The following is a 71,285-nucleotide window of genomic DNA, read 5'->3' on the forward strand; positions in this document are numbered from 1 at the left end:
CAGTTCTCACATTGCTCTAGGTTGTGCTGAAGAGCTGTTATATTGGGACCTTTTCAAATTTATATTTAAATGAAGAGGTGCAGGGGCAGGCAAAAGTGTCATTTCAGCCTCTGTGACACCGGAAGGAGATGGGGTGACTTAGAGATTCTCTCCTTCCCCATCACTGCAGAACTGTTACCTTCTGTCTGAGCCATGCAGAGTTTGTCTTCATCACATTCTATCCATCCACTTCTCAAAGTGTCATGTGATGAAGTGTTCTTAGTTGTCTCTGCTTGGAGATGATACTTTGACTTTATGGATGTATTTGAGAAAGGAAAGCAGATGGATTGAAAGGAGACAAAAGGACTCAGAAGGGAGTGAAAGCTTATTGGTCCTGCCTGGTTTCAAAAACCAGTGTCCTCTTACAGGTGAGGCAAACATGAGAATCACCACACTACAGAAATCTAATACCTTTGGTCCTATTTACTAGAACTTTCTTAGTGGCCAGTGCATCAGCTCAATCAGTTTTCCTTTGAAGAACAGGAAAACAAAGTGCACCACAAACTTCTTTTTTAACTCAACAATCAGAAATGCTGCAAGAGCTCCTCCAATTTGCCCATCTCACAAGGAGACAAAACACAGCCAAATCTCCCAACCAACCAAGCTCACATCTGCTCCCCTTTTCCATGGACATTTCCCTGACAGCTCCCAGGGACCCATTCAACAAGACAGGAAATCCAAATGCAGTAAAGTCAAGGGAAAGATTTTCGCCACAGGTTTCACTGACTGGGAAGGGTCATTTCAGACAGAAAAGTTGGGTCATTTAATGCCAGAATACTAGGCTATAATATCCTTCCCTCACCTTATGTGGAAAGCAAGGAGATAGTTGTGAGAACAACCACTCCTAACCAAAGAAATAGGGAACCCAACACAGAGTTTTTTTAACCCAAAAGCAGGGGGAAAGGCTTTTCAAAGGCAACCTACCCCAGGAGTGTCAGAGAAGGGAATGACTGTTTGCCTTAGGAAGTGTGTGTGTGTGGGGGGGGGGAAACCTGCAGGTACTTAGGTCACTCCAGTCCAGCTTCTGACAAAAGCTTTTGTGGGAAAGGGCCTGGGATAGCCGAGGAGGACAAGGAGAGGAAACAAGGTGGCCAGTGAGAAGGCGGGTACAGCAGTTTAGCTGCTTCCTAAGTGCGCAGAGCTGATAAACCAGGAGCAGCACTAGGGGGCAGGCAAAGCTAAAGGGCCTGTCATTGTGAAACATACCAGCTCAAATGAGGTGGTGTCAAAACCCCTGGCTTGGGTTCTAGAACAGAATTGCTCTCTGCTCAGTGGGCTCTCCTGTAAGAGCCACTAGATAGGCAGAAGAAGTGGAGATGGTTGTGCTGCGGTAAATGAAGACATAGGAGGATTGTTCCTCTTGGGATTTGTTTTGCTCTTGTGATCCTGCTGGAGAAACCTGAAGTGTTATTTGAATTTATGTCAATGCATTAGTCTGGGCTCTGGTTGTGACAGTGAGCACAGGGGGTCCTTCAGCCTCTGTTCCCAAGCTATAATTGTAGGTGGTTTCTGTAGTGTAGTAGTTATTCTGTTGGTCTAACATGCAGAAGGTATCTGGTTCAAAACCAGCCAGGAGCATTGGTGCTTCTGGCTCTTTTAGTCCAAGTCCTTTCTCAAATACATCCATAACTTCTATGCTTTCTTCTTCATTAGTTTTTCCTTCCATGAAACTTTTAAGGTCAAAAGGAGGGGGTTAGCCTGCATGTTGAGGGAAGGCATAGATCATTATTTGGGAGATTACAGCTACTTAAAAAATCTGAGCATAGAAACCATGGGATCTTAATTTAATTTAATAAATCTAAATAAATTTAAATTTAATAAAAAAGAGTAAATTTAATTAATGAATACACTAATAGATAAGCTGATTACTAATTTAATATATTTAAATTAAATACAGTTAAATAAATGTCATTTAATTTAATTGCCACACAACTGTGCTCATGAATTAAAATGAAACCCAACATTTTTTTGATATTTTTGGAGAAAAGTTCTGTTCCATGTCCTGGAATTGAAACTGGGTTAAAGAGGTACTGTCACCAAGCTGCTAGTGCTTCTAGATTGTCTCAGGCTACTTTCTGTCCAACTTGGGAAACTGGCCCAGTTTCTATTCTCCTGTGGGAACAAGACCAGAGTGTGAAGGAACCCCTGTGCTCAATGTCACAAACTGAACCCAATCAAAGGCACATGAAGATCAAAGCTTCCCACTGACTAATAGCAGAATGTGGGCATGTTTCCACTGTGCACCTCAAAGTCCAGGCTGCATGCCCTTTTACACAAGTAGACATGTGCAAATTATTTCCCCCCTTGCTAGATAGCCTAACCAACATTATAATAACAATAATAGACAGTCAAGTTGACTGAAGATGAAAAACTGGGAGCTGAGTTATTCTGAAAATCTGGCTGTAGTGGTGGGTATGAGATCTTCTGAAAATTCTGGCCGACTATGTGTCTGGAACCTCTAAGAACCATCTCAACTTTTAGCATTTAAAAGGATCTGATGAAAAAGCCTTCCTTCTGTTGAACTCAGTAGAGATTTTGTCCTTGATTTAAAATCACCATGTTTCACCTTGATCCCAAGTTTAGATTTCAACACAATTTATTTTATTTTTATATGCAATGCAAAACAAATTCTCTCTAGACATTTGAACAGAGGGCTATACGTAGATCTGCCATTAAACCATGTTGCCTTTCACTTTGAGCAAGACGGCAACCAGTGGTATACAGGTGGAAGGCTATGAAATCTGGTTCTCCTCAGACCCCTTCAGCAGCTAGACTTCAGGAATGGAAGAGACTAATGATACTTCTCTCCAGATCGTTAATTCTGAAGACTAGTCTATAGAGCTGGGTGAATGTTTTTTGGATGAATATTTTATTTACTGAAATAATTTGGTGGCCCAAAAATGATTTATTTTTTTTTAGTTTTGTTTCAACAAGAAAACTGAAAAAAAAATCATCTTGGAGCAACCTGAACTATTATTATACAGGTTAGGCTAGCTAGCAAGCAAGGAAATAAATGATTTGACCAGCTCTACTTGCATGAAAGGTCCACAATGGGAACATACCTATGCTCTGTTCTGAGGCTGTTTGATTTTCACATAGTCTCCAAAACCCATCTGAGCATGATGAAGTATCAATTGAGGAGACAACAAGTGAAGACATGTGTTGAAAAGCTTCTTTCCCTGACTGGAAATCAAATCTGGGTCACGGTGGTGAAAGCGCCAAAACGTAATGAATCTAGACCACCAGAGAGGTAACAGTGGGTGTTTTTTTATCACCTGTACTAGGCTTTCTCTGGCTCCTCTATCTAATTTTAGAACCTGGTCCTTTCTCCATTGCCCTGAGGGGACAAGAACAGAGGGTGAAGGATCCCCTCTGCTCAGGATCACAAACTGAGCCCAACCAAAGGCTTTGACACAAACTCAAATGATGGCTCAACTTCCTCCACAAGGATCACAAGAGTAACACAAACAAACCCCAAGAAGAACAATACTCTTCTGCTTTCATTTAGGCCCATCACAACCCTCTCTTCTTCTTCTTCCTCCTACCTAGGGGCTCTTCCAGAAAAACACATGGAGCCAATAACTCTTTCCTAGAAGCCCAGGGAGGGGTTTTGATACCACCTCACATGAGCTGACAGGAGTTAGATTCCATATAACGGGGCCCTTAGCTTTGCCTGCTCCCTAGCCTTGCTCTCTCGAGGCTCTTAGGCAGGAAATGTCTCTTCCTGTCTCTGAGATTTAGTAGAAGAGGAAGAGAGGACAAATTGACATTTCCATCATCCTCTGAGAGTGAGAGAGAATTTTCTCCTCTTGTATTCTAGCCTAGCTAAGAAAGGGGAAAATAACCCTTCAGGAGCTGACTGTCCCCCTTCAGTGATCTTTAGCTTCTCTACTTCTTCTTACACTGGCTCCAGCTCTGCATTGGGCATATAGGTACTTCCGTGTCATATCAATCCCAGCCCTCTTTATTGTCATGAAGATTGTTTCAGGCTGCGGACAGAGTCAGCTCTCTGCCTATCGACTGGATCACATGGTATTCATTTCTTGTATATTTCTCTAACTCCTCGTTACTGCATTTGTGATGATTTATAAAAACCAACCTGAGAGTAAAACAAGATGGCAATAAAAATCAATATACTGTGCTAAAAATACCAATGGAACAGTAAGGAAATTTGTAGCTCAGAGCTTGCATTAACATTGTTTGAAGACATGCAAGATGATGAGTGTTCAAAAAGCTTATGGGAAAATGTTATTTAAAAAGGGGAATGTGATGTTGTATGTTAAAAGGAGGGGTTAGAGAGTTCCAATTATTATGTTCTGATTCCTCACACCCCAACTCTGCTTAGCCAGAAAAGTAGCGGAAATGTGATAATCAGTCAATAGATTTCTCTGACATGAAAAGGATACACTAGGCTGTTTGTAGTTAGCTCAACATAAAGAAAAGTGAGGGAAAACTGCTGGCTGGGAGCTAAATACGCAGGACAAAGGTTTGGGATTCTTCTACGCTCAGATTTGTTATGTAGCTGGCAGTCTCCCAAATGATGTTCTATTCCTTCCCTCAAAATGCAGGCTAACCCTCTCCTTTTGAACTTAAAGCTCCATGAAAGGAAAAAAAATAGTGAGGATGAAAGCATAGAAGCAGATGAGAAAGGACTTGTTGTGATAGAAGACCAGAGAAGGGAAAGTAGTATTGTTTCTGCCTGGTTTCAAACCAGGGACCTTTTGTGTGTTAGGCAAACGTGATAACCACTACACTACAGAAACCAGCTATGGTCACTTTGGGGTCCTTTTCTGAGGCTCTCTCAGGAGCCACTCCACTAGCTGATTCCCTTTGAACAATAGGGAAGCAAAGGGCACCAAGTACTTATGGTTTTTGGATGAGTCAAGAAAAGGGAGTAGCATTGTTCCCCTCGGGTAGCCCTGTTCAATTCCAGGTCAGAAAGCAAAACTCTTCTGCAAAAATATAAAAAAAAAAATGTTGTGTTTCACTTTACTTCATAAGTACAATTGTGTGGCAATTAAATGATGACCCTAAAGTTTCATAAAAGCAAAGAACACTAAACAAAAAAGGGTGGGAAATATGGATGTATTTGAGGAAAGGGCTTGGAATGAAGGAAGACAAAAATTGATCGGTAGAGAGAAAAGGCAGTGTTTCCCCCTGGTTTGGAACTTCTCTCACAACTACTGTAATAGAAAAGCTAAGCAAATGGTGTTCTGTTGTTCCAAAGGAGATTGAAGTGAGGCCATTTTCTCCAGATAGAAGAAAATGGTCATGTCAGGAGTGGGATTTGAAGCCATGTCTCTATGCAGAGGGCAGAACACCCAAGAGATAGGAAAAAAGAGTCATAACGCTGGTGTTTTAGACCAGTCCACCATCCTAATGCTACAAAGAATGTGACTTAGCAACCCTAGTTTTCATTAATATTTGATGAACTCTTTAGGGAGGTCAAAATGGCACATCTCTTTCAACTCCTAAAGACCTTCTCTAGCACAGCTGATTTTTAGACACACTCACCCAGACCTAAAGTTACAGGTTTCCTGGAGCTCCATGAGTTCTGAGGTGTTGTAATCTCCCTGCTCACGTTTTAAGTGAACAAAAGATGGTTGCTAGCATTCTGAGAAAGTAATGGTGAACCTCAAAATCCTGCCCTGTGGGCCAGATAGTTAAGCAACCAGCACCCACAGTCTCTACCACGATAGCATCCTGTCCGCAAGAACTCACTTATCAATAGCTGGGGTCTGAAATCCTCATTTCTTTGTTGTTCTGTCACTGTAGTCCCCACTTCCCTATTGTTTGTCTGTATAATCTCTGTCTGGTTCTGTGATTGTTTTTGTCTGCTGTATAATTAATGTGTTGGGTGTAAACCAATTAAGGTGGTGGGATATAATTGGTTAGATAATCATGTTACAATATGTTAGGATTGGTTAGTTAAATTTCAGTAAAATGATTGGTTAAGGTATAGCTAAGCAGAACTCAAATTGTAATATATAGCCTACAGTCAATCAGGAAGTGTGGGGGGAAATTGGAATTATGTTTTGCTGAGCGGGTGGGGGGGGGGGGGGAACAGGGAGACAGGCAAGGCTCTGTGGTGTCAGAGCTGGGAAGGGGGATACTGAGGAAGGAAATTGGAATCATTGCTTGCTGGAAGTTTACCCCAATAAACATTGAATTGTTTGCACCTTTGAACTTTGGGTATTGCCGCTCTCTGTTCATGTGAGAAGGACCAGAGAATGGGAGGGTGATGGGATAAACCCTCTAACAAGTACGTCTTTCGGGGTGTGAAAAATCCACACACCCTGAACCAGTATAGTTAAGCTGACCTAAGCCCTGGTTAGATAGTGCTAAATGAAAGGAAAGATTGTTCTGTCAATGTAGCTATTAGAGGGATGGAAAACTCCTCCACTTACTGTAGCAACTGTCTACTCCAAACTCCTACAGCAGTGTCACTGCAGCATTTTAAGTGTAGCCAGCCTAAGAGTGAGACCAGATGTGGCTCCAGTTTGGCACTGTGGATGCTCAGGCACTAAGACAACAGCAATGACAATACACTAACATTTCCATAATTGGCAGGATTCAAACCTGCATAGGTAGACCCCAATGGCTATCTAATCCAGTGTTTTCATCACTCCGCCACAACTACTTCATGGCCAGGTGCTTCACTACACAATGGTTCTGTTCTCACAGAATTGTCACTTCAAATTGTTTGCTCAGACCAGCTCCCCCAGCACACTCATGGCTGTGCATTAGTGCAAGTGTGTCCATGGCTGAACAGCAAGAATTCCTGCCCATTTCCCTTCTCGCTGGAGCATGATTAGAGTGTGTTTGTGGTTAACGACATTGCTATAGTTATCTTAAGTGCCTATACACAAATGCAAGAAGCCTGGGAAACAAGCAGGGAGAACTGGAAGTCCTGGCACAGTCAGGGAACTATGATGCAATTGGAATAACAGAGACTTGGTGGGATAACTCACATGACTGGAGTACTGTCATGGATGGATATAAACTGTTCAGGAAGGACAGGCAGGGCAGAAAAGGTGGGGGAGTTGCGTTGTATGTAAGAGAGGAGTATGACTGCTCAGAGCTCCGGTATGAAACTGCAGAAAAACCTGAGAGTCTCTGGATAAAGTTGAGAAGTGTGAGCAACAAGGGTGATGTTGTGGTTGGAGTCTGCTGTAGACCACCAGACCAGGGGGATGAGGTGGACGAGGCTTTCTTCTGGCAACTAACAGAAGTTGCTAGATCGCAGGCCCTGGTTCTCATGGGAGACTTTAATCACCCTGATATCTGCTGGGAGAGCAACACAGCGGTGCACAGACAATCCAGGAAGTTTTTGGAAAGTGTAGGGGACAATTTCCTGGTGCAAGTGCTGGAGGAACCAACTGGGGCAGAGCTTTTCTTGACCTGCTGCTCACAAACAGGGAAGAATTAGTAGGGGAAGCAAGAGTGGATGGGAACCTGGGAGCCAGTGACCATGACATGGTCGAGTTCAGGATCCTGACAGAAGGAAGAAAGGAGAGCAGCAGAATACGGACCCTGGACTTCAGAAAAGCAGACTTAGACTCCCTCAGGGAACTGATGGGCAGGATCCCCTGGGAGAATAACATGAAGGGCAAAGGGGTCCAGGAGAGCTGGCTGTATTTTAAAGAATCCTTATTGCGGTTGCAGGAACAAACCATCCCGATGTGTAGAAAGAATAGTAAATATGGCAGGCGACCAGCTTGGCTTAACAGTGAAATCCTTGCTGACCTTAAACGCAAAAAAGAAGCTTACAAGAAGTGGAAGATTGGACAAATGACCAGGGAGGAGTATAAAAATATTGCTCAGGCATGCAAGAGTGAAATCAGGAAGGCCAAATCGCACTTGGAGTTGCAGCTAGCAAGAGATGTTAAGAGTAACAAGAAGGGTTTCTTCAGGTATGTTAGCAACAAGAAGAAAGTCAAGGAAAGTGTGGGCCCCTTACTGAATGAAGGAGGCAACCTAGTGACAGAGGATGTGGAAAAAGCTAATGTACTCAATGCTTTTTTTGCCTCTGTCTTCACAAACAAGGTCAGCTCCCAGACTGCTGGACTGGGCAGCACAGTATGGGGAGGAGGTGACCAGCCCTCCGTGGAGAAAGGAGTGGTTTGGGACTATTTAGAAAAACTGGATGAGCACAAATCCATGGGGCCGGATGCGCTGCATCTGAGGGTGCTAAAGGGGTTGGCGGATGTGATTGCGGAGCCATTGGCCATCATCTTTGAAAACTCATGGCGATCGGGGGAGGTCCCGGATGACTGGAAAAAGGCTAATGTAGTGCCCGTCTTTAAAAAAGGGAAGAAGGAGGATCCGGGGAACTACAGGCCAGTCAGCCTCACCTCAGTCCCTGGAAAAATCATGGAGCAGGTCCTCAAGGAATCAATTCTGAAGCACTTAGAGGAGGGGAAAGTGATCAGGAACAGTCAGCATGGATTCACCAAGGGCAAGTCGTGCCTGACTAACCTAATTGTCTTCTATGATGAGATAACTGGCTCTGTGGATGAGGGGAAAGCAGTGGATGTGTTATTCCTTGACTTTAGCAAAGCTTTTGATACGGTCTCCCACAGTATTCTTGCCGCCAAGTTAAAGAAGTATGGGCTGGATGAATGGACTGTAAGGTGGATAGAAAGCTGGCTAGATCGTCGGGCTCAACGGGTAGTGATCAATGGCTCCATGTCTAGTTGGCAGCCGGTTTCAAGCGGAGTGCCCTAAGGGTCGGTCCTGGGGCCGGTTTTGTTTAATATCTTTATTAATGATCTGGAGGATGGTGTGGACTGCACTCTCAGCAAGTTTGCAGATAACACTAAACTGGGAGGTGTGGTAGATACACTGGAGGGTAGGGATCGGATACAGAGGGACCTAGACAAATTAGAGGATTGGGCCAAAAAAAACCTGATGAGGTTCAACAAGGACAAGTGCAGAGTCCTGCACTTAGGACGGAAGAATCCTATGCACTGCTACAGACTAGGGACCGAATCGCTAGGTAGCAGTTCTGCAGAAAAGGACCTAGGGGTCACAGTGGATGAGAAACTGGATATGAGTCAACAGTGTGCTCGTGTTGCCAAGAAGGCTAACGGAATTTTGGGCTGTATAAGTAGGGGCATTGCCAGCAGATCAAGGAACGTGATCGTTCCCCTTTATTTGACATTGGTGAGGCCTCATCTGGAGTACTGTGTCCAGTTTTGGGCCCCACACTACAAGAAGGATGTGGAAAAATTGGAAAGAGTCCAGCAGAGGGCAACAAAAATGATTAGGGGTCTGGAGCACATGACTTATGAGGAGAGGCTGAGGGAACTGGGATTGTTTAGTTTCCAGAAGAGACGAATGAGGGGGGATTTGATAGCTTCTTTCAACTACCTGAAGGGGGGTTCCAAAGAGGATGGAGCTCAGCTGTTCTCAGTGGTGGCAGATGACAGAACAAGGAGCAATGGTCTCAAGTTGCAGTGGGGGAGGTCTAGGTTGGATATTAGGAAACACTATTTCACTAGGAGGGTGGTGAAGCACTGGAATGCGTTACCTAGGGAGGTGGTGGAATCTCCTTCCTTGGAGGTTTTTAAGGCCCGGCTTCACAAAGCCCTGGCTGGGATGATTTAGTTAGGAATTGGTCCTGCTTTGAGCAGGGGGTTGGACTAGATGACCTCCTGAGGTCCCTTCCAACCCTGATATTCTATGATTCTATGTTGTTCACTCCCCACTTTGACAATTCAGACAGTCCCTTTCCTATTCAAATCTCCACCATATCCTTCCAATAGCAGGGGTCAGCATTTCTCTGGGGCACTGAAATTTTTCAGGGGGTTGGTGCATGAACTCAGCCTTGCATTCAATCCTTGATGTTTCATGGACTATAACAGCAGCATAAAGATAGAGCCGAGCCAATATCTCACTGTTAGAGGTGAAGGTTGCCACGTCCCCTCTGTCTGACTATTGCCATTACAGGAGAGAAGGTTTCAATAGAATTGAATGCCCTGGCTCAGACAAGAGACAGAGGGAGGTTTTGCTGTTCATGGATCTGTGCAAATGAAATTGTGTCTCTGTGTGAAATTGAGAAGGGAAATGAAATGTCCACATGGTGGCCCAGTGCCCTAACGAATGTGGGTGAGGGACTTGGGCTGGGAAATGATTTTACAGGAGTTCATATCAATTTATTGCCCTGATTAAAAGCTATGGCTAAAAGGCAGCCACTGTTGTTAGTACTTGAACCTGCATGGGGATACCCAAGTGGGTGTCAAGTCCATTGCCTTAACCAGGGCTAGTCAATTATTTTATCAAGATCCACATTTCTTGGTCAAGGTATAGTCAATGTCTAGACTCCAGCGAAAATAATACACTGATGATAAGAAGAAGAATATAGAAATATTTTGCAGTCACTATGGGCATAACTATGATGATTGTTTCACTCTTTATATCTGGGACCACCATCTTTCCCTTTAGTCTTGTAGTTTACCAAGGGTAAAACTAAACAGCTCTTCAGATACAAGGGAGTGTTTGTGTTCATTCCTGCTAGCTACACAGGGGTTTGATGTAGCTGCTTTCAATCCTCTGGCTCTGCCGGGATAAGTAACATTTCAGGCTGTTACAGAACTGAAGAAGGGAGATCATTTTTTGACAGGTTATGCCTCCTCTTAAAGGTGTTTGTCTGGCTGGCAGCCCTGGTTCCCAGGTCTCTCCTGAGGGAAGAAAGTTTCTGTGCAAAATACCAAAACTTTTAACAGAGAGGAGGGAAAGGCGATGGCCACATGATGGGGCCAGTATGTACCACAACATGGTTCTTTTATGTGGGATGACTCTGAACACTGACTGATCTCCACTCCCTTGGATTTGAAGAGATGTTTAGTTTTGCACTTGGGAACCTTTAAGGCTGAAGCAATTTTATGGATGGTGACCCTACGATTGAAGGGTTATTTAATGTTGTAAAAATTGTTAAAAACACTTAGCTTAAACTTGAACTGCCTGTTATTAAAGGCTGGTTTCCCCACGTCAGTTCCATAAGCTCTGCTAGAAACACCCTGGGTTCTCTCATGCCTTGGTGGGAACTAAAGGGAATCGTCCCATGCTGCCCTTGGCTCCAGGCTGATTTTTCTGGGGAGGGGATGTAGAATTTATTTGTTTGCTGTTGAAAAGGGAGCCAGGCCAGTTCTCAGGGAACGAGAACTCCCAGCATCTTCCCAGCCCAACCCAGGCTGCTGCCCTGTCCCAGCCTCTGTTCCCCTGGGGGCCCTGCAGGTTTGACTCTAGAGCATGCAGGGAGCAGCAGCTAAGGCAGAGGACAGCCTGGGCTGGGCACATGCTAGGAGCACAGCACCAGAGGCCTATACTGGCTCCCTCCTCCGTCCCCACCCGCACCCCAGGACAGCAGGCTGGAGCCAAGGGCAGTGCCGAGTGGGGGTTTCTCTTTTTTTCTCTTCCTGCGGTGAGCAGACACCTGGGGGTGTTTCTAGCAGAGCAGTTGGAACTGAATTGGGGAACTAGCTTTTAATAACAGGCAGCTCAAGTTCAGACTAATTTTGTTAAAAATTTCTTTATAATGTAAAATAATTGAAAAGTAAACGGGCAGGAATGATTGGAACTCTTTTCTCCTAGTATTCCTGGCCATAGAAAGAAATGGCTTTTAGGCTTTTCATGATACAGGAGTCATTTTCGTTCACTGTTCAGAATCAATGTGCACAGAAGCCTGTTGTGTTTCATTTCTTAGGTTCTGCTGCCATCGTGTGGCCATTTCCTTCCCCTCCTTTCTGTCCAAAGCACAGAGCCCAATTCCTCCAGGGAGAGAAGGACATCTTTCTTTTTTCTAGGGTGACCAGACGTCCCGATAAAATTGGGACTGTCCCAATTTTTAGGCGTTTGTCCCACATCCCGACCGATGTTTGGTCGGGATGCAATTTGTCCCGATATTTTGCACTCCTGTTTTTGTTTGTTCCACTGGCGGGACTCCACTTTTTTTTTCTTCCCCTTGTTCTGCCGGCGGGACTCCGTTTTTTTGTTTGTTTGTTTTTTGCTTCCCCGGCGGGACCCCCTCCCCCCCATGTGTCCCGATATTTCTTTATCCCATCTGGTCACCCTACTTCTTTCCTTCCTAAACAGCCCCCTTCCTTGGATAGCCCTTTTCTGGGATCTGGGTGGGGAATAGCCGTTTCTGAGGATTAATTTAACACCATATTTGGTGTTGATATATAGATTTTACAGCCAGACTAGATCACTATGTACCTCTGCTCTGACCTGATTCATAACAGAGTCCAGAGAATTTTACCCAGTGACTCCTACATCCACCCCATGATCTTCTGGCTGAACGAGGAGGGTTCATTCAAAAAGTCATCGTGTTTGGATGTAAAGGTGTGAAATGATGGGAAAATTGCCCCCTCTTTCAAGTTTAAATTTTGTAACTTCTAAATCTAGACCAGAGTGGCCAACCTGAGCCTGAGAAGGAGCCAGAATTTACCAATGTACACCTTTGTATGTAACTACTTAGTCAATTGTGAACCTTCCTATCATTAAAAAGAACAGGAGTACTTGTGGCACCTTAGAGACTAACAAATTTATTAGAACATAAGCTCTGAAACCTCCCTATCATTATCATTATCACTTTGAAATAATTATGATGATGTACACTTGGCTCTATATCCCAGTGTGCCCTGGATTTCTACAAGTTGCATTAGCCAATCCAACCATTTGGCACTTGCAGACGGGTACCTCTGTATTGTTCCTGATTCTTGTACAGCTATAAAAGGCTGATAGATGCCGATATTTTCCCCTCTTTTTAACCAGCACTAATACCAAGCTAGGCTAGGGCTGGGAAGAGAGAGAGAGAGCAATAGGTTTCTCCTCTTGTTTCCTGCTCTCTTTTTCTTGACTAGTTTCTCCTCTGCACCAACTTCCTATTGTTCTTTGTGAGCCTGGCTAGCTCAGTTGGGAGAGCATCAGACTTTTAATCTGAAGGTCCAGGGTTCAGGTATCTGGTCAGGTGATAAACTATCCCTCAAGATCTTAAAAATCTGTCTTTCTGGAGTTCTCTTTGATGTTAGTTTTTCTTTTCAGGATTTTGCCTTTCCTAGGCAGGGCCTTTGTGTGTGTGTGGGATTGAAGGGGCAACTTCCAGACATCCCCTCTGTCCTTGCAGGCTGGAGGAATAAAGGCCTCTGGGCGTATAGCTTCTTCCTCCCCTGCACACACACACACAAACACACAGAATATCCCTAAGGAATTAGAATCCCCTGCTTCCTTCCCCTGTCCTGCTGGATCCCCAAATGAGGATACTCTTCAGCCTGAACCCATGTCCCCTTTATTCCCAGTGCCCCTCAGTCCCAACCACAGGCCCTCCTATGCTCACTGTTCCTCAGTCCCAACCAGAGCCTACTCCTCTTCACCTTTCTCCTCTGTCCCAACCCACAGCCTCCTCCTATTCCCAGTGCCCCTCAATCCCAACCTGCAGCCCCCTCCTCCTCATGCTGCTCCTCAATCCCAACCCACAGCCCCCTCCTTTTAGCAGTGCTCCTCAAACCCAACCTCTCTGTGGCAATGCAAGAGCTGCTAGCGTTGATGTGCTCTGGTGACACAAGGGGCATAGTGTGGACATGCAACAGCTGTTTAATTAAAACACTTTAACTAAAGCAGCATAACTCTACTGTGTAGACATAGCCTGAGAGTGAGACAAGACCCAGCTTCCGTTGAAACTAAAGAACCACAACCTCCTCTGTAGTTAGCAGGATTTGAACCTGTGCAGGGAGACACCAATGGATTTCTAGTCCATCACCTTAACCAATGGCTACAACTACTTGCACTAGCTAGGCCTCTCATGACACTCTAGTTCTGTTCTCACTGAGTGCTCAATTCCAAATGTTTCCTCAGACCAGCTTCCACAACACTCTCACTGCTGTGCCGTTGTGTAAGTGTGTCCAGGGCTGAACAGCAAGAATTCCTGCTCATTTCCCTTCTGGCTGGAGCATGAGGAGAGTGTGTTTGCGGTTAATGATGTTGCTGTAGATTGTTGTCCATTTCCTGCCCTGATAATTCAGACAGTCCCTTTCCCATCATATCCCCAGTACTTCAGTGATTGCAATAGCAGGGGGCAGGTTTTCTCTGGGGCACTGAGGTTTGCCAGGGGGTTGGTGGCTCCTTTCTTTCCTCACCCTGGAGTAAACTCAGCTTTTTATTTCATCCTTGATGTTTTATGGAATAAAAAGAGCAGCATGAAGAAAAAGGTGGGCAGCATGGGTCTCGGGGAGGGGCAGAGAGGTGCAAGCAGTGGGCAGGATGGGTCTCAGGGGAGGTGTCAGAGAGGTGAGAGGGGTGGGCCAGGCAGGTCTCAGGGGAGGGGTCAGAGAGGTGTGAGCAGTGGGCAGGGTGGATCTCAGGGGAGGGAGCACAGAAGTGAGAGTGGTGGGCAGGGTGGGTCTCAGGGAAGGGGTCATAGAGGTGCGAGTGGTGGGCAGGGCAGGTTTCAGGGAAGGGGGCAGAGAGGTGTGGGCAGCAGGCAGACCTTGGGGTAGGAGTGGAGAGGCATGAGCAGCAGGCGAGGAGGCCTCAGAGGAGGAGAGGACCAAGGGAAAGGTGGACCAGCAAGCCTCAGCAAAAGAGGCAGAGTGGGGTTGGGAAGTGGCCAAATGGGAGTGAGGGTGGAGCACAGGTCGGGCCTCAGAGAGAGGTGAACAAGCGAGGCGGGGTGGAGCCGTGCCACAGTCCAGACACCAATGTCCCCCCACACACACTTCTAGGGAGCTTCCAGTGCTTATGCCGAGCCTCCCCAAATACAAGACTCACGGGCCACCTATTCTCTGGGTCTTCAGTGACCAACCATCTCCCCAAGCTATGTTGACGGGATAAGTCCTCCTGTTGACACAGTGCTATCCACACCGGGGTTAGGTTGATATAACCGCTTTACTAAGGGGGGATTCATTTTTTACACCCATAGTATCATAGTTACACCGACCTCATTCACACACACACCTTGGGAGTGAAACTTCACCTGATCCTCTGCTTTACAGAATCCAAACACAAGCAACACTTGTCAGGGTTCAATGGTGGTTGGCAGAGAGCCAGGTGTGGGCAGACACAAGGCTGCAGGCAATATCAGGCACCATGGCTTAGCTAGCTACTGAATCTATTTCATAAACAGGAGACCCTGGGTTCAACACCCAGCAATGCCTTGTTGTGTAGCTTTTGGGCCACCTGGTATTGGCTATTGTCAGAAGACAAGATACAGAGCTAGATGGACTATTGGTCACCCAGTATGGCTGTTCTTGTGGTTTAAATTACACTCACAGGCACTGATAATAGAGTTACTGAAAGTTTGGGAGTTAAGAGCTAATAGGTCAGTGTTCCCAGTCCCCTCACGGATGACCCCCGCCCTCTGGGACAGGGGCAAGTCTGAGCTCTCACACCAAATGCCTCATTGTGGCTGCCAGAATCTGTGGGTGGCTCATTTAGTTTGTGGCAAGGATTGAGTCCTGCTTTGTGCACCATGTCTGAGAATGAAAATCCTAAACCACCCTATGAAATAACAAAAGCAGCAGGCCGTATTTTTGTCACTGCCCCAAAGCAGACAGACCAATGGAGAAATGCCATCGAGTCCAGGGTAATACTTCACTGTGGTTTTACCATTTCCACTTGCTAAACTCCCTTTCAGCCATCTGGGCTCCTAGAGCAGGGTACTGAGCCTGAGCCGAGACACATACATTGCAACTTTACACACCAAGCCGCTGTCCTGGATTAATCTGACATGGGCCAGTTGTGGGTGTTTCATTCAACTGTAGATGTATCCTAACATTACATCTACACTGCGATTAAAACACCCAGGGCACCTGTCTCAAAGCCCGGGTCAGCTGACTCAGGGTTATGGGGTTTGGGCTGCAAGACTATAAAATTACAGTGCAGACATATGAGCTTGAGCCCAACCTCTGAGACCTCATGAAGGGTGAGAGTTTCTGAACCCAGGCTTCAGTGTGAACAAAAATATCTGCACCACCGTTTTTAGCCCCACAGCTTTAGCTCCATGAGCCCAAGTCAGATGACCCAGGCCAGCCGTGCTGCAATCTTTATCCCAGGAGAGATGGACTCTAAGGGTACATCTCCATTGCAATGTCAGCCCAGGTGTGGCACGCTGTGCTCAAAGCAGCACCTGGAAGCCCCATATTCACCACTGTCATATAATGATATGGTTTGTACAAAGTCTGCCTTGTGAGGTATCATTTCAAAAGTCTTGAGCTCTTGAACATTAATGTCTTCTTGCATTCTATGTGCTAGCATTGTCTGGGAAGTTATGAAGTTTTGCTCTGTGTGTGTTACTGAAATACGTTATGAGGTTGGGAAATGCCCACAACCAGCCTTTCAGGTGCGACAGTGGAGGAGCCAGACTTGCTGCTGGCCCATTGAAGGAATCCACACTCCCAAGGACTATCCCAGGAGCTGTGTACAATGCAGACTTCTTCAAGGTAGCACGGAGACAATGGACACTGCTTGACTCACATCGTAGCAAAGCAGCTTCCTAGCAAGTTGGAAGAAACTATGAAAGAGGGGAAGAGACATCATGACTTGGCCTCTCTCCCCCACAACTCAATACCTGGAAACACACCTGGAGGACAAAGACTGAACTGAAATAATTCAGAAATCAAAAGAGAATAATAATAATACATTCAAATCAAAGTCCCCAAACAGACTAGTATTGGTTTTTCAGCAGAACATTTTAAATTTCAGGGGTTCTGTTTTCCCAGTCAGACCTTGCCAAGGGAATCACAGAGAAAATGTTTGAATTGCTTCCTTCAGAACAGCTTGTCCTAGACACTCTAGCTTTGGTTTACTGTTGTGGCCTTGCTGAGGACTGGGACATTTTAATAATTTGGGGAGGTCCCAGGGTGTTTAGACATATGTCATTTAAAGCAGGGGGTCTGATCTCCTTAGAAGGTTTTTGTTTGCAGGAGGGAACATGGTTGATGGTTGTTTGCAAAGAAGGGGAGAAGACTAAATGAGTCCTAGGAGGATGGGAATTGAACCCATGCGTGCAGAGCACAATGGATTAGCAGCCCAGCACCTTAACCACTCGGCCACCTCATCTGAGCTGTCAAAAAATGGACAGGAGGAGAAATCTAAGGCCAGTAGCGCTAGGGACACTAAGGAGTTTTTAAATACTAAGTGTAAGCAGGGGATGAATGAGTTCCCCCCTCACATCTAGTGATGAGCTGGGGGAAAGACTTCAGGAACAGACCGTGTTTACATAGACACACCTACTCTGCCTAGGTATGCAGCATGATCGGGCCATTTTGCCAAAATGAAGATGTCCTAGGTACTGCATAGGAGTTTTAGGTTTCTTTTCCAGACAATAGCAGTGTGAGTTTTATTGCCTCAACATTTCAGTAGAAAAAGTCAGACCCAAACTGTGTGGTGGGGAGATTGATAGCAGTTGGTTTTGATTTAGCTTGTTTTCTTATTCTCATTTTAAAAGCCCTTGATCATTTTGATGGGAAAAATGTTTGTAGAATGCCAAGGAAAAATCAGAAAAGTTAAAAATCTGCATTGGAGTGAGGGGGTCTGTGTGTGCCAGTTCAGGGGTGGAGATGTTCATGGGGAGGCGGTTAAGGGATAAATGAGAGGCTTTTGCTGGAACACAGGGGGATGTTTGGCAGTTTAATTTTTTCAAAGGGAAACCTCCCCACTTTCCCTGTGCTGCTGCCCAGCTCAGACCCCACTGACACCCCTGTGATGAAGTGGGAATTTTCTGAATGTTTTTTATGCATATTGTGTATATATGTTTCACCTGCACATCTACCAATGTGATATATGCCATCATGTGCAAGCACTGCCCCTCTGCCATGTACATTGGCCAAACCGGACAGTCTCTACTCAAAAGAATTAATGGACACAAATCTGACATCAGGAATCATAATACTCAAAAACCAGTGGGAGAACACTTTAACCTGTCTGGTCATTCAATGACAGACCTGCGGGTGGCTATTTTACAACAGAAAAACTTCAAAAACAGACTCCAACAAGAGACTGCTGAGCTGGAATTGATATGCAAACTAGATACAATCAATTTAGGATTGAATAAGGACTGGGAATGGCTGAGCCATTACAAACATTGAATCTATCTCCCCTTGTAAGTATTCTCACACTTCTTATCAAACTGTCTGTACTGGGCTATCTTGATTATCACTTCAAAAGTTTTTTTTCTCTTACTTAATTGGCCTCTCAGAGTTGGTAAGACAACTCCCACCTGTTCATGCTCTCTGTATGTGTGTATATATATCTCCTCAATATATGTTCCATTCTATGCATTCGAAGAAGTGGGCTGTAGCCCATGAAAGCTTATGCTCTAATAAATTTGTTAGTCTCTAAGGTGCCACAAGTACTCCTGTTCTTTTTAAAGAAAGAGGTAGAGGCCAGGTGACCAGGTTGCCAGGGAAACAGAACAAAGGACAGAAAATGGGCAAAAGGGCATGGCTGAGTTTGGCCTGTTGGAAGCAAGGAGTCTGCTGTTTTTGGGACTTGAGGGGAGAGCCCAGGCTGTGAGTTCTGGGTCTCCCCAAGATGGACGTTGCTGAATTTTCCTGCTGCCCGTGCTAACAAGGAACTTTCCCAGGCTGTATTCCAGACCACTAATAAACCCTTCTGTTTTACAACGCTGGGTGAGTCACTGTGCCTCCCCTAGCACAGCCGCTGCTGCGGGACCCCGGTTGTGGGTTGGACTAGGTATGTTCTGCTGCCCTTCACTCATACAGGAAGGATAATAATATTTCATTCCACTCAATGCTAAAGTGATTTGCAACCCAACACTAGCCAAAACTGGTCATTTTGGCAAAGCAGCCCCATCATGCTGCATACCTAGGCAGAGTAGGCGTGTCTATGCAAACACGGTCTGTTCCTGAAACAAAATCCCTCACACTGAAAAATTTCTGCTGAAAAACCAATACTAGTCTGTTTGGGGACTTTGATTTGAATGTATTATTATTATTCTCTTCAGATTTCTGAATTATTTCAGTTCAATCTTTGTCCTCTAGATGTGTTTCTAGGTATTGAGTTGTCGGGGAGAGAGGCCAAGTCATGATGTCTCCTCCCCTCTTTCACAGTTTCTTCCAACTTGCTAGAAAACTCCTTTGCTAGGATGTGAGTCAAGCAGTGTCCATCCTCACAAGGCAGGCTTTGTACAAACCATATCATCATTATATGAGAGTGGTGAATATGGGGCTTCCAGGGTGCTGCTTTGAGCACAGCGTGCCACACCTGGGCTTATATTTCAATGAAGACGTACCCTTAGAGTACATCTCTCCTGGGATAAAGATTGCTGCATGGCTGGCCTGGGTCATCTGAGTTGGGCTCATGGAACTAAAGCTGTGGGGCTAAAAATGGTGGTGCAGATATTTTTGTTCATGCTGAAGCCTGGGTTCAGAAACCCTCACGGGGCCTCAGAGGTTGGGCTCAAGCCCATATGTCTGCACTGTAATTTTATAGTCTTGCAGCCCAAGCCCCATAAGCCGGAGTCAGCTGACCCGGGCTTTAAGACAGGTGCCTTGGGTGTTTTAATTGCTGTGTAGACATAATGTTAGGATACGTCCACCATGCAATGAAACATCCACAGCTGACCCATGTCAGATTAATCAGGGTCATGTGGCTTGGTGTGTAACGCTGCAGTGCACGTTTCTCGGCTCAGGCTCTGTATCCTGCTCTAGGAACCCAGACGGCTGGGAGGGAGTTTATTAAGTGGAAATGGTAAAATCACAGTGAAGTATTGTCCTGGACTCAATGGCATTTCTCCATTGCTCTGTCTGCTTTGGAGCAGGGACAAAAACACATCCTGCTGCATTTGTTATTTCAAAGGGTGGTTTAGGATTTTCATTCTCAGACACGGTGCACAAAGCAGGACTCAATCCTCGGCGTAAACTAAATGAGCTGCCCACAGATTCTGGCAGCCACAAGGAGCATTTGGTGTGAGAGCTTAGACCTGTCCCTGTCCCAGAGGGAGGGGGTCATCTGTGAGGGGACTGGAATACTCACCTACCCGCTCCTAACTCCCAAACTTTCAGTACTCTATTATCAGTGCCTGTGAGTGTAATTTAAACCATAAGAGAAACTACACTGGGCTAGATCAAAGGTCCATCTAGCTCTGTATCTTGTCTTCTGACAGTAGCCAATAGCAGGTGCCCCAAAAGCTACACAACAAGGCACCATGGGGAGTTGAACCCAGGATCTCCTATTTATAAAGCAGGTGTTGCAACCAGCTAAGCCATGGAACCTGCCTCAGGTTAAACTATGGTGTCTGCCCACACCTGACTCCCTGCCAACCCCCACAGGGGCCTGACAAGCATTGCTCATGTTTGGATTCTGTAAAGCAGAGGAGCAGGTGAAGTTTTACTCCCAAGGTGTGTGTGTGATTCTTTGCACAGGTCTACGCTACAAAATTAGGTCGGTGTAACTACAATACTTAGGGGTGTAAAAAATTTACCACCCTCCCGAGCAATGCAGTTATATTAAGCTAACCCCAGTGTAGATAGCGCTGTGTCAACAGATCTTCTCCCATAGCTTGGGGAGATGCTTGGTTAGTGAAGACCCAGAGAATAGGTGGCCCGTGACTCTTGCATTTGGGGAGGCTGGGCATAAGTGCTGGAAGCTCTCTTAAAAGTGTGGGGGAGCCATCGGTACATGGACTGTGGCACTGCCCCCCCATTCCACCCTGCTCTTTCTCCTCCCTCTGCGGCCCCACCTGTGCTCCACCCTCATTCCCGTTTGGCTACTTCCCTCCCCCGCTCTGCCCCTTTGGCTGAGGCCTGCTGGTCCACCTTTTGCTCGCTCCTCTCCTCCCCTGAGGCCTCCTCACCTGCTGCTTGTGCCTCTCCACCCCCTACCCCAAGGTCTGCCCACCAACAATACCTCTCTGCCCCCTCCCCTGAGACCCACCCTAGCCACCTTTTTCTTCGTGGCGATGTGACAGGAAAGGGACTGTCTGAATTATCAGGGCAGGAAATGGACAACAATCTACAGCAATGTCATTAACCACAAACACACTCTCCTCATGCTCCAGCCAGAAGGGAAATGAGCAGGAATTCCTCCTGTTCAGCCCTGGACACACTTACACAATGGCACAGCAGTGAGTGTGTTGTGGAAGCTGGTCTGAGGAAACAATTGGAATTGATCACTCAATGAGAACAGAACTAGAGTGTAGTGAGAGGTATAGCTAGTGCAAGTAGTTGTAGCCAAGTAGTTAAAGCAATGGACTAGCAATCCATTGGTGTCTCCCTGCACAGGTTCAAATCCTGCCAACTACAGGGGAAGTTGTGGTTCTTTAGTTTCAACAGGAACTGGGTCTTGTCTTTTCTCACTCTCAGGCTATGTCTACACAGCAGAGTTATGCTGCTTTAGTTAAAGTGTTTTAATTAAACAGCAATTGCATGTCCACACTATGCCCCTTGTGTCACCAGAGCGCATCCACGCAAGCAGCTCTTGCATTGCCACAGAGAGCAGTGCACTGTGGGTAGCTATCCCACTGTGCAACTGGCCACAGGGTGTTTTGGGAAGGATTTGCAATGCCTCATGGGCCGGTACAACATCACATGATGCCGGTTTCTCTATCCCATTGTTCCATGGGCAACCTACTAGATTGCCAGCTGCTTTTCAACTGCAATGTGCATGGCGGGGTAGAGACTGTTTGCATATGGGGAGAGACAGTGTGTGTGTTGCGGAAGAGTGAGTGTGTCGGCACACTGTCTCTAAGTTCAGACTGCTGCTGGAAGCAACCAGTCCTGAGGCAGGGGGAGGGGGACAGCCCCGACATCAGGCCCCGCTTCCCTCACTGGCTCAGTTCAGCACAGCAGTCTCTGTCACATACACACACACGCACACACACACACAGCTGCCTGCTTAGCTCTGTGTCAGGGGTGCTGGAACACCACTCTTTACCGGCTGTTAGGACAAATGATGGAGGGGGGAAAAGAGGGGAGTCTTGGGGGGGAAGAGGCGTTCTGTGGGTGTGGCCTCAGGGGGAGAGGTGGTGTGAGTGTGGGTCCTTGGGGAAGGGATGTCTTGGAAGCACCACAGTTCAGACAACGGTGCCCCCCCCCTCACTGTAAGGAAGCTTCCGCCGCCCCTGCTCTGTGTTCGTAGAGCGGGAGAGAGCAGCATTCCATGGTAGTGATTTGCTCCCTGGGCCTCTGGCAGTGGGGCTCGGGAGGCGATTTAAAGGGCCCGGGGCTCGGGTCATTGCAGGGAGCCCTGGGCCCTTTAAATCACCAGTCTGGGGAAGCCGGTCCGGTCCGGCACAGTGTACCAGCTCTTGCTGGTACGCCATACCGGAATGTACCGGCTTACTTTCACCTCTGGAAGGTCCTCACATGGATCAATAACTGGTTAAAAGATAGGAAACAAAGGGTAGGAATAAACGGTCAGTTTTCAGGATGGAAACAGGTAAATAGTGCTGTCTGTACTGGGACCAGTACTATTCAACATATTCATAAACGATCTGCTAAGAAGTGAGTTGACAAAATTTGCAGATGATCCAAAACTACTCAGGAGAGTTAAGTCCAAAGCAGGATTTTGAGGTTCACCATTACTTTCTCAGAATGCTAGCAACCATCTTTTGTTCACTTAAAATGTGAGCAGGGAGATTACAACAATGCACAACTCATGGAGCTCCAGGAAACGTGTAACTTTAGGTCCGGGTGAGTGTGTCTAAAAATCAGCTGTGCTGTAGAAGGTCTCTAGGAGTTGAAAGAGATGTGCCATCTCTACCTCCCTAAAGAGTTCATCAAATATTAATGAAAACTAGGGTTGATAAGTCACATTCTTTGTAGCATCAGAATGGTGGACTGGTCTAAAGTACCAGTTTTAAGAATCTTTTTTTCCTATCTCTTGGGTGTTCTGGTCTCTGCATAGAGATGTGGTTTCAAATCCCACTTCTGACATGACCATTTTCTTCTGTCTGGAGAAAATGGCCCCACTTTAATCTCCTTCGCAACAATAGAACACCATTCGCTTAGCATTTCTATTACAGTAGTTGTGAGAGAAGTTCTGCTGCCTTTTCTCTCTACTGATCAATTTTTGTCTTCCTTCATTCCAAGCCCTTTCCTCAAATACATCCATATTTCCCACCCTTTTTTGTTTAGTATTCTTTGCTTTTATGAAACTTTAGGGTCATCATTTAATTGCCACACAACTGTACTTATGAAGTAAAGTGAAAAACAACATTTTTTTATATGTTTGCAGAAAAGTTTTGCTTTCTGACCAGGACTTGAACAGGGGCTACCCGAGGGGGACAATGCTACTCCCTTTTCTTGACTCATCCAAAAACCTTCTTGGTACCCCTTGTTTCCCTGTTCTTCAAGGGAATCAGCGAGTTGAGTGGCTCCTGAGAGAGCCTTAGAAAAGGACCCCAAAGTGACCATAGCTGGTTTCTGTAGTGTAGTGGTCATCACATTTGCCTAACATGCAAAAGGTCCCTGGTTTGAAACCAGGCAGAAACATTGCTGCTTTCTCTCCTTTGGTCTTTTATCACTCCAAGTCCTTTCTCAACTACATCCATAGCTTCTATGCTTTCTTCCTCGTTATTTTTTTCCTTTCATGGAACTTTAAGTTCAAAAGGAGAGGGTTAGCCTGCATTTTGAGGGAAAGAATAGACCATCATTTGGGAGACTGCCAGCTACATAACAAATCTGAGTGTAGAAGAATCCCAACCCTTTGTCCTGCGTATTTAGCTCCCAGCCAGCAGTTTTCCCTCACTTTTCTTTATGTTGAGCTAACTACAAACAGCCTCATGTATCCTTTTCATGTCAGAGAAATCTATTGACTGATGATCACATTTCCGCTACTTTCCTGGCTAGGCAGGTTTGGGGGGGTGAGGAATCAGAACATAATAATTGGAACTCTCTAAACCCTCCTTTTAACATACAACATCACATTCCCCTTTTTAAATAACATTTTTCCCATAACATATTTGAAAACTCAACATCTTGCATGTCTTCAAATGATGTTAACGCAAGCTCTGAGCTACAAATTTCCTTACTGTTCCACTGGTATTTTTAGCACAGTATATTGATTTTTTATTGCCATCTTGTTTTACTCTCAGGCTGGTTTTTATAAATCATCACAAATGCAGTAACGAGGAGTTAGAGAAATATACAAGAAATGAATACCATGTGATCCAGTCGATAGGCAGAGAGCTGACTCCGTCCGCAGCCTGAAACAATCTCCATGACAATAAAGAGGGCTGGGAAGGATATGACACGGAAGTAATTATATGCCCAATACAGAGCTGGAGCCAATGTAAGAAGAAGTAGAGAAGCTAAAGATTACTGAAGGGGACAGTCAGCTCCTGAAGGGTTATTTTTCCCTCTCTTAGCTAGGCTAGAATAGAAGAGGAGAAAATTCTCTCTCACTCTCAGAGGATGATGGAAATGTCAATTTGACCTCTCTTCCTATTCTACTAAAGCTCAGAGACAGGAAGAAACATTTCCTGCCTAAGATCCTCAAGAGAGCAAGGTTAGGGAGCAGGCAAAGCTAAGGGCCCCATTACACAGAATCTAACTCCTGTCAGCTCATGTGAGGTGGTATCAAAACCCCTTCCTGGGCTTCTAGGAAAGAGTTAGTATTGGCTCCATGTGTTTTCCTAGAAGAGCCTCTGGTAGGAGGAAGAAGAAGCGGAGAGGGTTGCAATGGGCCTAAATGAAAGCAGAAGAGGATTGTTCTTCTTGGGGTTTGTTTGTAAAATAAATAAATAAATAGAGATATACTTATTGCATAGAACTGGAAGGGACCCTGAAAAGTCATTGAGTCCAACCCCCTGCCTTCACTAGCAGGACCAAGTACTGATTTTGCCCCAGATCCTTAAGTGACCCCCTCAAGGATTGAGCTCACTATCCTTGGTTTAGCAGGTCAATGCTCAAATCACTGAGTTATCCCTCCCCCCATCTGCTGTTTGTGTTATTCTTGTGAGCCTTGTGGACGAAGCTAAGGCATCTGAGTTTGTGTCAAAGCCTTTGGTTGGGCTCAGTTTGTGATCCTGAGCACAGGGGATCCTTCACCCTCTGTTCTTGTCCCCTCAGGGCAATGGAGAAAGGACCAGGTTCTAAAATTAGATAGAGGAGCCAGAGAAAGCCTAGTACAGGTGATAGAAAAACATCCACTGTTACCTCTCTGGTGGTCTAGTCTATTCATTACGTTTTGGTGCTTTCACCACTGTGACCCGGATTTGATTTCCAGTCAGGGAAAGATGCTTTTCAACACATATCTTCACTTGTCTCCTCAATTGGTATTTCATCATGCTCCGATGGGTTTTGGAGACCATGTGAAAATCAAACAGCCTCAGAACAGAGGATAGGTATGTTGCCATTGTGGACCTTTCATACAAGTAGAGCTGGGGAAATCATTTATTTCCTTGCTTGCTAGCTAGCCTAACCTATATAATAATAATAATTAACAATAGTTCGGGTTGCTCCAAGATGCATTTTTTTTCAGTTTTCTTGTTGAAACAAAACTAAAAAAAATAAAATCATTTTTGGCCCACCAAAATATTTCAGTAAATAAAATATTCATCCAAAAAACATTCACCCAGCTCTATAGACTAGTCTTCAGAATTAACCATCTGGAGAGAAGGATCATTAGCCTCTTCCATTCCTGAAGTCTAGCTGCTGAAGGGTCCTGAGGATGAACCCTATTTCATAGCCTTCCACCTGTATGCCGCTGGTTACCATCTTGCTCAAGGTGAAAGGCAACATGGTTTAATGGCAGATCTACGTATAGCCCTCTGTTCAAATGTCTACAGAGGAATATTTGTTTTGCATTGCATATAAAAATAAAATCAATTGTGTTGAAACCTAAACCTAGGTTCAAGGTGAAACATGGCAATTTTAAATCAAGAACAAAATCTCTACTGAGTTGAACAGAAGGAAGGCTTTTTCATCAGGTCTTTCAAATGCTAAAAGTTGAGATGGTTCTTAGAGGTTCCAGACACATAATCAGCCAGAATTTTCAGAAGATCTCACACCCACCACTAGAGCCAGCTCCCAGTTAGGCACCTAAATTTTTGCCCAGTTTTTCATCTTCGGTCAACCTGAATGTCTATTATTGTTATTATAATGTTGGTTAGGCTAGCTAGCAAGGGAGAAATAATTTGAACATGTCTATTTGTGTAAAAGGGCATGCAGTCTGGACTTTGAGGTGCACAGTGGAAACATACCCACATTCTGCTATTAGTCAGTGGGAAGCTTTGATTTTCATATGGTCTCCAAAACCCTTACCAGTATCATCTAGAAGAAGGGGGAGTCAGGAAAAAAATCACACATTTGTTTGAATTGCAAGTGAGGAATGAACTAAGGTTTTTTGTTGTAAAGTTACTTTCTCTGAGCAAGAATTAAACCCAGGCTGCTGATCCCACCTAAGAGGTCATGAAATCTGGAGAAAGCAGAGGAGGTTTGTAGTAATGCATATCTTTTATTCCCCTATTAAGTGAGCAGGGAGACTACCACACTTCAGAAGTCACAGGGCTCTAGGAAATCTGAAACTTTAGGTGAGGGTGATTGTGCCTAAAAAACAGCTGTGCTGTAGAGGGCCTCTAGGTGTTGAAAGAGATGTGCCACCTGGGCCTCCGTGAGTAGCTCATAAAACATTTAAGAAAACTAGGGTTAATAGTACAGTTGCTTTCAGGGTGGTTGAGTGCTCTAAAATTCCAGATTCAAGGTGCTATATTTCTCTCAGTTGGGTGTTCTGGTCTCCATTAAACCCTTGGTTAATATCCCACTCCTGAAACAAGCTTTTTATTCTACCTGGAGAAATGTCCTCATTACAATCTCTCTTTTAACATGAGAAGAGCGCTTGCTTCGGATTTCTGTTAGAGTAGTGGCAAGAGAAGGTGGAAGGAATTCAAATAACTTCAGAAGCTGCATATTGAGGGCACCTAGTTGGGTAAATTCCAGTTTATTCCCCTGGAGAAACTTAGCATTGCTTGAGGGTGGGCAGGATTGGGTGTTAAACATACAGGTGGAGGAAGAAGGGAGCAGTACAGTACAAATTTATTACATTATTAATTAGTTTATTTATTAATGTATTTATTAAATAAATTTATTCATTCATTTTTTATTTATTACATTTAAATTTATTTAGATTTATTAAATTAAATTGAATTAAGATCCTAATGTTTCTATGCTCAGATGTTTTAAGTTGCTGCTAATCCCCCAAATAATGATCTATTCCTTCCCTCAACATGCAGGCTAACCCCCTCCTTTTGACGTTAAAAGTTTCATGGAAGGAAAAACCAATGAAGAAGAAAGCATAGAAGTTATGGATGTATTTGAGAAAGGACTTGGACAAAAAGAACCAGAAGCACCAGTACTCCTGGTTGGTTTTGAACCAGATTCCTTTTGCATGTTAGACCAACATAATAACTGCTATACCACAGAAATCACCTACTATTACAGCCTGGGAACAGAGGCTGAAAGACCCCCTGTGCTCACTGTCACAACCAGAGCCCAGGCCAATGCAATGACACTTCAGCTTCCTCCAGCAGGATCACAAGAGCAACACAAATCCCAAGAGGAACAATCCTCCTGTGCCTTCATTTACTGCAGCACAACCCTCTCCGCTTTTTCTGCCTATCTAGTGGCTCTTACAGGAGAGCCCACTGAGCAGAGAGCAATTCTGTCCTAGAACCCAAGCCAGGGGTTTTGACACCACCTCATTTGAGCTGGTATGTTTCACAATGACAGGCCCTTTAGCTTTGCCTGCCCCCTAGTGCTGCTCCTGGTTTATCAACGCTGCATGCTTAGGGAGCAGCTAAACTGCTGTACCCACCTTCTCACCGGCCACCTTGTTTCCTCTCCTTGTCCTCCTCGGCTATCCCAGGCGCTTTCCCACAAAAGCTTTTGTCAGAAGCTGGACTGGAGTGACCTAAGTACCTGCAGGTTTCTCCCCCGCCCACACACACACTTCTTAAGGCAAACAGTCATTCCCTTCTCTGACACTCCTGGGGTAGGTTGCCTTTGAAAAGCCTTTCCCCCTGCTTTAGGGTTCAAAAACACTGTGTTGGGTTCCCTGTTTCTTTGGTTAGGAGTGGTTGTTCTCACACCTATCTCCTTGCTTTCCACATAAGGTGAGGGAAGGATATTGTAGCCTAGTATTCTGGCATTAAATGACCCAACTTTTCTGTCTGAAATGACCCTTCCCAGTCAGTGAAACCTGTGGTGAAAATCTTTCCCTTGACTTTACTGCATTTGGATTTCCTGTCTTGTTGAATGGGTCCCTGGGAGCTGTCAGGGAAATGTTCATGGAAAAGGGGAGCAGATGTGAGCTTGGTTGGTTGGGAGATTTGGCTGTGTTTTGTCTCCTTGTGAGATGGGCAAATTGGAGGAGCTCTTGCAGCATTTCTGATTATTGTGTTAAAAAAGAAGTTTGTGGTGCACTTTGTTTTCCTGTTCTTCAAAGGAAAACTGATTGAGCTGATGCACTGGCTACTAAGAAAGCTCTATTAAATAGGCCCAAAGGTATTAGATTTCTGTAGTGTGGTAGTTCTCATGTTTGCCTCACCTGTAAGAGGACACTGGTTTTTGAAACCAGGCAGGACCAATAAGCTTTCACTCCCTTCTGAGTCCTTTTGTCTTCTTTCAGTCCATCTGCTTTCCTTTCTCAAATACATCCATAAATTCTAAGATTTTTCCTTTCATGAAACTTTAAAGTCTAAAGGAGGGGGTTAGCCTGCATTTTGATGGAAGGAACAGACCATAATTTGGGAGATTACCAGCTACTTAACACATCTGAGCATAGAAGAATCCCAACTCATTCTCCTGCATATTTAGCTCCCAGCCAGCAGTATTCCCCTTGCTTTTTTTTTTGAGCTAACTACAAACAGCTTCTGGTCCCCTTTTCATGTCAGATAAATCTAGTATTGACTGATGATCACATTTCCCCTCCTTTCCTGTCTAGGCAGGGTCTGGGTATGAGGAATCAGAAAATCACAATAATGAGGAATCAGAAAATAACAATAAGAAATGTCTAAGCCAGCCTTTCAACACACAGCACCACTTTTCCCTTTTGAAATAACATTATTTCCTTAAAAAAACGAGGAGTACTTGTGGCACCTTAGAGACTAACAAATTTATTTGGGCATAAGCTTTTGTGGACTAAAACCCACTTTATCAGATGCATGGAGTGGAAAATACAGTAGGCAGGTACAAATAATCAGCACATGAAAAGATGGAAGTTGCCTTACAGAGTGGGGGGACAGTGCTAATGAGGTCAATTCAATTAGGGTTGATGTGGCCCATTTCCAACAGTTGACAAGAAAGGGTAAATAGCAAAACAGGGGAAATTTCTTTTTGTAGTGCTATTGAGGTCAATTCAATCATGGTGGATGTGGCCCATTCCCAACCATTGACAAGAAGGGGTGAGTATCAACAGAGGGGAAATTATTTTTTGTAGTGAACCAGTCACTCCCAGTCTTTATTCAGGCCTAATTTGATGCGATCCAGTTTGCAAATTAATTCCAGTTCTGCAGTTTCTTGTTGAAGTCTGTTTTTCAAGGTTTTTTTGTTGAAGAATAGCCACTTTTAAGTCTGTTATTGAGTGTCCAGGGAGATTGAAGTGCTCTCCTACTGGTTTTTGAATGTTTTGTGTCCATTTATTCTTTTGCATAGAGACTATCTGGTTTGTCCAATGTATATGGCAGAGGGGCATTGCTGGCACATGATGGCATATATCACATTGGTAGATGTGCAGGTGAACGAGCCTCTGATGGTGTGGCTGATGTGGTTAGGTCTTATGATGGTGTCCCTTGAATAGAGGGAAATGTTAGTTTGTTCTCTCTTCCTGTTCTATCTAAGCTAACAGGAAGAGACTTTTTCTGCGAAAGATCGTTGAGAGGCAAGAGAGTGCATTTCATTTTGGGCTCATCATATACACAAAAAAAGCACACTTAAGGCAGCAAGATGAAGTGCCCAACATGGGGCTTGACCCCATGACCTTGAAATTAAGAGTCTTATGCTCTACTAACTGAGCTAGCCAGGCTGCCTACAGGACTTCTTCAAAGGCACAATCACAGTGTAGAAGGAGCCCTAAGGCTGCTTCTTTGCAAGTTGAGATTCTTTTTCTGACTTTTGCCTTCTGTCTTTGTTCCTTCACTCTCCAGCTAGCAAACAGGGGCTATTACAAGGCTGGTTAGAAGCTGATTTCTAGACCTGAGAGCTGGGGTTGATTTACCAGTTCATCAGAGGAAACTAGCGTGGAAGGGTGGAATTTAGTGTTTTCCCAACAGGGGGAGATGCTGTTTGACTCACATAGTGGGGAAAAGTCAAAAAAAGCTTCTCAGTTTTTAGAGATGGGACAGATAATCCGGTTCCCCCCAAGCCACACACACATTTTTGCAGGATATCAGACGCCCTGGGGAGAAGCTCCTCAAAGGAAATGTGGCCCCAGGAGTGTCAGAGAAGGGAATCACTGTTTGCTTTAAGAGGTGGGTGAGGGAAACCTGCTGGTCCTTAGGTACCTCCAGCATCTGATGAAACCTTTTGTGGGAAAGGATCCGGGGTAGCCAAGGAGGACAAGGAGAGAACAGAAGGACTTGCAGCTGGTATGCAATCCCCATGCTCCCAGTGGCCCGAGAGAAGCTGGGTTCAGCACTTTGTTGGCTTCCTGAGAGCACAGAGCTGACAAAATGAGAGCTACACTGAGGGAAGCTAAAGCCAAGGGACCTGTTATAATGAATCAGCATCCCATCAGGTAGCATCAACCCCCCACTCTGGGTTTCTATCCCAGAAATACTGTTAGCTCAATGATTTTTCCCCTGACAGAGCCTCCAGATTATAAACAGAAGAAGTGGAGAGAATTGCACTGGGGTAAATGAAAGCAGAGAAGAATTGCTCCTCTGGTGATTTTTTATTTTGCTCCTGTGATGCTGATGGAGGAACCGGAAGCATAATTTGAGTTTGTGATACCATGCTGTCCATTTTTGGGGCTCAGCTTGTGACACTGAGTACAGGAGATCCTTCACTCTCTGTTCTTGTCCCTTCAGGGCAATGGAGAATGGACCAACGTCTGACATTGGTGAAGTAGGAGCCTGAGAAAAACAACACTGGCTGTCAGAAAAAAACAGCCCTATGTGGTGCTTTAAGCAGTAGGTGCTGGTGTTTTAACAGCTATGGCCTGGGTTCAATTCCCCTTAAAAAATAGAAGTTTTTCAATGAAAATCTCCATTCATTTCACATTTGAAATTGAAAGGAAAAGAGGGCTGCTTGTCCTTTTCAACAAGGCAAATAATGGCTTTTTTCTCAGTAAATATTTTAAAAAGGCGCTGAGTTGACCTGCAGATCTCATTTCATTTGTATTTACAATGGAATGATTCTCTAGGATAGACAGGAATTCTTCAGCTAGACTCGGATTCCACAGAAATACTAGAAGCAATAGTGTCTAAATAGTACCTGCCTTTTTTCGGAGAACAGCAATGTCCAAGTTTTCCATGGACATTTCCCTTCCAGCATCTCAGGCCCTATCCAACAATACAAGAAACCAAAATGCAGTCAAATACACGGAAAGTTTCTCACCATAGGGTTCACTGACCAGGCCAGGGGAAAAGTTTTGCCAGAACACTTGGTTATAATATCCCTCCCTGACCTTAAATGGAAAGCAAGGTGATAACTCTCAGAACACATAACCACAGCTTATGAGTCTCACATTCTATATTATCAACATACCGCACCCTTCTCCTTCCACTTGTATATTGAACAGCCAAGCCTGCCTCCCCTCAAGCCATGCCAGGACTCCTCTGGATAGGGAGCTTGGAATTTACCCAACTAGGTGCTCTAAATGCATCACTTTTGAAGATGTTTGAATTCCCTCCAACTTCTCTCATACAAATGCTAAGTAGTTGGTGTTGTAATGTTACAGGAGAGGTTGAAATTAGGCTATTTCTTCAGGTAGAAGACAATCATTGTGTCAGGAAGGGGATTGGAACACATGCCTTCATACGGAGCTCAGAACAACAAATGACAGAAAGACACAACCTTGCATCTGACACGTTAGACCACACAGCAAGCCTGACATGGTTAGCTAAACCATTTATCAATCTTAGTTTTCTTTAACTTGTTATGAACTCTTCAGGGAGGCAGAGATGACACATCTCTTTCAACTTTTAGAGACCTTCTGAAGCAGAATTGATTTTTATATGTAGTCTCCCTGCTCACTTTTTAAGAGAATAAAAGATGGTTGCTAGCATTCTGAGAAAGTAATGTTGAACCTCAAACTCCTGCATGGTGGGCCAGACGGCCAAGCAACCAGCACCCACAACTTCTACCACCTTTTATTTTCAAAATAGCTCAGCGCTCAGTGTGTTCAGCCTTTCTGAAAACCTGGCCAAAATTTTTGTTGCCTAAATGGGAGCTGAGTTCTTCTGAAAATCTGGCTCTAGCGGTGGGTGTGAGACCTTCTGAAAGTTCTGGCCTATGTGTCCAAAAGCTCTAAGAACCTTCAAAACTTTTATCATGTGCTAGAACCTGATGAGAAAACCTTCCTTCTGTAGAACTCAGCAGAGATTGTCTCATTGACTTACAATCACAATGTTTCATCTTGATCCCAGTTTTAGGTACCAACAAAATGCATTTATTGTATTTTTACATGCAATGTGAAACAAACACCTCTAGTTGGGTAGAGGGATAGAAGTAGGTCTGCCACTAAACTACACTGCCTTTCATCAGTAGTCACCTGAACAAGGTAGTAACCAGTGGCCAACAGGTGAAAGGCCCATCGTCCATTCATAGAACACTTCAGCAGCTAGACCTCAGGAATGGAAGAGGTTAATGTTCAGTTTCTCCGAGATGGTTACTTCCAAATACTTGTATATAGAGTGGGATGAAAGTTTTTTGGATGAATATTTTATTTGCTGAAATACTTTGGTTGACCCACAATTATTTTTTGGTTTTGTTTCAGCAAGAAAATTGGAAAAAATAAATATTAATCTTGGGTCAACCTGAATGTCTATTATTGTTATTATAAGGTTGGTTAGCCTAGCTTGCAAGGGGAAAAATAATTTCCATGTCTATTTGTGTAAAAGGGCATGCAGCCTGGACTTCGAGGTGCACAGAGGAAACATGCCCACATTCTGCTACTAGTCAGTGGGAAACTTTGATTTTGATATGGTCTCCCAAGCCCTTCCCAACATCATGTAGAAGATGGGGGAATCAGGAAAAAAACATGAAATTGTTTAAATTGGAAGTGAAGAATACTTAAGGTTTTTTGATGTAACAGCACTTTTCCCTGACTGGGAATCAAACCCAGGCTGTGGCAGTGAAAGTACCAAATCCTAACCACTAGACCACCAGGGAGCTGATGTTGTTTTTCTTCTCACTTATGCTGCACTTTCTTAGGCTACTTTCTATCCAATTTCTGAAGCTGCTCCTTTGTCCATTCCCTAAGGGGTTAAGAGCAGAGAGTGCAGGAACCCCTGTGCTCAGGGTCACAACCAGAGCCCAACCCAAGGTACTGAAACAAACTCAAATGATGCTTCCTCCAGCAGGTTCACAGAGCCACACAAAGAAAACCCATGAGGAACAATCCTCCTCTGCCTTCATTTACCCCATCACAACCCTCTCAGCAGCCGACCTGGAGGATCTTCCAGGAAGGACACTGAGCTGATAGGAGCTCTGGCATAGAGACCAAGGGAGGGGTGTTGCTCACCCTTAGTGTGAGCTGATCGCATTTTGACTCCGTGTAATGGGGCTCTGAGCTTTGCCATCTTGTGAGTTCTGTGTCCTGAACAAGTAACCACAGTGCTGAGCCCCCCGGCCCCTTCTGCTGGGAGCATGGTGATTACACAACAGCTGCAAGCCCTTTTTCCCTCTCCTTGGCTTCCCCAGACCTTCCCCACAAATAGTTATATCAGATGTTGGAGGGATCTAAGTACCTGCAGGTTTCCCTCACCCATCTCTTAAGGCAAACAGTGATTCCCTTCTCTGACACTCCTGGGCTTGGGCTTCTTTTGAGTTTTTCCCCAGGGGGACCTGATTCCCTGTGAAAATGTGTGTGGGGGGCATGCAGGGAACCGGCTTGTCTGCCCTGTTTCTGGGAGCTGAGAAGCTTTTTCAGACTCTCCCCCACTAGATGAGTCCAACAGCACCTCCCCCTGGTGGAAGAATCCTAAATTCCACCCTCCTTTCCTGGTTTCTCTGACCAGCTGATGGCAACAGCATGCTAAATCAACCCCAGCTCTCTGGTCTAGAAAGCAGCATCTAACCAGCCTTGTAACAGCTCCGGTTTGCAAGCTGGAGACATAAAGCAGGAAAGAAGGCAAATGTCAGAAAAGGAACCTCAGCTTGCAAACAAATACTCTCAGGGATCCTTCTATACTGAGACTGAGCAGTTGATTTGCTTCAGCTCTAGCTAGCTCCGTTGGTAAAACATGCTGCTTTTAATCCCATGGTCATGAGTTCAAGCCCCATGTGGGGCAGTATTGACAGCCCTTTGGTATCATTCTTCTGCTAATAGTCACAGCCCAAAATGAAATAAAGGCTCTGTCCTCTCTACACTCTTAGGCAAGTCATGTTTCTTTTCTCTGAGTTTCAGTAAAACATGAAGAGAGAACAAACTGACAGTTGCATCCTCCAATGAGAGTTAAGAAAGGATTTTCTCCTCTTCCATTCTACCCCAGGCAAGAGAGGGGATAATAACCATTTAATGGATGATTGCAGAGAGAAAAGTTTGGTCATTATAAGTAGGACGATGATCAGTTGCTCTCCATGTCCATTGAAGGTAGGACAAGAAATAATGGGCTTAATCTGCAGCCAGGGAGATTCACATTAGATATTGGGAAAAGCTTTCTAACTCTAAGGGTAGTTAAACTCTGGAATAGGATCCCAAGGGTGTCTGTGGAGTCTCTGTCCTTGGAGGTTTTTAAGAACAGGTTGAACAAACCTCTGTCAAGGATAGTCTACATATACTTGGTCCCATAGACAATCTGCTCTGGGCCAACTGTTGGGGGCACTTGACCCCACATGCCCCCCGATGCATCATCTCTGCTTGGCCCTGCCTCAGCAGAGAGGGATGGACTTGATGACCTCTCCAGGTCCCTTACAATCGTACATCTCTATAATTCTATGCCATAGCAATATAATATAAAAAACAACAAAAGTGAAAGCACCGCAATATAACATCGAACAATTCAGCATGAAATGACATTCCCCAGCAAAAAGTGACAATACGTAGGAGTACAAAGCCCTACAATTCAGCACCTTGCAAATGAATGCCCCATAGGGCAAAATGATGCACTGCAAAAGAGCTCAGCTCAAATGAACACAACACAAGGCAGAGCAAAAATGATACAACATGAAACAATGCATCAGAGTGCAAAGTGACACTATGCAAAACAGCTCAGCGTGGAACAATGACAGCACAAAACCACACAATAGAATCATATAGAAAGGTAGGGCAGGGAGGAGATTCTGCAACTTCCCATTGAGGCCTATGCCATGTGTTTCTCTAACCTGCTCTTAAAAACCTCCCACCATGGGGCCTTTTCCCGCCTCTTTTTCATACAGAAGCACAATTTTCTTTGCACAGACCCAGGAACAGCAAGATCTTTCTTTGTCCCTTGTGCAAAGCAGGGTGCCAAATTCCATGGAAACAATGGACAAGCAGGGGACCCTGGGCACATCCAGCCCTGGCCGTGAGATGTTCCCTCCCCTCTTTCTTTATGCTGCTGTTGTTAATTCATGGACTGTCTGGGATGGGAAAAAGCTGAGTTCACTCCAGGTTGAGGGGGAAAAGGACCTTGAAAATCTCAGGCCCTCAGGGAAAACCCAACCCCTGCTACCGGGATCACTGAGGTGCTGGCGATTTGAGTAGGAAATGGACTGTCTGAATTGTCAAGGTGGGGAATGAATAACAATCTACAACTAGATCCACCTCATTAACCACTGACACAGGCTAATCCTGCTGCAGATAGAAGGGAAACCGGGAACGATTCTTTGCTGTAGAGCCATGGAAACAGTGACCCAATTGCACCATAGTGAATGTGCTGGGGAAAGTTGGACTTTTCAGGCAGGTGGAAATAGTAGATCCTAGAAACAGCTGGAGCTTCCCACACCACTTTTGCCACCAATGTCAGGTGTTGAGCTGTTCACAGAGCCCCACCACCATCATGACTCTCCAGCAGGAGGTGGCAGCACCACCCACCCACCCAATGCAGGGGAGAGGGCTGATTGTAACTCTGCACCCTGAGTCCAGGGAGCACACTCTCTCTCCCCCACACATAGAATCTGGCTGTGCTGCAAAGTGACCCCTATGAACCAGCAACCTCCACGAGAGCATGATCAGCCCTGAGAGAGGGGAAAGGGCTTCCCATGAAGTCTATAAGCCACTGGATGTGCTGGACACAGGCATACTCTGAATGTAACAGCCAGCAAAGAAGGCCTGTCTGGAGATGTAGCTCAGTAGTAGAGCGCATGTATGAGGCCCTGGGTTCAATCTCCAAGTTTGCCTTTTACCCTGCTGCTTTGCTCATGCCCAGCTGGGATGTGGCCCACCAGTCTCCCTGCACAAGTTTCAATCCTGAGCAGGGATGGCAAAGTGCAAATCGCATGGAAGCTCTGTGGGGGTTTCTGCTCCTAATTCACCTTAGTGCTTTTAAGATTCCCATCCACTGGGCTGCTTGATGAGGAAGGAGAAGGGAGAATCCCCCAGGACTGCAGGGAAGGGTCCCTTCAGCACAGACTGTGGGGCATGGACACGGAGGGGCAGTCAGTGCTGAGAGAAGTCAGTGATTTACACAAGACAGGGGACACTGCCTCTTTGCAGGGACAGGAGGCGAGGGCAGTTTGTTCACAATGAGGGGAGGGGTAGCTCAGTGGTTTGAGTATTGGCCTGCTAAACCCAGGGTTGTAAATTCAACCCTTGAGGGGGCCAGTTAGGGAGTTGGGGCAAAAATTTGTCTGGGGCTTGATCCTGCTTTGAGCAGGGGGTTTGGACTAAGTGACGTCCTGAGGTCCCTTCCAACCCTGATATTCTATGATGCTGATGATGAATAGAAAAAAGGCTGGAGTCAATGAAACATGAGAGCATAGAAGGGGAAGGCGAAGGGCAGCTCTGCAGAGGGCCACGGGTGCTCATACACCCCAGTTCATAAGAACAGCCACACTAGGTCAGATCAAAGGTCCAGCTAGCCTAGTATCCTGTCTTCTTGCAGTGGCCAGTCCCAGGTGTCCCAGGGTTCCACAGGTTGACTGTGTGTTATGTGAAGAAATATTTCCTTTTGTTTGTTTTAAACCTACTGCCTCTTCATTTCATTTGATGACCCCTAGTTCTTGTGTCTAGCGGAGTAAATAACACTTCCTTCTTTACTTTCTCCAACCCAGTCATTATTTTATAGACCACTATCTTCTCTTTTCCAAGCTGAAAAGTCCCAGTCTTATTAATCAGTCCTTGTATGGAAGCTGTTCCATATCCCTAAATTTTTTGTTGCCTTTTCTGAACCTTTTCCAATTACAATATACCTTTTTTTCAGATGGGGTGACCATGGATTTATATAGAGGCACCCTGGCTTGTCCTAGATAGAGAGAATAGACAAACAGGAACCCAGCCCCCTACAGTGATCCCATGGACAAGAATCTGGTTGGGAGTGGGGTGAAGGCTTCCTCTGGACAAAGGGGAGCTGAAATCCTTCAGTGTCATGGAATTTGAGTAATGCAAGCTTCAAACCCTGCATGGCTGTGGACTGAGGTGCATCAGCAGAATGTTGGACTGGAGGAACCTGGAGAGTACATCGGTCCTAATCTACCTTTCTGCTTGTTTGTTTTTTGGTAGGTTAAGTGAATGCAGCCTCTGGTCCGGTCTCTCAAAAGGGCATAATGTTGCTTTGCACAATGAGAACTCTTGGGAAAGGATTAAAATGAAATGGAAGCAGCATGTGGTGTCAGAACCTAAGGACTAAAAAGCCCTTTGATTCTTGTGTGTGCATTGACTGTGAACCGGAAGTGTAATTTTTCTCACTTTGTGGCTGCAGCCAGTAAAATATCAGGACAAAGTCATTCCAGTGATTGTGACTCTGGGTTTCAGGAGGTTTTGATCTTATTAAAATATAATTAGCATGTTACACTTGTATTTTTAAAGGTGTCTTCTCCAAGCAATTCCAAGTTGTTCTTCCCACAGCTGGGTGATGGTGGGCAGCAGGGGATGTCTCTCTGGTCCCCACTGTTAGTTCTCCATTCTTTCTCCCCTTAAGCACACAGACCCCCTCCCCCCCATACCCATCATTATCAATTTACATAGGAACATAAGAATGGCCATACTGGGTCAGACCAATGGTCCATCTAGCCCAGTGTCCTGTCTTCTGACAGTGACCAATGCCAGGTGCCCCAGAGGGAATGAACAGAACAGATAATCACCAAGTGATCCATCCCCTGTTTCCCATTCCCAGCTTCTGGCTAACAGAGGCTAGGGACATCATCCCTGTCCATCCTGGCTAATAGCCATTGATGGCCCTATCCTCCATGCACTTATCTTGTTCTTTTTTGAACCCTGTTACAGTCTTGGCCTTCACAACATCCTCTGGCAAAGAGTTCCCCAGGTTGACTGTTTTAGTGGGACCCCTCCCCATGTATGGGACATACATTGACCAGAGCTCATCTCTGCATGTCCCCAATGGGGAAGGAAAGACACTGAGAGGGGAGGAAGAAGATGGGCAGAAGGAGTCAAATGGGGTTAGATGAGAATAGAGGAGATTTTCTTCCTGTTAAAATGTTCTGCATTCTCATCACTAAAAGCCTCCATTGTCAGTTGGATTTGAACCATCAGCCTTTTAGTTACCAGCCAGAAATGTTAACCAAAGACACAGGTAAGTGCCTACTTCCCAAGTTTGCCTAAGATACATCTGTGGTGGTGCAATGGGCTTTAGTAGATGGGGAAATACTGCTGATGTTATGCGTTCAGGCCTCACCCGGAGAGTTGGTTTTCATAAACCATGTAGATTCCCCCGCTTGCTTTGCCCAATTCACATGGAAAGTGCCATACTAGGGTGATGAGAGTAAATTTTAAACTCTGAAATGCGGAGGTTGGCCCATAGATTGGGATAAGGAGGGGTTTGAAGAGAAAAAGCTCTAAGGGTATGTCTACACTACCGGATTAATCCGAATTTATATAATTCGAATTTGGGAAACAGATTGTATAAAGTCGAATGTATGCGGCCACACTAAGCACATTAATTCAGCGGTGTGCGTCCATGTACCGGGGCTAGTGTCGATTTCTGGAGCGTTGCACTGTGGGTAGCTATCCCATAGCTATCCCATAGTTCCCGCAGTCTCCCCCGCCCATTGTAATTCTGGGTTGAGATCCCAGTGCCTGATGGGACAAAAAACATTGTCGCAGGTGGTTCTGGGTACAGCCTCACCCCTCCCTCCCTCCCTGCATGAAAGCAACGGACGGCAGACAACCATTTCACGCCTTTTTTCCTGGGTGAACACTGCAGACTCCATACCAAGGCAAGCATGGAGCCCGCTCAGCTCAAGACAGCAGTCATGAACATTGTAAACACCTCGCGCGTTCTCGTGGAGTTTATGCTGAGCCAGGACCAGAAAAATGAGGCGAGGAGGCGGCGGCAGCGGCAGCACAGTGACAAGTGTGATGAGGACATGGACATGGACACGGACACGGACACAGAATTCTCTCAAACCGCGGTCCCCCGGTGCTTTGGAGATCATGTTGTTAATGGGGCAGGTTCTATCCATGGAACACCGATTCTGGGCAAGGGAAACAAGCACAGACTGGTGGGACCGCATAGTGTTGCAGGTGTGGGATGATTCCCAGTGGCAGCGGAACTTTCGCATGCGTAAGGGCACTTTCATGGAACTTTGTGACTTGCTGTCCCCTGCCCTGAAACGCCAGAATACCAAGATGAGAGCAGCCCTCACAGTTGAGAAGCGAGTGGCGATAGCCGTGTGGAAGCTTGCAACGCCAGACAGCTACCGGTCAATCGGGAATCAATTTGGAGTGGGCAAATCTACTGTGGGGGCTGCTGTGATGCAAGTAGCCAAAGCAATCACTCAGGTGCTGCTACGAAAAGTAGTGACTCTGGGAAATGTGCAGGTCATAGTGGATGGCTTTGCTGCAATGGGATTCCCTAACTGTGGTGGGGCGATAGATGGAACCCATATCCCTATCTTGGCACCGGAGCACCAGGGTACCCAGTACATAAACGGCAAGGGGTACTTTTCAATGGTGCTGCAAGCACTTGTGGATCACAAGGGACGTTTCACCAACATCAACGTGGGCTGGCCGGGAAGGGTTCATGATGCTCGCGTCTTCAGGAACACTACTCTGTTTAAAGGGCTGCAGCAAGGGACTTACTTCCCGGACCAGAAAATAACCGTTGGGGATGTTGAAATGCCAATAGTTATTCTTGGGGACCCAGCCTACCCCTTAATGCCATGGCTCATGAAGCCATACACAGGCAGCCTGGACAGGAGTCAGGAGCTGTTCAACTACAGGCTGAGCAAGTGCAGAATGGTGGTAGAATGTGCATTTGGCCGTTTAAAAGGTCGCTTGCGATCGTTACTGACTCGCTCAGACCTCAGCCAAACCAATCTCCCCATTCTTATTTCTGCTTGCTGTGTGCTCCACAATCTCTGTGAAAGTAAGGGGGAGACCTTTATGGCGGGGTGGGAGGCTGAGGCAAATCGCCTGGCTGCTGATTACGCGCAGCCAGACACCAGGGCGATTAGAAGAGCACACCAGGAAGCGCTGTGCATCAGAGAAGCTTTGAAAACCAGTTTCATGACTGGCCAGGCTACAGTGTGAAATATCTGTTTGTTTCTCCTTCATGAAAACCCACCCCCTTTATTGACTCATTCTCTGTAAGGAACCCACCCTCCCCCTTCCCCCAGCTTGCTTTCAAACCAAATAAAGTCACTATCATTTAAAAATCATTTATTCTTTATTAATAGATTATAAAAAGAGGGAGGGAACCCGGGTGGGGTTTGGGAGGAGGATCGGCAGGAAGGAAAAGGCCATTAAAAAAAGGTTAAAAAAATGACAGCCTTTTGCTTGGGCTGTCCACTGGGGTGGAATGGGAAGGTGTACGGAGCCTCCCCCCCCCCCCCCCACGTTCTTACACGTCTGGGTGAGGAGGCTATGGAACATGGTGAGGGGGGAGGGGGGTATACAGGGGCTGTAGCGGCACTCTGTTATCCTGCTGCCATTCCTGAAGCTCCACCAGACGCCGGAGCATGTCTGTTTGCTCACGCAGCAGCCCCAGCGTTGCATCCTGCCTCCTCTGATCTTCCTGCCGCCACCTCTCATCTCGAGCGTCTCTCCTCTCCTCATGTTGGTCCCTCCTGTCCTCACGTTGGTCCCTCATGTCCTCACGTTGGTCCCTCCCGTTGGTCCCTCCTGTCCTCACGTTCACTGGCTTCTTTCCTATACTTTGAAACCGTGTCCTTCCACTCATTCAGATGAGCTCTGTCACTGCGGGTGGATTCCATGATTTCTGCGAACATATCGTCTCGCGTCTTCTTTTTCCAACGCCTTATCTGTGATAGCCTTTGGGACGGAGGAGGGAGGCTTGAAGAATTTGCAGCTGCTGGAGGGAGGGGAAAAAAGGAGAGAATTTTTTAAAAAGATACATTTTGCAGAACAATGCTTATACTCTTTCACGGTGACCAACACTATTCACATTACATAGCACATGTGATTTCTGTGCAAGGTCGCATTTTGCCTCTTAATATTGAGTACCTGTGGTTTTGCTGCTAGAGATCACAGACGCAGGTCCGGGCAACAGAATTCGGCTTGCATGCAGCCATGGTAAGCCATTGTCTTTCGGCTTCTGCGCCCTCCTTTCCCACATACCAAGCAAAGCCCATTGAGTGCTGCAGTTTTCCTGTTAACCTTCAGCAGCAGAAAACAAACTAACACCCCCCCCCATCCAATTCTCTGGATGATCACTTTACCCCTCCCCCCACTGCGTGGCTGGTATCAGGGAAGATCCCTGCTAGCCAAATGCGAAAAGCTCTGGGCCAATCCCCCCCCCCCCTGCACTTGGCTAACTGCAGGGGAGGATTTCTTTTCAGCCACAGGCAAACAGCCCAGTAGGAATGGCCACCTCTGTCCCCTTAATTAAATTCCCGTATTTCAACAAGGTTACCATGAGCGATATCACTCTCCTGAGGATTACACAGCAAGATAAAGAACGGATGTTGCTTGAATGCCAGCAAACATCGGGACCATACGCTGCCAGGCTTTGTCATGCAATGATACCAGATTACTTGCTGCAAGCATGGCGCGGTCAAGTGTCCTACCATGGAGGACGGAATAAGGCTGCACTGCCCAGAAACCTTGTGGCAAGGCTTTTGGAGAACCTCCAGGAGAGCTTCATGGAGATGTCCCTGGAGGATTTCCGCTCCATCCCCAGACACGTTAACAGACTTTTCCAGTAGCTGTACTGGCTGCGAATGCATCCCAAGTCCTCAGGGCAAAGTAATCATTAAAAACCCTTGCTTTTAAAACAAGTTTTATATTTTAAAAGGTAAACTCACCTGAGGTCCCTTCCATGGGGTCGTGGTCTTGGATACTGGGTTGGGAGGGTTGGGAGGGTACTTCAGTCAGGCTGAGAAAAAGATCCTGGCTGTTGGGGGAACGGAGTGCTGGGTGCTCTCTGCAAGCTCGTCCTCCTCCTCCTCCTCTTCCCCGTCTGCAGAATCCTCAGGTGTAGCTGATGAGATTATCCCCGCCTCGGAATCCACGGTCAGAGGTGGGGTAGTGGTGGCGGCCCCCCCTAGAACTGCATGCAGCTCAGCGTAGAAGCGGCATGTCCGCGGCTTTGACCCAGAGCGACCGTTTGCCTCCTTTGTTTTTTGATAGGCTTGTCTGAGCTCCTTGACTTTCACGCGGCACTGATCTGAGTCCCTATTGTGGCCTCTCTCCATCATGCCCTTGGAGATTTTTTCAAAAGTTTTGGCATTTTGTCTTTTTGAACGAAGTTCTGCTAGCACTGAATCCTCTCCCCATATAGCAATCAGATCCAGTACCTCCCGTACGGTCCATGCTGGTGCTCTTTTTCGATTATCGGCCTGCATGGTTACCTGTGCTGATGAGCTATCTGTGGTCACCTGTGCTCTCCACGCTGGGCAAACAGGAAATGAAATTCAAATGTTCACGGGGCTTTTCCTGTCTACCTGGCCAGTGCATCCGAGTTCAGATTGCTGTCCAGAGCGGTCACAATGGTGCACTCTGGGACAGCTCCCGGAGGCCAATACCATCGAATTGCGGCCACACTAACCCTAATTAAAATGACAAAATTGATTTTGGCGCTACTCCGCTCGTCGGGGAGGAGTACAGAAATCGATTTTAAGAGCCCTTTATTTCGAAATAAATGGCTTCGTTGTGTGGACGGGTGAAGGGTTAATTCGATTTAACACTGCTAAATCCGAATTAAAGTCATAGTGTAGACCAGGCCTAAGAGTATAAAACCAGTCTCCAGGGGCAGGTATGGTACAACTCCTTAACAGGGAGCCATTTGTGGGAGGGGGTTTCACTTCCTCTGTTAAATGTACTGAGAGGTATTTTAAGATGAAGATAACACCATGGTTACCAGTTGACTGGCATGTCCTGGGTTAAAGAAAGAAAGAAAGGGACCTGGGTTAATAGTCTGAAGTATAATAGTCTGTCTGACCCTCCCTTCAGTTCGGAGCAGGTTTGTACTTTGCTGTGTGGAACGCACAGACTCCTGGAGAGCAGTGGCTGCTGTTTCCATGGCAGAGAGCCTGGAACTTAGGAGACTTTCTTGACTTGCTGTTTTGAAGCAATTCAATAAAATAACGGTGGAGCTACAATGTCCGGTCCAAAATTTCAGCCCCCTCGGTGCCACTGCAGAAGTCACAGAGGTCAGTGGAGGTTGCAGGAAGTCACAGAAGCTGTGACGTCTGCGACCTCCGTGACAGACACGGATGCCTAATAAAGAGACAAACCCCTCCCTGCCCTGACTGCAGTTCCTGGAAGAGAAGAGAAGAACAGAAAGTGAAGAGAGAAGGAAAAAGAGACTCCCTGTCACCTCTTTCCCCTGCACCCTCCCCCTTGTATTCTATAATCCCATCCCACTAGGTTCCCTGTGCTGGTGCCATGGGGGTGACACTAGAGTTCTGGGGATGGGGGGAAGGGGGCTCTTCACTTCTCAACAATTCACATAAATTTGTCTTTGGGATGAAATTTCTCCTGTGGGGCCTCTCAGTCAGAGCTCTACCTCACCCCCTTTCGTGGGGAGGGAGGTGTAAATTGCGGAGTTGGCAGAGAAGTCTCCCATAAAGGGTCATATTGTTCTGGTGACTGGTTCTGACCTGGGTCACATGTCCTCTGACACAGGATCATGTGCAGAACATGGAAGCTCTGGCTTTTCCTCAATGCTGTAGAGTGTGAGTTCCTGGGAAAGGGCAGGGGGAAAGGGAGCAAGAAGATAAAGGCAGAGATATTGGAGATGAGAAATGGGGGAAGAAGAAAGAGACAGAGAACAGAGAGAGACAATAAATGATTGAAGCAAAACAGGTGTCCCTACTCAATATCACAGGTGTTCAGCAAGCTGGGTTGTTGTAGGTTTTTCCACAGTGTCAAGTCTGAACTTTGATTCTAGCAATGTGAGTTCAAATATCAAAGGGATCTCTACATACCTGATCTCTTCCCCCCGCCTCTTGGCTGCCTTTTTAGTATTAATTTTTATTTTGAAATATTTGGCTTACCTGTGATCTTCTCTTTCCCTAACTGTATTGCAATTTGGGTGGGATTTTTTGTTTTTGTTTTTTGCCTCCCTTTTGTTCATGTCATTATAATTATACCAGCAAAGAAATCTGCAGAGGCAAAAGCTGACTCAAAACTTTATTTCCCCATCATGCAGGAACATCATACAAACATTGCACACAGCTGGAATCATAACACGGAAGGCAAGGGGATGGGAGAAGCAGGTTTCCAAGTGTTCTGTCTTTCGCAGATGACACATTCCAGTCCCTTGTATGCCTCCATCCTGTGTGACCTGCTGGGCTTTGAGACATTTATTGTCTCATTCTATGGATAATGTGATAATAACACAATGCAACTGAAATTAAACCACTTCCAGACAAGGAACCAACAAAAAGAAAAAAGCCATTATTGCATTGGCTGGGAATTGAACCCAAGTCAACTGCTTGGAAGGCTACTATACTCACCACTATACCATCAATGCATCTGGCATAGCTAGCTTTCCTGCATGCTATGTGTGCTAGCAAACGTGGCGACACATGCTCACAGAACTACTAAGCAGGGTGGATGGTCTGGAAGCTGCCTGACAGCTGGGAGCAGAGTTACCATCCCAGAGTGACTGAAAGGGGGCAAAGGTGAAAACAGATCTCATTGGGAGCTGGCCTTACACCCAACCCGCCCCTAGGAGAGGGAAAATGAAGCTCATCTTCAATCACAGAAAAATCTTCCCTGAGAAGGAAGGGGACAGCTTGTTTTAAAGACAAGATTTGTGTTTGTTCCTGCTACATGCAGAGGGGCTGGACAGTGCTGATTCCAACCCCCAGACTCTGGGAGGATAAGGAACAAATTCAGGCTGCCAGTGACCTGCAGGAGGGAGATGATTTTTTGACAGTAATGGACACCTTGTCCTAAAGGCCTTTGTCGGACCCCTTCTAGTGACTGTTTGGTACAGGAATTCAGCCCTCACTCCTGGGTCTTTCCTGTGGAAATAATGTTTCTGTGCAAAACACCAAAGCTTGTAACAGAAGGGAGGAAAAGGAAATGGCCACAGGATGGGACCAGGACATAAGGAATGAAACGCAAGATGCTTCTTCCATGTGCATTGACTTTGAACCTTGTTGTTTGCAGTGTTGATGTATACATGTTGGCCCTAGGACATGAGAGACAAGAAGTGGGGATCACATAATATCTTTAAAGGACCAAGGTTGGGAGCGTTATTTACTCCTTCTCATAACACAAGAACTAGGGGTCACCAAATTAAATGAGTTGGCTGCAGGTTTGAAAAGAACAAAAGGAAATATTTCTTCACACAACACACAGTCAACCTGTGGAACTCTTTGCCAAAGGATGTTGTAAAGGCCAAGGGTACGTCTATACTTACCTCCGGGTCCGGCAGTAAGCAATCGATCTTCTGGGATCGATCCCGGAAGTGCTCGCCGTCGATGCCGGTACTCCTGCTCCGCGAGAGGAGTACGCAGAGTCGACGGGGGAGCCTGCCTGCCGCGTCTGGACCCGCGGTAAGTTCGAACTAAGATACTTCGCCTTCAGCTATGTTGCGTATCTTAGTTTGAAGTGGGGGGTTAGTGTGGACCAGGCCCAAGACTAGAACAGGGTTCAAAACTGGACTAGATAAGTGCATGGATGACAGGTCCAACAATGGCTATTATCCAGCATGGGTAGGGATGGTGTCCATATCCTCTCTTTGCCAGAAGCTGGGAATGGGTGACAGGGGATGGATCACTTGATGATTACCTGTTCTGTTCATTCCCTCTGAAGCACCTGGCATTGGCCACTGCTGGAAGACAGGACACTGGGCTAGATGGACCATTGGTCTGGTCCAGTCTGGCTGTTCTTATGTTTTATGTACAGGAATGAGGCACTTAGAAAGCAGAAATGGGGGAAGGGGCTCTAAATTTAAATCCATTTTAGAGAGAAATGTGTTCAAACACACTGAGACTTGATTTATGGAAGAAATAATGTGATCCCCAGCTCCTTCCCCCAAGCCTTAGGTGGGGATTAGCTGCCAACGGCTGCAGCTGCTGCTCTGAGGGGAGCGGTATAAGCTGTCTGCCTGTGGATGCAGCCCACCAGCTAGTTCTCCTGGTGCAGATGGTGAGTTGCTGGGCAGGGATGCTGCACCGGCTGGGGTCTGAAATAGGAACAGGAATCTAAGGACTCTACACTGGCCTCCAGTAGGGGTCGAGGATGCTGAGGCAGTGTAAACTCAGTATCACGGTCATCAAGATTCAAAGCTGCTTGGGGATGGAGAGGAGGAGAATGACTCTGCTGGATTTTTAGTGCATCCCTTTAACTATTCGCCCATGACAACCTGGCAGCCCCCACCTTTCTCACAACACTGCGGTTGTGTTCTCTGTGGAAAGGGGCTTCTAGGAACTGGTATTTCCAGCTGCATTAAAGAATCATAAAGGAAAAGGAAGCGTTAATGTCTTAGAAAAGTCTGTGTTTGTGTTAGATGGGTCGGAGGGTGTCCAGAAGCCAGTTTGCTCGTTTCTTTTCTCTGGGATTTCCTTTAGAAAAGTTGAAGCAGGGAACAAAACCACCTCCTCTCGCTGAGGCTTGAACTCAGGACCTTCAGATTATGAGACTGACATACTGCCAAGGGCATGCAGGATCCTCTTACAGCAGTGACTGCGGCTGAGAAGCAGCCAGGGGTGTGTTGGAAGAATCAGGGAGACCTGTCCTGGCAGCTTTCTCAGCACCAAATCAACTCGCTCTGCCACTTAACAATCCACCTGGGACTAAGAACAGTACTAGTGGGCTTTCTCTTTGCCACTTCTGCTGGCATAGGCACACATCTTCGAGGCTTTCTAGAAGAGAATTTGGAACTGAGTTGGGAAAACCAGTTTCAAAACAGGAGGCTCAGATTTAGATTCATGTATTTATAATATTAAATAATCCTTCCATCCTAGTATCACCATCAATATAAGTGCTTCAGCATTATGGTTTTCCAGAGGGAAAACTTAACTTCTTTCCAAAGGGAGTTGGGAGAAAACCATTTTCAGAGTCCAAGAGAGACAAGGCAGGTGAGGGTCAGAGCTTGTAGAGGACCAGCTTCTGTTGGTGAAAGAGACAAGCTTTGGAGTTAACCCAGATCTCTTTTTCAGCTCTGTATAGCCCCAAAGTTTGTCTCTTCCACAAACAGAAGTTAGAAGAACGGCCATACTAGGTCACAGCAAGGGTCCACCTAGCCCAGTATCCTGCCTTCTGATACTGGCCAATGCCAGGTGCCCCAGAGGGAATGAACAGAACAGGTAATCATCAAGTGATCCATCCCCTGTCACCCATTCCCAGCTTCTGTACAGATGTGAACACAAAGAAACATTTGGGGACCACTTTCGACTACTTAGAATCATAGAAGATTAGGGTTGGAAGAGACATCAGGAGGTCAGCTAGTGCAACCGCCTGATCAAAGCAGGACCGACCCCAAATAAATCATCCCAGCCAGAACTTTGTCAAACCAGGCCTTAAAAACCGCTAACGATGGAGATTCCACATCCTCCCTGGGTAACCCATTCCAGTGCTTCACAACTCTCCTAATTTCAGAGTGGTAGCCATGTTAGTCTGGTAACCGTATCAGCAAAAACAACAAGGAGTCCTTGTGGCACCTTAGAAAGTAACAAATGTATTTGGGCATAAGCTTTCATGGGCTAAAACCCACTTCATCAGATGCATGGAATGGAAAATACAGTAAACAGAATATATATTATAGCACATGAAAAGATGGGAGTTGCCTTACCAAGTGGGGGGTCAGTGTTAATGAGCCAATTCAATTAAGGTGCAAGTGGACTATTCTCAACAGTTGAGAAGAAGGCATGAATACCAAGGGAGGGGAAATTACTTTTGTCATGCTAATGAGGCTAATGCCCATTTCCAACAGATAACAAGGTGGTGTAAGTATCAGGAGAGGTAAAATTACTTTTTGTAGTGACGCATCCACTCCTGGTCTTTATTCAGGCCTAATTTGATGGTGTCCAGTTTGCAAATTAATTCCAGTTGGGAGACAGGCCAGTCCTTGCTTACAGACAGCCCCCCAACCTGAAGCAAATACTTACCAGCAACCACACACCACACAACAAAAACACTACCCCAGGAACCAATCTCTGCAACAAACCCTGTTGCCAACTCTGTCCACATATCTATTCAAGGGACAGCATCATAGGACCTAACCACATCAGCCACACTATCAGGGGCTCATTCACCTGCACATTTACTGATGTGATATATGCCATCATGCGCCAGCAATGCCCCTCTCATTGGCCAAACCGGACAGTCTCTACACAAAAGAATAAATGGACACAAATCAGACATCAAGAATTGTAACATTCAAAACCCAGTAAGAGAACACTTCAATCTTCCTGGACACTCAATAACAGACTTAAAGGTGGCAATTCTTCAACAACCAAAAACCTTCAAAAACAGACTCCAAAGAGAGACTGCAGAACTGGAATTAATTTGCAAACTGGAAACCATCAAATTAGGCCTGAATAAAGACCATAGTCTCAAGCAGTGCCAGAGCCTGACATAGCGCCCATGGACAACCTGTGCTCTGCACGTGCCGGCCATGCACATTTGCATGGACATACAGTTTCCTATAAAAGATGTGCCATCGCATGTCTCTGTACTTAAAAGGCACCCATTTCATTTGCAGATACTTTAAGGCTCCATTCAGTAAGTTCTGGGGACAGTTGCTCACCTTCAGTGGAACCTTCCTAAAATGGGCCTGCATCACCCTGTGGTACAATGACTGCCATGTGAACGGAGCCTAAGGGGGGGGCCTTGCTGCTGTAGCCACTGCTGCAGCTTAAACCATCCTGCAAGCATCTTCCACCTAGCCACCCAATGAAAAGCCAGTAGGACGTAAGGTGGGAGTGGATGAACACTAGAGAGAGTCGGGGGCCATCCTAATCTCCTCCCCCGTCTGTCACCATTGGCCAACCCAAACCCGGTGCTGCACTCAGTGGGCTCAAAAAAAAAGGGGGGGGGCCAGATCTAAAGAGTCAGTTGCATTCTCTGCGGTTGCCCTGCCATTACCCTTTGGCCTGACCTGCCATCCACTTCAGCTACCCGCTGAAAATTGAAAAACAAGAAAGTAGAGCTGTAAAAGGCTTCAAAGCCCACCATGCCCAACCCCAACTCTGTCACCATCAGAAAAGCCAAACTTCTGACTAGGTAGGGACATCCTATTGCCCCACAAGAAGTGGAAGGCCATCGTGTTCAGTCTCAGCAGCACTCGTGGAGCTGGGGGAAATACATGGCTAAGAATATTTCCCACAGCCAAAAGATAGGTCTTGAGCATGACAACCTTCTGAGCTAATGAAAAGGTACACTTATGCCACCGGCCGAGCCGTTCATCACAGGCCAGCAGCTGCCTCTCCCAGTTTGCGTTCCCCACCTCCTCCCCGACCCCAAAGAGTACCTCCAAGATGTTCACCACCCCAGAAGTGCTCCTGTCCTGGCTGCTTATGAATTGCAAATCCCTGAAGGGTAAGAGAAACCCCTCACCCGTGTCCGATCCCACCCACAAGGCCCTGCTCTTTTCTAGGTTCACCACAGCTCTGGCTGCAGCTGAGTACCCCTCCAATAGTGTCACCAAAGTGTGGCAGTCACCCAGGGAGCTCACTATCATGGTCATGTCATTTGCATGGGCAGCAGTCTTCAATGCAACAGCTCCCCTGCTTAGTCGACCCAGGCTCTGGTTAGGGCAAGCTATGCCCCACATTGCTCTGCTTCTGTGGAGTGCTCTCAGAAAAGGGTCCAAAGAGAGCTCATAGAGAAGGGGCTCAATGGACAGCCCTATCATATGCCTGCATGCACAGGGATTTTGTTCCCTAGCCAATCATTCACCAACGGGCTGAATTTGAACAGCCTGAAACCAGAGCTATTAGAGGGGTGCAGTGTGGGGCCATAAGGATTAGGGATGCCTTGAGGCAGCAATTTGAAGCTGAAAGCCACTAATATTTGTTGCTATGTATGGGAGTGCAGTGCTTGTAATGCTAGGAGGTGATTGTGATTGGTGCAGATGATGCATTATGAAGGTTTAAGAAAATTGCTTGTTGCTTTGCAGGGCTCTGTTTGCTTTCAGTTAATGGATTAAGGATTGCTTTCAAACCAAAACTATTATTTTATTAAAATAACCACCAGAGGAGAGAGACAAACAAATAAAAACCACATGAGCACTGTGGGGGAAGAGAGGATCCCATTAGGAGATGGGGTCCCAGGATGGTTAAAGATTTGTATATGTCCAGGTATCATATGCAACCTTATACTTAGGAGTACGGTGCAGCGGGTACTGTACTTCAGCAGGAATAAACTGCAGAGGGACGGGTGTTGAGTGCACTGGGTACTGGGAGTCCACAGGGCTGGACTGTGATGGGGCAGGAGTGGAATGCAGTGGGTACAGACTGGAGCCAGGAGGTTGATAATAGTGTGTTGGCACTGTCTGGGGGGTGCATGGGAAAGAGTTTTGTGACAGCAGGTGCAAGGGAGGGTGGGCACGGAGCTGCTCGGTTTGCAGTGCTAGTAGCGCCTGGAGCGTGTCCACTTGCCACTCCATAACGTTTAGAAGCTGCTCCGAGGCTTTGTTCTGGCACACTGCGTTCTCCTTCCAGTCCCTCTTCTTGCTGTCCGGCCACTCCTTCAATTCTTGTTTTTCGGCCACAAAGTGCATCATGACATCATGCAGAAAGTTCTCTTTAGTTCTTCACGGCTGCTTTCTAATTCTGCATAGCCATTCAGCGAGGGATAACAAAGAGGGAGGCTGGGATCCCAAGGTCATATCTGTGAAGCCAAAATCAAACATTTTACAGAAGCAGTACTGTTTGCAACACACAGACCACTGATTCAGTGATTTAAAACACAGCCACTATTCACATACCTATCACTAACTGCCTGACCCCAGGCAAGCACAAATGAGCCACAAGCCTCCCGAAATGTTAACAGCAGGGGCAGGGGAAATCACTGTTCCAGGACCATACAGTACACTGGGCACGTAGCTCTGGGGGACAGCCAGCACTATGGGGGGGGGGGGCTTATAAGCATTCCTGTGCCCATATTTTCCACAGGCTGTTTTCATTATGGAAGATATCCTGCTACTGAGGGTGACCAGGGAATCAAGGGAGGGTCTTCTCCAAGACTGCGGCTTCCACACTGGCCCTTATGTGGTCAGTGCGGAACAATGTGTAGAGCAATGGTCTCCCCCACCCACTCTGTGACAGCAGAGTGGTGTGGGAAAGTTACCCTTAATGGGGCAAGAAACAAAGCAGCTCTGCCAAAGAACCTGTGGCAGCGGATTTCCAGGTATCTCCATGAGAGTTTCATGGAGATCTCTGGGGCAGATTCCCATGAAGTGAGGGAGTCAATCAACACCCTGTTCCGCCGCTCAGACTGGGCCTGTGGTGGTACACACATCATACAGACACAAGCCTCCTTTCTGCAACCCGCCTGCCCCCAAGAACTCGCTTCAGTGATTCCCCAAATCAAAGCCACTTACCAGGGGCCTCCTCTCCTGTTTGCGCTTCACCAAGCTCCGACAGCTGTGACTGGCTAGCCTCCTCCGGGGTAGAGAAGAACTCCTAGCTGCATGCATCTCTAGCCTCCGATTCATCCCCTGCCTCTCGGTCCCCCTCCACCTCCAAGATTTCCTCCTCCTGGCTCGGTCCACTCTCAACTGGCACGCGAGCCACCGAAGTATCCACAGTGGCCTTCGCAGTGGAGGTGGGGTCGCCACTGAGTATCGCGTTCAGCTCTTTGTAGAACTGGGAGCTTATGGGTGCAGCACTGGAGCGGCGGTTTGCCTCCTGTGCTTTGAAGTAGGTGTTCCACAGCTCCTTCACTTTGAGCCTGCACTGCAGTGTGTCCCGGTCATGGCCTCTCTCAATCACGCATAGTGAAATCTGTCCATTGTTGTCAGAATTCCTACAGCTGGAGCACAGCTGGGACTGGACAGTCTCCTCTCCCCAAATGCCGATGAGGTCCAGCAGCTCAGCATTGTTCCAAGTGGGGTATCACCTGGTGCACGCAGCAGGCATGGTCACCTGGAAAGATGCGCTGAGACCACTGCAGGCGTCAGCGAGCAAACAGGAAGGGGACTTTCAAAATTCCCAAGGAATTTAAGGGGCGGGGTTCACGGTTGGTCACCTGAGGGCAGTGCAGTAGAGTTCAAACCGATGACCAGAGAGGAGAGAACAGGGATTGTGGGATACCTCCCGGAGGCCAATCGCAGCGCTGTAATTGACTAGGGTGTCTACACTGGCACCGCAGTGCTGTAGCCCCAGTGCAGAAAGCTGTACGCCTCTTGTTGGGGTGGTTTTTTTTACAGCACTGCATTGCCACAGTTTCTGCGCACTAAGTGGCTTGGCTGTGTGTTCACCTCAGAAGTTACACTGTAGAAAGCTGCTTTCCTGTGCAGAAACTTGCCAGTGTAGACAAGGCCGTAGATGGCTTACATAACATAAGAATGCAAGACTGGTCATACTGGGTCAGACCAATGGTCCATCTAGCCCAGTGTGCTGTCTGAGAGTGACCAGTGCCAGATGGTTCAGAGCGCTTGTTGATGTGCAATGTGAGGGGCTTTCACCCTTACCTTTAACTTCATTGTTATCGATTCCTACTTATCCTATTTTACCACCCCGCCCCCGAGCTCTCTGGTCAAATCGGGTGTGAACCACTCCTTTGATAGAGATGTGCCCCAATCCAGCTGAATTGAGGTCTGAATTGGGGCAATTTCAGTTTGGAAAAGGCCTGCTTAACCTCGCCGGTTTCTCAAAGTATCTGTTGCTGTGAACTGCATGTAGTGTGGATGTGTGAACCCCAAAGATATCAAAAATGAAAGAAACACAAGGCCAATTCTGAGGAGGTTTCCAGAGCCAGGCCTGAGGGTTAAACAGCTGTGCTCAACAGGAAAAGGGGCCTCAGCTCCTATACAAATAACTGGTTGCAAAAACAAAACAAAAATTAAATAAAAAAACCAAACCAAACGAAAAAAAACCCCACCAACCCAGAAAAGCTACCATCACACATCCATCACCATTTTAGATTTTAACATCTCCTGCCTGATATGACATCTTTGCTTTGCAAACAAGAGACCTGGGGAACTCTGTGGCTGTTACTCTCTATCTGGGAAAAAGGTTACACATCTTCTCTCGAGTAATTTTCCTCTTAACAGAAGATTCATTTTTAAAATTTATCACAATAAATTCCATTTTAAGAGAAATAATTACAGTCTATACTGGGTCTCTAGTCTCATACATGCTATTTCTCTCACATATTCCCCCACTCTAATTCCTTTGGAGTGAAGTTTTAATTTCAGGATTAGCCACCATTTCCTAAATAGTAGGAGGGGGCAGGGAGAGAACTAGAAGAAAACCTGAATTATATTGTAACACTGAAAGTTATCACATAATCAGCCTCTTACGTTACACTAGTTAACTTCATGTCTAATTTCATTGTTACTGGTAACAACTTATTCAAAGATTACAAAATATAAACCTATGGGGTGTTTTCTCTTAATTCCCATTTCCATCCAGTGAGCTTTGTGTGAAATCACATTCTACAATAACCTAGGAGCCTTCCATTTCTGAGAGTTAATTTCTCCCTGGGTCTTCTCCAATAAGTGTGGGTGGAAGGGGTCTAAAACTACATGGGAAGGTTGCATCATGAGAAAAACCACCTGTGCTCTATTTTCACACTTTCTAACCTATCAAAGTAGCAGGAGATGGAGAAGTGATACCAATGCATAAGACTAAGTAGCAAACCTAAGAGACCCAACCACAGACTCTGGAGTCAGCATTCATGTATCCTGCAGTCTGAACTTGGAATCGGATACATTCCCTCATTAGGTACAATAATTTCCCCAGCATGGAAGTGCTTCTTGTCCAACAAGGCAGCCAGATTGGGACCCATAGGCATGGAATGGCTCTGAAGGAATCAGCTGTTTCTCTCTGTGCTTCATGAGACTTTGGATCCAAATGGTAAAAGACAGTTTTCTCAAATTTAATCATGGCATCCTTTAGGAGTGTGATCAATGCCACTTAACTAGGGAGCAGAGTTCTAAAACTAGTTTACCTGGGCCACAGGTCACCATAGCTTCCATCTCTGTGGTGAAAATCAATCACTAATATCGGCAATTTCTACCTGAGTTCTTGTCAAATCTTTGACCTTACTTGGAGTAGTTTTACACTTCTCTGGCATAGAATTCTTCACCAAACACACAACATATCAGTAGTGATAGTGAGGTATAACTCCCCAAATATGCCCTTTTATTTCTTTAATCTCGTGGCACAGATTTAAAATAGGGATTGAATTCAGGTGCGTCTTAGAATCCCTATAAGACACCAAATATCAGGTATGTATTAAAAGTAGGTATCTTTCTGCAGCTATATCACATTCAACATGGATTTCATTTTCTACACATTTGCAGCATCTCCCAGGGGTGAGCTGAACAGAAATGTCACTTCCATTTTCCCATCTCTACCTAGATAGGGATTGCATTTCCAAATAATAGGCATCATGTACCTGATTAGGAAAGAGAGATCTTCAGGAGCGACCTCCTGCAGGGCATGGCCCACAACTGCTTTGGGAGCCCAATGCATGGGTATTTTGCTTAGTTACAAGTCACTTACTAGGGAATCCTCTTCTCAGCCCCTTAGAGCAAATATTGACCTAACCAATTGAAAAACAGGGGGATTGGGATGGTGATGGGGAGTAAGGGAATCCCTCTGACTTACCCCATCTTCTTCTATTGTTACAGAGGGTGAAATGACATTTTTCCCTATCCCTGCCCTGTTCCTGCTCTTTGTTATAGTTCAATATATTTTAAGTGAGGAAAACGATAGTAAAAATATCTGCTCTCCAGCACAACCTGAAACAACATCAGAGCAACTGGGAATGAAACAATTTGTTCCCAAAGGGGGAAACTTGATGACTAACAATTGCTTTGAAATGGGGGGAACAGTATAACTGTGATGCTCAGGGTTTGTTTACACTAGGAAACGTGATGGAGTTTAGGTCAGGTCAAGAGGAAAGCTAATGCCAGCCACTGCACCTGGGCTGCATCTGCACTACAACTATAATTGTCTTTTTATATCAAGATCACTACCTTGAGCAGCCAATGCCACGTACAGTCCTAGTGGATGTAAGGCACAGGTAGTTTTTGCCTCAGTGTTGCTTGTTGGGAATCAAACCTCTCTCCCCCACCTGGACCTGATGAACATTCCGGGTTGGAGGGCCTTCTATGATGAGAAAACTGGCTCTGTGGATATGTGGAATGTGGTGGAGGTGATATATCTTGACTTTAGCAAAGCTTTTGATACAGTCTCCCACAGTATTCTTGCCAGCAAGTTAAAAAAAGTATGGATTGGATGAATGGACTATAAGGAGGACAGAAAGCTGGCTAGATTGTCGGGCTCAACGGGTAGTGATCAACGGCTTGATGTCTAATTGGCAGCCGGTATTACGCGGAGTGCCCCAGGGGTCGGTCCTGGTGCCGATTTTGTTCAACATCTTTATTAATGATCTGGATGATGGGATTAATTGCACCCTCAGCAAGTTTGCAGATGACACTAAGATGGGGGGAAGAGGTAGATACTCTGGAGGGTAGGGATAGGGTCCAGAGTGACCTAGACAAATTAGAGGATTGGGCCAAAAGAAACCTGATGAGGTTCAACAAGGACAAGTGCAGAGTCCTGCACTTAGGACGGAAGAATCCCATGCACCGCTACGGGCTGGGGACCGACTGGCTAAGTGGCAGTTCTGCAGAAAAGGACCTGGGAATTACAGTGGATGAGAAGCTGGATGAGAATCAGCAGTGTGCCTTCGTTGCCAAGGAGGCTAATGGCATATCGGGCTGTATTAGTAGGAGCATTGCCACCAGATCGAGGGAAGTGATTATTCCCGTCTATTCGGCACTGGTGAGGCCACATCTGGAGTACTGCATCCAGTTTTGGTCCCCCCCACTTCAGAAGGGATGTGGACAAATTGGAGAGAGTCCAGCGGAGGGCAACGAAAACAATTAGGGGGCTGGGGCAAATGACTTTCGAGGAGAGGCTGAGGGAACTGGGGTTATTTAGTCTGCAGAAGACAAGAGTGATGGGGGGATTTGATAGCAGCCTTCAACTACCTGAAGGGGGGTTCCAAAGAGGATGGAGCTCGGCTGTTCTCAGTGGTCGCAGATGACAGAACAAGAGGCAGTGGTCTCAAGTTGCAGTGGGGGAAGTCTAGGTTGGCTTTAAGGAAACACTATTTCGCTAGGAGGGTGGTGAAGCACTGGAATGGGTTACCTAGGGAGGAGGAGGAATCTCCATACTTAGAGGTTTTCAAGGCACAGCTTGACAAAGCCTTGGCTGGGATGATTTAATTAGTGTTGGTCCTGCTTTGAGCAGGGGATTGGATTAGATGACCTCCTGAGGTCTCCTCCAACCCTAATATTCTATGATTCTATGACACACACTCCTACGACTCAAAAGGAAAGGAGTTGATAGAAAAGATAACAGGACTGACCCCAAAGAAGGGTGAGCTGCAAAAGGCAGAAGCAGGCAACTCATCTGGGGCAGCTGAGAGATGACAGTGAAGACAGTGCAAAGATCAGTACGTGGGAATTAGCAAATGTGATTTTTTTTTTTTTTTTTAATTTTTTTGGCCAGCCCTAATCAAGGCATTTATTACAGTTCTCTCTCATGTGGATTGTCTGATGTTTAATAAGGTTTGAGCTCCGATTGAAGCGTTTCCCACACTCAGAGCATGTGTAGGACGTCTCTCCTGTGTGGATTCGCTGATGTGAGATGAGGGTTGAACTGTCAGTGAAGCGTTTTCCACACTCAGAGCATCCATAAGGTTTCTCCCCCGAGTGGATTCTCCTATGTGTGATAAGGTGTGAGCTCCGATTGAAGCGTTTCCCACACTCAGAGCACCTGTAGGGCATCTCTCCTGTGTGGATTCTACGATGTGTGATAAGCTGTGAGTGCTGATTAAAGCTTTTCCCACACTCAGAGCACGTGTAGGGCGTCTCTCCTGTGTGGATTCTACGATGTGTGATAAGGTTTGAGTGCCGACTAAAGCTTTTCCCACACTCAGAGCATGTGTACGGCCTCTCTCCTGTGTGGATTCGCTGATGTGAGATGAGGGCTGAACTATCGGTGAAGCATTTCCCACACTCAGAGCATCCATAAGGTTTCTCCCCCGAGTGGATTCTCCTATGTGTGATAAGGGCAGAGCTCCGATTGAAGCGTTTCCCACACTCAGAGCACGTGTAGGGCGTCTCTCCTGTGTGGATTCTACGATGTGTGATAAGCTGTGAATGCTGATTAAAGCTTTTCCCACACTCAGAGCACGTGTAGGGCGTCTCTCCTGTGTGGATTCTACGATGTGTGATAAGGTTTGAGTGCCGACTAAAGCTTTTCCCACACTCAGAGCATGTGTACGGCCTCTCTCCTGTGTGGATTCGCTGATGTGAGATGAGGGCTGAACTATCAGTGAAGCATTTCCCACACTCAGAGCATCCATAAGGTTTCTCCCCCGAGTGGATTCTCCTATGTGTGATAAGGGCAGAGCTCCGATTGAAGCGTTTCCCACACTCAGAGCATCCATAAGGTTTCTCCCCCGAGTGGATTCTCCTATGCGTGATAAGGTGTGAACTCCAACTGAAGCTTTTCCCGCACTCAGAGCACGTGTAGGGCATCTCTCCTGTGTGGATTCTACGATGTGTGATAAGGTTTGAGTGCCGACTAAAGCTTCTCCCACACTCAGAGCATGTGTACGGCCTCTCTCCTGTGTGGATTCGCTGATGTGAAATGAGGGCTGAACTATTAATGAAGCATTTCCCACACTCAGAGCAGCCATAAGGTTTCTCACCTGTGTGGATTGTCTGATGTCTGATAAGGTGTGAGCTCCGATTGAAGCGTTTCCCACACTCAGAGCACGTGTAGGGTTTCTCTCCTATGTGGATTCTCTGATGTCTGATAAGGTTTGAGCGCCTATTGAACCTTTTCCCACACTCAGAGCATGTGTAGGGCGTCTCCCCTGCGTGGATTGTCTCATGTGTGATAAGGGCAGAGCTCCAATTGAAGCTTTTCTTGCATTCATTGCATGTGCAGCGTGTCTCTTCCAAGTTGATTCTGTCACTTGTTATAAGATCTGAGTGGCTACTGAAGTTTTCCTCTGGCCTCTCTTGAGTCTCACAAGAATTTGCTTTTTCTTGGAGTGCACAACTCCCGGAAACATTCCCTTTGGATCTTCCTGATAACGTTCCATGTGGTTCCACTTGCTCAGCATCTTTCTGCTGGGGTTTCTCCTCCTCATTCTCACTCATCATCCCATCACCTGATGGGAGACAGAGAGAATCCAGACATCGGTCACTCCCTGTGCCGGAAAGAAAGGAAATCTCAGAGACAGGAATGGAAAAAGGGATGAACAAATCAAAATACGTGTGGGAGAGATTAAACCTATCAGGAGCTGATTTTCCCCAAACCTTTCCCCAGAGGAGAGAGGAAGGGATCAGTTTTGGTCCACATCTCACCAGAAGACTCTGGGGGAAGCTACATTGGGGAGGGATCTGCTGCTAGTTGTCGGTCAGTATAGGTGGGAAGCCATGAGTGACCTCTGCCTAATGATTCCATATCTGCAAGGAACAATCCTGAACTTGGAGAGCTCACAAGGTCTTTGTAGGGCATCCCAATTGTTTCTTGTATTCACGGACAGATTTTTAGTTGGTTTAACCAATTCCTCACCTGTGTAGGCAGCTCTCGGGAGCACTTCTTTCTCAGAGCCCTGGAGGTCTGGGACCCACGGCTCTTCCCCTTGTTCCATCTGCGAGATCACCTCAGGTTTGGAAACTGGAAACCCTGCTCAAGGCAAAGAAAACAAGGGAGGTCCGTGGAATTTGTGGGATACTTTTCACAAAGAATATTAAATGGTTTTAAGCCCAGCTCATTTTTAAGCAGTAACATCCCAAGGCCAGCTTCCTTGGCTCAAAGTGGCAGGAGAGTTGTTATTATTATAAATCATATTCATTACCTTAGTGCCTAAGGACCAACTAACACTGGGTCGCCATTGTGCTAGGCAAAGTGCAAACAGAGAATAGTAGATGGCCCATGCCCTGAAGAATTTACAATCAAAATAGACAAGACAGACACAAAATGGGGGAAGGGGTAGAACCCACGGTTAGAATATAGATATATTCAGACCTGCCTGTAAAGCCTATACTTTAAGAACTTAGCTGTATTTTTATCACTTAGCTAGTTACAGGGGTATAAAAACAAAGAATCAAAATCACAGTCTGCCTGTGTATGGGCCTTCTCTCACTAGGATAGTCTGAGGTCTTGTTCTTCGGCTAAGGCCTTTGGCTAAGCAGCAGGGGCAGCCATAAGCTGGGAAGCGTAGTGTCACATCATCACATCCCAAACCAGTCACACTGAAATAAGGTGGTATTGGGCTGTTAGGAAGACGATCCTGTCCGGACAGCACCCATCACCACCAGATAAAGAAACAGATCTTAAGATGGTTAAAAAAAACTTAGCTTGATAGCATCCTGTCTGGCAAGAAATCACTTATCAATGGTTGTGGTTGTGAAACCCTCATTTCGGTATTGCTTTATCTTTATGTCCCCCACTTTTCTATTGCTAATCTGTCTGGTTCTCTAATTGTTTCTGTCATGCTGTATAAATAATTTTGTTAGGTGTAAGTTAATTAGGGGAGTGGGATATAATTGGTTAGAGAATTATGTTACAATATGTTAGGACTGGTTAGTTAAATTTCAGTACAATGATTGTTTAAGGTATAGCTGAGAATATTACTATATAAACTGGTGTTAAACAGGAGGGGGGAGGGAAATTGGAATCATGTTTGTTAAGGGGAAAACGGGAATAGGGAATGGGGAACAGGGACACAGGCAAGGCTCTGTGGTGTCAGAGCTTGGAAGGGGGACATGGAGTAAATGCTCTGCGGCATCAGAGCTGGGAATGGAACATTGTGGAACAGACTCTATCGGCATATAGAGATAAACCCGACTGGTGTGAAGGTCTTCGGAATATGCTTGCTTGGAAACTAACCCCAATAAACATCACATTATCTGCACTTCAGACTTCTGGTCTTTTGCTGCTTGCGGTCTGTGTGACAAGAACCAGGGAAGTGGGAGGGTGAAGGGAAAGCCCTCTAACAAAACTGACATGACCTGATAACCAAGAGGTAAGACTTAGAGGATGGTTTTAATACACTTTGTAACTGATGAGGGATTCCCAAGAGGACTGATGAGGGGGTGATGGTAAATACGCATTTAGATCCTTTTCTTGTTTGATATCTTTTCCCCATAAGGCTTAACCTCTGGCACACTGTCATGGATGCATAGGATCTGTGCAATGCCCTGGCTTTTAAACAGTCCTTGGGAGGTGCCCCTTGAGTGTGCTAGACCCCCAAGGGGTCCCACTCTTTCACAAGCATAGGCCATGTAGCTTCAGCACCTGAGACTGAGCCTCTGGCTTCAACACTCCTATTTCAACCTGTGAGCTCTGCCAGCAGGTCCAGCTGAACTACACTCCTGTTCAGAGACTGTTCCTCATTCATGCTTCAATGCACCTCAGCAAGTTTTTGTTGTGACACTGCGCAGACTGTTAAAATACAGCAGGGTTTATTAGTCAACTGAATCACAGCATTAAAAAGTCTTTAGATTAGGACAGAGACACAGAGAAGACACTATAGTCCATATTGGCCAATGCTCTTGAGCCATGCTGCTGTTAAAAACAGTTTTGTTTCCTTGCACTTTGCCTGTCCATTTGTCTTTGCTCCGGTACACTTCCCTGCATCTGCAAACCCAGTTCTTCCTGCTCCCAAAAACATAACGAGTCCTGTATGCTTCACTCAGCAAAGCTGAGATCCTCCCATGAACAGGTGAGAATTATTCCCTTGTCTCTGTCAGGTATTCCATTGATGTAGGTTGGTCCCAGCTTGTCCTTAATGACCCATTCATATCACCCCAAGACAGCTATGTGACAAAACACCTCATGTCTCCTCCTCTTTATAATCATAGCAATACCAATCACAGAGGGAAACTGAGGTGTGTATTGGCATCATAGAAGTATCACCAAAATTCCCGCCTCTATCGCACACACACACTGCTCACAGCCCTTGGAGAGAAAGCAAAGCACAGCAACTGGATGTTAGTCCAGTGAACACAGTGGAGGACAAGCTGCAATCCTCAAACCCTGGTCAAAAAGGAGAGGCATGTGGGTCCCTACCCATAGAGAGGGGCTGGCTAGAGGCCTGATACCTGAGAGGCCATGTACAAGGGCAAATTGTACCCCAATATGTAATCTTAGAGGTGTAAAAAGTGCCCATTTGTGCTATGGGAGGGAGGAATGCAGGAACGGTGGCCAGGGTCGCTGTGCACAGAGATGGGGAGGTTATATGGGGAGGGGCGTAATGAGTGAGAGAGGGAGGTCAAGAGTTAAAATAATAATATTTGGGGGGGGGGATGTAAAAAGAAGTGAAACAACAGAAATAAAACTGGAGTGTAGGCTCTAAAGCAATAAGACTTGGGTAGGGATTCAGGGTTAAATGTCTGGGATCCCCCACAGCTGTAGATCCCAAAACTTCTCCTCCTTCCCACTGACCCACCCAGCCCACTTCCTGGGTGCCCTTCCTTCACACTCCCCTCCCCTTCTTCCCATTACTCTCAGCCATCACCACCTTCCGGCACCTTGGGGCTTCTTGTGTTCCCTCCTCGTCTCTCACTACCTCCTCTATCCCTGCTGCTTCGAAGCTCTCACCCTGCACACACTCTCACCATTTCCTGGCACCCCAGAATTATCTACTCCCCCTCTTCTCTTCCCCTTGCACGGCTCTGTTCTCCCTTCACCTGTGGGGTCCTGAATGGCAACATTATACGCTCTCCTATCAAAAGATGAGCTCATCTGACTGTTACACAAGCCATGCATCAGTCATCGACCTATTTACTCCATTTAGAATTCTACAGGTGGCATATTTTCCTCTTAAAATAAGGAAAAGGCATGAAAGCTGTAGTTATTAATGTAGTTATTAATGTATCCAATAAGGATACATTAAATGCAATTTTAAAATGACTGACGGCACCAAAAAGGCACATGTCCAAACTTATTCTAACAGGTGGGAGATAAGGAAAAAAAAGGGGGGCAAGGAAACTTGTTAAAACTTGTATGACGAATGAAGGTATAAAGTTATTACTACTCAGGTTCTTTAGAGACTCCACAGCTTCTAATAACTGAGGGGACAGGACTCCTTACCCAGAAAGACCACCGTTTCATAGTTCTCCTGGATGACATCCCTGTAGAGGGCTCTCTGAGTGAGGTCCAGCAGAGCCCACTCTTCCCTGGTGAAATACACAGCCACCTCCTCGAAAGTCACCGGCTCCTGAAAGAGTCCAACACTCAGTACCTGCTGCCCCAGTTACAATCCCACTATTCACGGAACAGCAGCACCAGGTAAATGGAAGCGCCACGAGGCACATCTTAACAGAGTCCCACCCCACCTTGCTTAGAGCAGCCAGGAGGCATCAGAGGGTATAAAGAGAAAACCTTTGTGTCTCCCAGCTGACAGACGGAGGCAGGGTCTTCACATACCTACTAGCCAGAGCTTGATATAGGAGATGGGGCTGTCTCTGGACCCTGCTGGTGGCTCCCTGGTAGGAATCCCAACACACTCCAAATAAAATATATGGAAGAAAGGGGAAGTCAATAGTAAAGAATATAAGTGAGAAGGTCAGAATTGTAGAAGACTGGCTATAAGAAATCAATGACCAATCAATGAAAATAAGAAGGAAGTTTTTAAAAGTATATTAAGTACAAAATTAATCTTAACAATGGTAGTGGTAAATTACTAGACGGAAATGGCAGAATTATCAAAAATAATGCAGAAGAGGTAAAAGTGTTCAATAAATATTTCTCTCCTGGATTTGGAGAAAAACAGATGATGTAACTCATATCATAAGATGTTGACACCGACAGTCTTTCCATTCCAACAATAACTCACGAGGACGTTAAACAGCAGGTATTACAATTAGACGTGTTTAAACAAGCAGGTCCAGATAACTTGTAACCAAGAGTTTTAAAAGGCCTGGTGGAGGAGCGTGGAGGACTGTTAATGTTGATTTTAATTAGGACTTGGAACACTGGGGAAATTCCATAAGACTCGAATAAAGCTAATGCTGTGCCAATATTTAAAAAGTGTAAAAGAGATGACCCAGCTAATTACAAGAGTGTCAGTCTGACATTGATACTGGACAAGATAATGGAGCAGCCAATACTGGATTTATTAACAAAGTATTAAAGGAGGGTAATATAATTAGTACCCATCAACAAAGGTTTAGAGAAAATAGATCCTATCAAACTAACTGGATATCCTCATTGGATGAGATCAAAAGTTTGGTTGCAGCTAATATTATTGATGTAATATACCTAGACTTCTGTAAGGCATATGACTTAGTTCAGCACAATATTTTGACTAAAAAACTAGAACGATACAAAATAGACACAGCATACATTAAATAGATTAAAAACTGTGATTGTAAATGGGGAACCATGGTCAAGTGGATTTATTTCTAGCGGGTTCCCGCAAGGATTGGATCTTGGCCCTGTGCTATTTAACGTTCTTATCAATGACCTAGAAGAGAATATAAAATCATCACTGATAAAGTTTGCAGTTGCCACAAAGATTGGGGGTGGTGGTAACTATGAAGTGTCAATAGATTTAGGCTCCAGCACTCAGAGTCTGGGAAGTTTTCCCAGCCCTTGTTGGAGGACTATTTCCTGTTCCACAAAGAGGGGAAGTTCCATTCCCAACTCTTGTGCCTTGAAATTAGGCCCTATCTGACACTACACCTCATATTCAGTATAGTGGTATGATCATAATAGGATTAGGTCATAATTATGATGCATTATGTGCAAGATGCGTCATGTGTGGTATCATTGGGAAAGTTATGATTTGCTAAATAGGATTATCCTATTTAGGGGGAGGGATAGCTCAGTGGTTTGAGCATTGGCCTGCTAAACCCAGGGTTGTGAGTTCAATCCTTGAGGGGGCCACTTGGGGATCTGGGGCAAAATCAGTACTTGGTCCTGCTAGTGAAGGCAGGGGGCTGGACTTGATGACCTTTCAAGGTCCCTTCCAGTTCTAGGAGATGGGATATCTCCATTAATTAAAAAAAAAAATAATTAATTATTTGTATCTGAAGTTATGAATCATGTTTGTATCTGAAGTTATGAATATTGACTTATGTATCTGTATTTCAAATGTGTTTACTCTGGGTAACACCCACAACTAGCCTTTCAGATACAACAGTGAAGAAGCCAGACAGCGCTGATGGCTCATCAACAAAGACAATGGACCGTGGAAGAGCTTAGCCTTCCTGTGAATGTTTCAGCCAGCCTATGAGTCATGGCTACTATGACACAGCAGTGCATGCTAGGGCATGTGACCAGACCACATGACACTGAACTCCATTTTGTTACCTCTATTTTTCCACAAATTGAACTGGGAACTGAGTTTGGAATGAAGGGTTCCGCCATGTGGAAAAGCTACATAAGGTGGGGTGTGACATCATCTCTTGGCCTCATTCCCCACACAAGCAAACTCCTGGAAACATATGAGGAACAAAGACTGAACTGGGGGATGTGCTGGTCCCAGGGTAAAGGGATTTCTAGCTTGTATATGGAAACTTGGTGGACTGCTTGTATCATCAGTCAGGGTGAGAAATTGCTAATTCAAATTCTATCCATCTAGTATGTTAGACTTAGTTTGAGTTTTTGGTTATTTGCTAAGTAATCTGCTTTGATCTGTTTGCTATCACTTATAATTGTTGGGATATGTTAGGGTTAAGTAAAAGAGCTGGGAACTGCTAATGTGCTGACATGGCATTAGGGGACAAAGGCATAAGCAGGCAGTAATTCTTTGCTTAATAAGTAAGTTGCCATATTTTTCCTTTCCCTGTTGCTTGTAAGAATTGATAAGGATGCAGCTGCATGAGAAATCTAGTTGTCGGAATGAATGTCCTTTGTGCGAAAGAATGTAAGAGAAATGTTATCTCCCCCTACCTTCCTTTCCCAGCTACATAAACAAGCCCTGGCTTATGGCCCCTTCCTCCCTCCCCTGAGAACTGCTGATTAAGGAAATTTGTAGCAACACATTAATGCAAAGAACTGTATTTTCAAGGTAAAAATGTCTGTATGACATGCGTAATCCTGTGAATAATAGATAGGTGTGGGTATACTAACAGTATGGGTGTTTCTATTATTTAATAAGGGTTTTGGGGGTGTTGTAATGGATGTAGGCGTGTACATACTAACTGAGATAAAAGGAGTGTGATGTAACTAATGCAGTGCTTACTCGACAATTGGGTCGAGGGGAACAAGTATCGCAATAAAGAAGCCTGTACTCATATCTGCCTCCGGGTTAACCTGCTCCTTTATTCTTCTAACAATAATCACTTAAAATCTATCTTTCTGCAGTTAATAAACTTGTTTTATGCTTTATCTTAACCAGTGTTAAGTATTTTGAGTGAAGTATCTGGGGAAAATCTGAGATTGGTTAGCACAAGCTTATTGTGCGTATCTTTCCCATATCGAGGGGAAGGTGAATTATATTAATGAGATTAAATTATAGATATCCCTTTGCTGTATAAGATGGTATAATTCTGAATTTATACTACAGCAAGTGTGCAAGGTTGGGGAGCTGGGAAACTGGCTGTTGTCTTCTATCTGTCCTTGAGTAGCTTAGGTAAAGCACTCAGGTATCTTAGTTGGGTGTATGGCACCACCTGCTGTCATGTTGGGTGATAACAGGGCCTGGAGAGGCTGACTGAATCTCCAGCAAAGCAGTGTGAGAAGGGCCAGCCCAGCTTGAGGGTTAGAGGGCACAGCGGTTCCCAGAAGTCCCCGAGACTGCACCCTGGGGGTGACAACCCATCACACCCTAGATTACACAAGTCTCAAGGGGGTTGTCACATCCTGTTATTTCCTGCCTCCCACCACGTGTAGCAGATACCATCTTCCTATGCCTTTACTGCTCCTCTCCCTCCAAGCAGAGCCCACCACCAGCTCCATGATAATCTCTTACCTGAGCCAGCTCTATTGCAGCCATTTCCTTCCCCCTGGGAGGATGGGATGATCTGGAGCAAACGTGGACGTTATTCTGTAGCCTGCCAGGACGAGAAGGGAAATGTGAGAGAATTCAGATGGGGTTTTCATCCATTCCACAGGCTGATTCCCCCCAGGATTTTTCCCTGCTAATGGACATTCTAGGTTCTGCCACTCTGTGAAGCAGAGAGTGACCTTATTCCAGAACAGGCCTAGCCCCCTCCCACCAGGATGTAACCCTCTGAGACATGGTGACACCCTCCCAGTAACAGTCTCTCTGTTACACTTATCAAGTTTGCGGAGGATATCAAGCTGGGAGGGGTTGCAAGTGCTTTGGAGGATAGGATTAAAATTCAAAATGATCTGGACAAACTGGAGAAAAGGTCTGAAGTCAATAGGATGAAATTCAATAAGGACAAATGCAAACTACACCGCTTAGGAAGAAACAATCAGTTGCACACATACAAAATGGGAAATGACTGCCCAGGATGGAGTATTGTGGAAAGGGATCTAGGGGTCATAGTGGATCACAAGCTAAATACGAGTGAACAGTGTAACGCTGTTGCAAAAAAAGAAAACATCATTCTGGGATATATTAGCAGGAATACTGTAAGCAAGACACGAGAAGCAATTCTTCTGCTCTACTTCGCACGAATTAGGCCACAACTGGAGTACTGTGTCCAATTGTGAGTGCCACATTTCAGGAAAGATGTAGACAAATTGGAGAAAGTCCAGAGAACAGCAACAAAAATGATTAAAGGTCTAGAAAACATAACCTATGAGGGAAGATTGAAAAAATTGGGTTTGTTTAGTCTGGAGAAGAGAAGACTGAGAGGGGACATGGTAATAGTTTTCAAGTACATAAAAGGTTGTTACAAAGATGCGGGAGAAAAATTGTTCTTCTTAACCTCTGAGGACAGGATAAGAAGCAATGGCTTTAAATTACAGCAAGGGCAGTTTAGGATGGAGATTAGGGAAAAAACTTCCTGTCAGAGTGGTTAAGCACTGGAATAAATTGCCTAGGGAGGTTGTGGAGTCTCCGTCATTGGGGATTTTTAAGAGCAGGCTGGACAAACACCTGTCAGCGATTGTCTAAGATAATACTTAGTCCTGCCTTGAGTGAAGGGGACTGGACTAGACGACCTCTCGAGGTCCCTTCCAGTTCTATGATTCTATGAACCAAAGGCCAGAGAAGAGCAGAATCAAAGGAGTCACTTTGGGTGATTCTCCCTGTCATTGTCCCTAAGGCAGCTCTCTCAGGTTTACAAAGTTGTTTGATGCTCCAGCCTTTATACAGTCTCTCCTGGGAGTGCCCCCTTTCAAGGGCTGGGCCTAGTTTTAGCTTTTGACAAGCATGAACCCAAGGGCGCTGAGACTGGGCCTTCTTGCCTCAGCATACCTAGCTTTTTTCTGTGGCTCCCCAGTGAGTCCAAATGAGTAGATATGCCTCAGAGACTGTGAGCATAAGAAGGGCCCACTGCGTCAGACCAATGGTCCATCTAGCTCAGTGGCCAATGCCAGGTGCTTCAGAGGGAAAGAACAGAACAGGGAATCATCAAGTGATCCATCCCCTGTCACCCATTCCCAGCTTCTGGCAAACAGAGGCTAGACACACCATCCCTGCCCATCCTGCCTCTGACACTGGCAGATGAGGTGTTAGCTCTTGCAAAAGCCCCCATGTCTTAATTGAATATGGACAAACACATAGCTGGAATCTGTCTGACTCACCTGTGTTAGTATTGTTAAAACAGGTATTAGAATTGTAAGAATGTGTTTAGACTTTATTGAATGCTTGTGAGTTGCTGCCTGGGTTAATATCTGACTAGTTGCAAGGGGTTGGACTAGATGACCTTCTGAGGTCCCTTCCAACCCTGATATTCTATGATTCTATGACTGGCAGTAACCTGAACATTGCTGTGATTCATGGTGTAAGGTAGTGGTTCTCAACCAGGGGTCTGGGGCCGGCTGGGGGGCCACTAGTAGGTTTCAGGGGGCCCCCAAGCAAGGCCAGCATTAGACTCGCTGAGGCCGAGGGCAGAAAGCTGAAGTCCCCAGCGCATGGGGCTGAAGTCCAGGGCCCTGAGCCCCACCACCAGGGGCTGAAGCCAAAGCCTAAGCAATGTAGATTTGTGGGGTCCCTGTGGCATGGTACCCTCAGAGAGGAAGAAAGTGCCCCGAGGCCTCAGGCAGAAGGTTGAGCCCTGACCCACTACTGGCTTAGAGGTTCTCTGCCAGTCAGGAAGGGGTAGCAGTGAGAGAAGACTGGCAACTGATGGTTGGAGGGGTGAAGAGGTTTGGGATATGGTGGGGGAAGAAGCGTCTGGGACTGGATAACCTGGGGCTGGGCAGTCTCCATATGGGACACTTGCTCCTCCTGTGCCCTTTCCACACCCTCTTGCGAGTAGAGAATGACCTGTGCCCACCCCCAGAGGCAGCCTTGTCTGAGGACTCTTCCAAGTTACACCCACTAACTCTCTTCCCATTTGGGGTATAGCTCAGGGCAACAATGTCCCACCAAGATGAACCCAGCTGGCTGCTGCCTGTTCTGGTGCGACAGGGTGGGTGAAAGGCAGAACTGCAGCACTTCTCGGGCAGAATTTATTTTCTTCATGCAAAAAAAAAAAAAACCCACAAAGCAATTCTGCGCTGGACGTGAATTCTGTGCGTACGCAGTGGCACAGAATTCCCACATGAGTAACTCACACCCGGCACAAACATAACCTGCTCACTCCCATCTTTGCTGCTGTCATTAATGCACACAGACTTTCACTCCCATCAGTGCTGGTGAGACCCAATCCAATGACAGGACTGAACCCTTATTCTCCCATCACAGGGGACAGTCTCAGCTGACGGAGGGTGAGAGTGGGAGGGGGTACAAAGGGAAAAGAGTTGTAGCCATGTTGGTCCCAAGATATTAAAGAGAGATATTTTTAATTGGTTCTAAAAAAAAATTAACTCACCTACCTTGTCTCTCCAAGAGATCTGAAAGTGGCAGAAGGAGACAAACAGGAAGACAGAGCTCAGGACTCTAAACCAAACATTTTCAAGCCCCTGGAAGAAACTATATTTCCCTTCTGCCCCTGGGGATGTTTGTGTCCTATATGAGGGACCACCCCATTCCTCTCACAGCATCAAGGGGAGATTGCAGCCAGCCCCAGATTGTCCTTCCCCATCCTGGGATGGGAGTTGTGAAGACCTTTGTGTGTGGTGGGCATACGGGCTGGGTCCCCAGGCAGCTAGACCCATCTGCAGAGTGGAAACCCAGGGCAACTCCAGCACAGCATGGGGGCTGTGGGCAGGGGTAGCAATTCTGGAGCTGGGCCTCTGCCCCCTCTAGATCCCATGGCAGATGGCTCTGGCAACATCAAGTGGGTCCATCACTGCAGGGGAAGGTTGGGGTAGTGTCTGAGATCGGGGTGAGGATTGGGGGGTGTCCATGCCCAGGAATGGAATTCACCTCCGCACCCCTGTGCAGAGCTCAGCAACTAGGGATTTATCCAGTGAAGTGAATTTCACTCTGGGTGACTTTGAGACAGTCACTGAAAGATCCTTTTGCTTTAGGTTCCACACTAGCCAAAGGAGATTACTAGTACTCCCTCCCCAGACTGCCAGGGGGGGGGGGGAGGGCAGCCAGGGATAATTAGTAGGTTATGGGAATTAGAAGATGAAAATTCATTAAGAACAATGATATTTGTGTGTTTATTAAATCCCCAGACACCCACCAATCCCCATCCTTCTTCCAATGAGCTATAAATATTTAAGGGACTCAGCGACTGATCCTGCAGTGAGTTCCTGCCCCTCCCCACTTTCTATGGCAGCACTTTTAAGAACAGGCCAGGGAAACATGTAAATACTTTGAACCAAATTCCGGAAGCTGCTGAGCATGGACAAGTTAAAATGAAACCAAGGTTCCGTCTCTCCGAGGACCTGGCCCCTAGTGCAACATTATAGACACTCCCCAGAAATCTGAAAAGGCCATTTCAGAACTGAGAGAATGTTTTTTATCTATTGACTTCTGGGAATTACCACTAAAAGAAACAACCCAGTGAAGTTGATACCCTGAGAGAAAGTTCTCATGTCTTTACAAATCGGTATAATCTAATCTGGGACTTTATACACTAAAATGCCTTATTCGTTGCCCTATGGCGATTGCCTGGTGTCACTACAGGGCAGAATTAAGGGTGGGTGCCTTAGCTGTGAATTTCCATCCCCTATCGTATTGAGATTGCTGTTAAGTGGTTTGGCAAAATTCATTTTGTCTATTTCTTTTTTTTAATTTCAATTGAGGATATCGATATTTATTTTTAAGCCCTTTTTTAAGTGTTTACAATTTCAATTTTCAGAGCTGTGGGACGTTATGGGGGTCGTCAGACAACAATTATTTAATTACAGTAAATGTTGAGATTCAAAAAGCCAAATCTTTATAACTGTTCAAACACAAATTGTCAATAACACATGCAAAAT

General features: G+C 45.9%; 1 protein-coding gene and 5 non-coding genes across 6 annotated transcripts; 2 read left to right on the forward strand and 4 right to left on the reverse strand.

Annotated features, from left to right (window-relative positions):
- Nucleotides 1-4,729: 4,729 nt before the first annotated feature.
- TRNAV-AAC (transfer RNA valine (anticodon AAC)) lies at nt 4,730-4,802 on the reverse strand. Its single transcript has one exon. It is a non-coding gene; the product is annotated as a tRNA-Val (tRNA).
- Nucleotides 4,803-21,220: 16,418 nt separating this feature from the next.
- On the forward strand, nt 21,221-21,302 carry TRNAA-AGC (transfer RNA alanine (anticodon AGC)). The gene has a single exon. It is a non-coding gene; the product is annotated as a tRNA-Ala (tRNA).
- A 2,117-nt stretch (nt 21,303-23,419) lies between these two features.
- TRNAV-AAC (transfer RNA valine (anticodon AAC)) lies at nt 23,420-23,492 on the forward strand. The gene has a single exon. It is a non-coding gene; the product is annotated as a tRNA-Val (tRNA).
- A 6,456-nt stretch (nt 23,493-29,948) lies between these two features.
- TRNAK-CUU (transfer RNA lysine (anticodon CUU)) lies at nt 29,949-30,021 on the reverse strand. Its single transcript has one exon. It is a non-coding gene; the product is annotated as a tRNA-Lys (tRNA).
- A 3,236-nt stretch (nt 30,022-33,257) lies between these two features.
- TRNAE-UUC (transfer RNA glutamic acid (anticodon UUC)) lies at nt 33,258-33,329 on the reverse strand. Its single transcript has one exon. It is a non-coding gene; the product is annotated as a tRNA-Glu (tRNA).
- Nucleotides 33,330-57,368: 24,039 nt separating this feature from the next.
- On the reverse strand, nt 57,369-66,825 carry LOC135889534 (zinc finger protein 883-like). Its single transcript, XM_065417396.1, has 4 exons — nt 66,802-66,825; nt 62,976-63,102; nt 59,451-59,564; nt 57,369-59,082 (listed from the first exon to the last, which is right to left on the reverse strand). The coding sequence occupies exons 1-4, from the start codon at nt 66,823-66,825 to the stop codon at nt 57,371-57,373; spliced, it is 1,977 nt and encodes a 658-aa protein (XP_065273468.1). The 3' UTR covers nt 57,369-57,370.
- Between the last annotated feature and the right edge of the window lie 4,460 nt (nt 66,826-71,285).

The sequence above is a fragment of the Emys orbicularis genome, chromosome 15 (genome assembly GCF_028017835.1).
Source record: "Emys orbicularis isolate rEmyOrb1 chromosome 15, rEmyOrb1.hap1, whole genome shotgun sequence".
Taxonomy (NCBI): domain Eukaryota; kingdom Metazoa; phylum Chordata; order Testudines; family Emydidae; genus Emys; species Emys orbicularis.

What these genes read in the sequence shown, in the direction of transcription:
- LOC135889534 (XM_065417396.1), bottom strand. Translation starts at nt 66,825, where the DNA reads ATGGCTGCAATAGAGCTGGCTCAG. An exon ending in TGAAACGGTGGTCTTTCTGG is followed by an intron (nt 59,565 to 62,975) that starts GTAAGGAGTCCT and finishes TGCCTTGAGCAG; the next exon opens with GGTTTCCAGTTTCCAAACCT. An exon ending in CCCGAGAGCTGCCTACACAG is followed by an intron (nt 59,083 to 59,450) that starts GTGAGGAATTGG and finishes TTTCCGGCACAG; the next exon opens with GGAGTGACCGATGTCTGGAT.